At 33.9% G+C, this 72,089-nt stretch overlaps 4 protein-coding genes, 2 non-coding genes and 1 pseudogene across 8 annotated transcripts; 5 read left to right on the top strand and 2 right to left on the bottom strand.

The window, feature by feature from the left end:
* The first annotated feature begins 11,877 nt into the window (after positions 1–11,877).
* On the top strand, positions 11,878–11,984 carry LOC149497702 (small nucleolar RNA R71). The gene has a single exon (XR_016320309.1). It is a non-coding gene; the product is annotated as a small nucleolar RNA R71 (small nucleolar RNA).
* A 3,102-nt stretch (positions 11,985–15,086) lies between these two features.
* On the top strand, positions 15,087–19,103 carry FSD3 (Fe superoxide dismutase 3). The gene is made up of 8 exons (XM_012211174.4): positions 15,087–15,275; positions 15,370–15,459; positions 15,732–15,923; positions 17,028–17,199; positions 18,148–18,221; positions 18,339–18,365; positions 18,482–18,505; positions 18,614–19,103. The coding sequence occupies exons 1-8, from the start codon at positions 15,168–15,170 to the stop codon at positions 18,737–18,739; spliced, it is 813 nt and encodes a 270-aa protein (XP_012066564.1). The 5' UTR covers positions 15,087–15,167; the 3' UTR covers positions 18,740–19,103.
* A 13,315-nt stretch (positions 19,104–32,418) lies between these two features.
* On the top strand, positions 32,419–32,739 carry LOC105629594 (uncharacterized). The gene has a single exon (XM_012211208.1). The coding sequence runs from the start codon at positions 32,419–32,421 to the stop codon at positions 32,737–32,739; it is 321 nt and encodes a 106-aa protein (XP_012066598.1).
* Positions 32,740–32,786: 47 nt separating this feature from the next.
* On the bottom strand, positions 32,787–32,900 carry LOC119370043 (small nucleolar RNA R71; annotated as a pseudogene).
* A 10,360-nt stretch (positions 32,901–43,260) lies between these two features.
* Positions 43,261–43,366, top strand: LOC119370041 (small nucleolar RNA R71). The gene has a single exon (XR_005177620.1). It is a non-coding gene; the product is annotated as a small nucleolar RNA R71 (small nucleolar RNA).
* Positions 43,367–50,749: 7,383 nt separating this feature from the next.
* Positions 50,750–56,068, top strand: LOC105629561 (putative protein S-acyltransferase 14). The gene is made up of 7 exons (XM_012211172.4): positions 50,750–51,159; positions 52,452–52,689; positions 52,780–52,871; positions 53,921–54,044; positions 54,129–54,214; positions 54,314–54,379; positions 55,599–56,068. The coding sequence occupies exons 1-7, from the start codon at positions 50,944–50,946 to the stop codon at positions 55,725–55,727; spliced, it is 951 nt and encodes a 316-aa protein (XP_012066562.1). The 5' UTR covers positions 50,750–50,943; the 3' UTR covers positions 55,728–56,068.
* Positions 56,069–58,575: 2,507 nt separating this feature from the next.
* LOC105629560 (cullin-1) lies at positions 58,576–65,878 on the bottom strand. 3 transcript variants are annotated; one of them, XM_012211171.4, is made up of 20 exons: positions 65,718–65,878; positions 64,812–64,965; positions 64,613–64,712; positions 63,832–64,017; positions 63,622–63,669; positions 63,333–63,536; positions 63,167–63,244; positions 62,169–62,258; positions 61,991–62,071; positions 61,845–61,904; positions 61,210–61,236; positions 61,039–61,125; positions 60,782–60,931; positions 60,595–60,650; positions 60,388–60,508; positions 60,138–60,299; positions 59,906–60,049; positions 59,574–59,792; positions 59,269–59,436; positions 58,576–58,945 (listed from the first exon to the last, which is right to left on the bottom strand). In XM_012211171.4, the coding sequence occupies exons 2-20, from the start codon at positions 64,937–64,939 to the stop codon at positions 58,844–58,846; spliced, it is 2,211 nt and encodes a 736-aa protein (XP_012066561.1). In that variant the 5' UTR covers positions 64,940–64,965; positions 65,718–65,878; the 3' UTR covers positions 58,576–58,843. The 3 variants fall into 3 exon arrangements, with proteins under 3 accessions (XP_012066561.1, XP_020533210.1, XP_020533211.1); XM_020677551.3 differs by having other exon boundaries at positions 64,812–64,961; positions 65,718–65,877; XM_020677552.3 differs by having other exon boundaries at positions 64,812–64,957; positions 65,718–65,875.
* Positions 65,879–72,089: the final 6,211 nt, after the last annotated feature.

Here is a 72,089-nt window from a genome sequence, read left to right as displayed (position 1 = left end):
GACGGCTCACAATTCTTTAATGATTATTGATCCATTTATTTTTTTCTAAATATCTTGTATTATTATTTTAAATGACTATATTTGAACTTAGATAATTATTCAATATCATATCTAGTGATAATAATGTTTTTAACTCTAAAATCTATATTGTATAAAGATGGAGAAAATCTTTAATTTTATAAAGCTTGAAATTGAATTTCAGTTCAGTATAAAGCTTATAAAAATTTTTTTTATCTCATAATAAAATAAAATTTTTGATTTTGCATTATTGAGAAAATGATGGAATTTGATCCTAGTTGGAGAATTTAAAAGATTATTCTCAAATTCTTATTTATTTTTAATTTTAAAGATTTTTTCTTTATTCTTTAACTTGATGAAAAAAAATATAAATTTCAGAGTTGAATATTACTAGATGAAATTTTTTTTTTTTTTGAAAGTTCAAATATTGCATTGATCATATTTGCTTATGATGCCAATAAGATTTACACTTCATATGAGATGAAGTAAATAGTATGTTTATAATATCCTATTAGGAAGTTATACTTGCAATGAATTTTTCAACCATATTAGAAAATATAGATATCACACACCTTTAAAAAGTCACAGGTGCATTGCATAACCCGAAAGCCATTCTCTTATAAGCAAAAGTGTCATATGGGCAAGTGAAAATAATCTTCTCTTAATCCTCGGGAGCTATGCGTATTTGGAAATATCCTGAATAACCATCTAGAAAATAGTAATAAGGATAATCTGCAAGTCTTTCAAACATTTGGTCGAAGGCAAAGGGAAGTGATCTTTGCATGTTGCTTTGTTCAACTTTCGATAATCAATACATGCACACCATCCTGTGGTAGTTCTAGTAGGAATCAACTCATTATTCTTATTAGCAATGACTGTCATACTTACCTTCTTTAGAACAACCTGAACAGCGCTTACCCAATTTGTAACACCCCTTCCCGGTCCACCCGAAAACCCGAATGAACCGAGTCGAGACGCTACAATTGGATGACTGTATGATCTATTATGCTGACTTTATACTGTATATAGAAAATACTTGATGCTGATAAAATTAATAATGTATATAAAATTTACAATACATGATACTGTTTACAAAGTGATTTGGGCCCAACTGTGTGCCCTGTACATGCCATGAAAGGAATATAAAAAGATATACAGCAAAATGACTAGCTACCCTGAAGACTGAGTCTTCTGTAGATGAACTTCAACAGTTGTAATCCGACCCTCTATGAACCAGTCTCAAAACCTGCGAGTTAAACAGGTAACTCGCTGAGCTAATAAAGCTCAGTGGATATCTCAATATAAAATAAACAAATAAACACATACATATGTCAAAGAACCATGTAAACACATATAGCACACAATTCATGTCATGTTCAATTTACTTTGATGGTCTTTCTTTCTCTTTATTGTACTGTATGATTAAGTCAAAATATCTGTATGGCTCCATAAGGTTATAGCGAAACCGAGGTGATAAGATAAACTGTATGAAAACTGTATGAAAACTGTATGCTTGGCTGCTATGGCCTGTATAATCATATCCACTCAACGGCCTGTAGCCGGAGTTCCAAACTGTATGGGGCGCAGATCTGCTATTCTATGTCGCGACATAGCCTTATCTACATGGTTTCTACCTAACCTCAATGGAGCTTATTATGTACATGTCAATAATATAACACCACAATACATAAATGGTTGCATAACTTCATAGTTCATCATATTGATTTGAGTTCACATCATATAAATACTTACATGTTGTTTTAATCCATGTTCTTATGTTGTATTTTTGTTTTGAAATGATTGGATGCATACAAGTTGAGCAAAGAACCCAATTACATAGAAAAAGAAAGTCCAAAAATGCAGGAAAAACCAAGTCGCGAGCGCGCCTGTGGAAGTCGCGAGCGCGAGATGCAGAAAATAAGAGACAGTGTGTTATCAGGCACAAGTCGCGATCGCGTACTTGAAAGTCGCGAGCGCGTAGTGTGCCAAATGAGAGACAGTGAGTTTTCATGCCAACTACGCGAGCGCGCACTTGAGAGTCGCGATCGCGTAATATGCCAATTGAGAGTCAGAGAGTTTTCATGCCAACTACGCGAGCGCGCAGTGCAAGTCGCGAGCGCTTCCAGGCCAAGGGCCAACTTCGCGATCGCGTCTTGCAAGGTCGCGAGCGCGAGAAGAGCAAAATGAAAGTCAGTGAGTTTGAAGTGGAAGTCGCGCGCGCGCAGTGCAAAGTCGCGAGCGCGCGACGTGCTTCCAGCCTACACAGTGCCAGGTCGCGACGCGTTTCCAGCCTGCGCAGTCTGCACTCTTTTGGTCATATCTCTCAATATACAAATCCAATTTGGGTGATTCAAAAACCCATGCAAAGCTAACACATAGAGGAACGAATAACTCTTCTATAACACTTCCTAATTCCCTCATTAAATGGGGTCAAAATCAAGATGAAGTCCTCCCCTGTTTTCAACATAATCTCAATACCTCCCCTGTTTTCACATCATGTCCAATCTTCTCACTCAACAACAAGCAACATATCATCTCACTAGCAACACACCACACAATTTACATGCAAAGAAACTAGTAAACAACATGAGATATCAAACCTTGACTTCAAAAGCTTGAACTCTGTTTCAGCTTCTCTTTTCTGCAGCTTTTGAACTTTCTTCTCCTATACACAAGAATTCTCATAACTCATCTCCAATATAACTCAATTAAAGAGTGAATAACATATAACTTCAAGGAATTCTACTTACTTGGAGTGGACTTAATGCTTAACTATGTGACAATGGAAAGAAAATGGGCGGGACAAGTAAGAAGAGAAGGAGAAACGGGAAAATGGGAAAATGTGTTGATAAGAACGGGTAGTCTCTAGAAGAAATGATTTGGCTGTGTAAACTTTCTCATTGGTACCTCAAGTGTACAAGGGCTACAACTGAATACCCAAGCTATATGTTTTGATGCAAACAAGTCCTAAACTTTCCATGCAAATAAGTCCACTTATCATCCATTCTACCCCAACCAGGTTTGGTTCAACCCGACCCAACTCAAGAGGATGTTACAGTTCTCCCCTTCTAAATAAAAACTTCGTCCCGAAGTTTACCTGTTGTAAACAAATGCGGATACTGTTGTCGCATGGTTTCTTCTGATTCCCAAGTTGCTTCTTCTGTCTTATGATTCCTCCAAAGAACTTTCACCAATGCGATTTTCTTGTTCCGCAATTCTTTAGTTTCTTTGGCTAGGATCTGAACTGGTTCTTCTTCATAAGTAAGATCCGGCTGAATATCAATCGATTCCGCTGATAACACATGTGAGGGATCTGATCTATATCTTCTCAACATGGATACATGAAATACATTATGGATTCGATCTAAGGTTGGAGGTAATGCTAGGCGATAGGCTAATGGTCCTACGCGTTCAACAATCTCGTATGGACCAATGAACCTAGGACTTAGCTTACCCTTTTGTCCAAACCTTAAGATCTTCTTCCATGGTGAGACCTTCAAAAATACTTTATCCCCAACTGAATACTCAATCTCCTTTCTCTTTAAATCAGCATAGGACTTTTGTCGATCACTTGCTTCTTTCAGCCGTTTTCTTATGATGTCCACTTTCTCTTCTGTGTCTCTAACCAAATCTGGACCCAAAATCTTCTTCTCACTAAGTTCTGTCCAACATACAGGTGTTCTGCATCTTCTACCATACAATGCTTCATATGGTGCCATCTTGATGCTCGCTTGATAGCTGTTGTTGTAGGCAAACTCCATGAGAGATACATACCTGTCCCAACTGCCTTCAAATTCAATAACACATGATCTCAACATGTCTTCCAGGATTTGAATCACTCTTTCTGACTGGCCATCTGTCTGCGGATGAAATGCAGTGCTGAAATGCAGTTTCGTTCCTAATGCTTCTTGAAGTTTACCCCAGAACTTCGATGTAAACCTTGGATCACGATCAGAAATAATGGATGATGGAACTCCATGTAGTCGAACTATCTCACTAACATAAATTTCTGCTAATTTGTCCAGAGAATAGTCCGTCTTAACTGGTAGGAAATGAGCAGACTTGGTTAATCTGTCCACAATTACCCATACTGCATCATGCTTCCGCTGCGTTTGAGGTAAGCCAGTAACAAAATCCATCGTGATCTGATCCCATTTCCATGTTGGCACTGTTATGGGATGAAGTAACCCGGATGGCAGTTGATGTTCTGCTTTTACTTGTTGACATGTTAAACATCTTGCTACAACATCTCCGATGTCTCTCTTCATGCCTGGCCACCAGTAGCCTTTCTTCAAATCTTGATACATCTTGGTGCTACCTGGATGCATTGTATATGGACTGTTATGAGCTTCATGCAGAATCTTTTGTCTGATCTCCCCTGTCTGTGGGACAACAACTCTATCTTCATAGAACAATACTCCATTGGTATCCAATCTAAATTTCCCACCATGGTCTTCCTGTACTTGTTTAACCCATAGTGCTATTTGTGCATCTTTCTTCTGTGCTTCTGCAACTTCCTGAATCCAAGATGGCTGGACTTGCATCTGTGCTAAAATAGCTCCTTGCCGTTGTAACTCCATGCTAATTCTCATTAAGCTCAAAGCATACAAGGATTTCCGGCTAAGGGCATCCGCTACCACATTAGCTTTGCCCGGATGATAATTAATGACATAATCATAATTAGCCAAAATCTGCATCCACTTCCGTTGTCTTGAATTCAAGTCCTTCTGTGTTGGTAAGTACTTTAAACTCTGATGATCCGTGTAAATGTAACACTTTTCCCCATACAGATAATGCCGCCATACTTTGAATGCTAGAACAATGGCTGCTAGTTCTAAATCATGGGTTGGATAATTCAACTCATGTGGTTTCAATTGTCTGGAGACATAAGCTACCACTTTCTTATCTTGCATGAGTACACATCCCAACCCAGTATGAGAGGCATCACTGTAAATCTCAAAGTCTTTACCTGACACTGGCTGCGTTAACACTGGTGCTTCAGTCAACGTTCTCTTCAAAGTGTCAAAACTCTGCTGACATCTAGTATCCCAGTGGAATACAACCTCTTTCTTCAACAGTCTGGTTAAAGGTGATGCAATGATGGAGAATCCCTTTACAAATCTTCTGTAATAACCGGCTAAACCCAGAAAACTTCGAACTTCTGTGACATTTCTGGGTGGTCTCCAATCAACAATAGCTTCAATCTTCTTAGGATCCACTCTGATACCCTCCGATGACACCACATGTCCTAAGAAAGAGACTTCTTCTAGCCAAAACTCACACTTACTGAGCTTAGCATACAATTGTTTATCTCTCAATGTCTGAAGGACAATGCGCAAATGCTTATCATGTTCTGCCCTGTCTCTGGAGTAGACCAAAATGTCATCTATAAACACCACCACAAACTGGTCCAGGTATGAATGAAATACGCGGTTCATGAGATCCATGAAAACCGCCGGTGCATTTGTAAGACCGAATGGCATTACTAAAAATTCAAAGTGACCATATCGGGTCCTGAATGCAGTCTTAGCGATATCTTCTTCCTTTATACGCAACTGATGATATCCCAACCTGAGGTCGATCTTCGAAAACATACCTGCACCTTTTAACTGATCAAACAAATCATCGATGCGAGGCAATGGATACTTATTCTTAATTGTCAGTTTATTCAGCTGTCTGAAATCAATGAACAATCTGAATGATCCATCTTTCTTCTTTACAAATAAAACCGGTGCTCCCCAAGGTGATACACTGGGTCTGATAAAGCCTTTATCCAATAACTCCTGTAGCTGAATCTTTAACTCTTTTAACTCTGCTGGTGCCATTCTATAAGGTGCAATAGATACTGGTGCTGCTCCAGGAAAGACATCTATGGTAAACTCCACTTCCCTCCTTGGTGGTAACCCTGGTAACTCATCTGGAAATACATCTGGATAATCACATACTGTTGGTATATCTTGCACTTTTGGCTTTTCTTTTTCTGCGTGTAATGCACATACCAAGTATGCTTCACAACCCTTCTGAATTAATCTCTTTGCTGCTATGGCTGATATCACATTACCCAGAAAATCTCGCCGCTTCCCGACTACTATAATCTCTTCCCCTGCTGGTGTAGATAATGTCACCCTTTTCTTTGCACAATCAACTAAAGCATTGTGTCTAGATAACCAATCCATACCCAAAATAACATCAAAGTCTCTAAATGGCAACTCCATAAGATCTCCTGGAAATTCCTTTCCATGAATAACAATTGGACAGTCTTTGATCACTGTATGAGTTGTTACTACATCTCCTAATGGATTGGTAACCAACATACCCTGACCCACATGTGCAACCGCTAACCCTTTAACCCAGGGTGTAGGCACACTAATGTATGAATGAGATGAGCCAGGATCAATTAAAGCATAAACTCCATGATCACATAAAGAAAACTCACCAACTATGACATCTGGAGCTTCCTCCTCTTCTCTGGCTCGCATGGCATAAACCCTAGCTGGACCCCTGGTATCAGGCCTGTCCACTGTCTCTGATTGTTGTCTCTGCACTCCGGAGGTCTCGCCTCTACCTCTGCCTGTTATGAACGGTGTAGGAACTCTTGCCCTTTTAGGACAATCCTTCTTCTGATGGTCTGAGGCTCCGCATGTCAAACATTTACCGGTCACTAACCAACAATCTCCACCATGTCGCCTGCCACAATGCTCACAAGGCGAATTAGTATAACCGGCTGACTCTGCACCTCTACCAGTGCCTCTACCAGAACCTCTGCCTGAACCTCGACTCCCACCGGTCGAACTAGCCACCACCGATGCTGCCGGCATATTAGTGCCCCTGACTAAGCCTTGACTAAAAGGAGGCCTAGAACCAGATGAACTACTTGCACCTCTGAATTTCTTGCTCTCCGGCTGATGTGTACTAGTTGCACTCTGAGTCTGATCTCTTCTTTGCTGAGACCGCTGGCGTCTAGAACGCTGATTGGCCTGTATTCGCTCTATCTCTTGAGCTGCCTCTACCAAGGCTGAGAATTCTCTGAATCTGGAAGCTACCACTCCCATCTGAATCTCATCATTTAGACCTTCTTGAAACTTCTTACACCTTTCGGCTTCTGTAGCCACTATCTGCTTACCATACCTGCTGAGTCTCGTAAATTCTCTTTCATATTCAGCTACAGACATTCTGTTCTGTCGCAGGTATAAGAACTCTTTCCTTCTCGCATCTAGGTAAGCCTCGGTAATGAACTTCTTCTTGAATTCATCCAAGAAGAATTGCCAAGTACGCTGATCTGCTGTTACTCTCTGTTGCACAGTGGTCCACCATGTATATGCCTCCTCTATCAGCAATGAAGTGGCACAAATCAACTTGTCTTCGACTGTACACTGCAATTGTTCTAGGATTCTCGATGTCCCATCCAGCCAATACTCAGCTACTTCGGGACTATCATCTTTGCTCGCTCTGAATTCCTTTGCACCATATTTTCTAAGCTTCTCCAATGGGGGTTTTCTCTCTCTCTCCACCACCACTGGTGCGTGAGGCATCACCCCTGCAATCTGTCGAAAAGTATCTGCCAGTTGCTTTAACAACGCTTCTTGACCTGGTGCTGCTGGAGCCTCACCCTCCCCTGCTCTGGAGGCGTGTGACTCACTCGTACCTTCCTGAGACATCCTCCTAAAAGAACAACAACTGCTTAGTTCATCAGGGTAGTCATGGCATGTACAGATACTGGCTTATGCATGCAAGCCCGAGGAAATTAAACTGGGCTCTGATACCAAAATTTGTAACACCCCTTCCCGGTCCACCCGAAAACCTGAATGAACCGAGTCGAGACGCTACAACTGGATGACTGTATGATCTATTATGCTGACTTTATACTGTATATAGAAAATACTTGATGCTGATAAAATTAATAATGTATATAAAATTTACAATACATGATACTGTTTACAAAGTGATTTGGGCCCAACTGTGTGCCCTGTACATGCCATGAAAGGAATATAAAAAGATATACAGCAAAATGACTAGCTACCCTGAAGACTGAGTCTTCTGTAGATGAACTTCAACAGTTGTAATCCGACCCTCTATGAACCAGTCTCAAAACCTGCGAGTTAAACAGGTAACTCGCTGAGCTAATAAAGCTCAGTGGATATCTCAATATAAAATAAACAAATAAACACATACATATGTCAAAGAACCATGTAAACACATATAGCACACAATTCATGTCATGTTCAATTTACTTTGATGGTCTTTCTTTCTCTTTATTGTACTGTATGATTAAGTCAAAATATCTGTATGGCTCCATAAGGTTATAGCGAAACCGAGGTGATAAGATAAACTGTATGAAAACTGTATGAAAACTGTATGCTTGGCTGCTATGGCCTGTATAATCATATCCACTCAACGGCCTGTAGCCGGAGTTCCAAACTGTATGGGGCGCAGATCTGCTATTCTATGTCGCGACATAGCCTTATCTACATGGTTTCTACCTAACCTCAATGGAGCTTATTATGTACATGTCAATAATATAACACCACAATACATAAATGGTTGCATAACTTCATAGTTCATCATATTGATTTGAGTTCACATCATATAAATACTTACATGTTGTTTTAATCCATGTTCTTATGTTGTATTTTTGTTTTGAAATGATTGGATGCATACAAGTTGAGCAAAGAACCCAATTACATAGAAAAAGAAAGTCCAAAAATGCAGGAAAAACCAAGTCGCGAGCGCGCCTGTGGAAGTCGCGAGCGCGAGATGCAGAAAATAAGAGACAGTGTGTTATCAGGCACAAGTCGCGATCGCGTACTTGAAAGTCGCGAGCGCGTAGTGTGCCAAATGAGAGACAGTGAGTTTTCATGCCAACTACGCGAGCGCGCACTTGAGAGTCGCGATCGCGTAATATGCCAATTGAGAGTCAGAGAGTTTTCATGCCAACTACGCGAGCGCGCAGTGCAAGTCGCGAGCGCTTCCAGGCCAAGGGCCAACTTCGCGATCGCGTCTTGCAAGGTCGCGAGCGCGAGAAGAGCAAAATGAAAGTCAGTGAGTTTGAAGTGGAAGTCGCGCGCGCGCAGTGCAAAGTCGCGAGCGCGCGACGTGCTTCCAGCCTACACAGTGCCAGGTCGCGACGCGTTTCCAGCCTGCGCAGTCTGCACTCTTTTGGTCATATCTCTCAATATACAAATCCAATTTGGGTGATTCAAAAACCCATGCAAAGCTAACACATAGAGGAACGAATAACTCTTCTATAACACTTCCTAATTCCCTCATTAAATGGGGTCAAAATCAAGATGAAGTCCTCCCCTGTTTTCAACATAATCTCAATACCTCCCCTGTTTTCACATCATGTCCAATCTTCTCACTCAACAACAAGCAACATATCATCTCACTAGCAACACACCACACAATTTACATGCAAAGAAACTAGTAAACAACATGAGATATCAAACCTTGACTTCAAAAGCTTGAACTCTGTTTCAGCTTCTCTTTTCTGCAGCTTTTGAACTTTCTTCTCCTATACACAAGAATTCTCATAACTCATCTCCAATATAACTCAATTAAAGAGTGAATAACATATAACTTCAAGGAATTCTACTTACTTGGAGTGGACTTAATGCTTAACTATGTGACAATGGAAAGAAAATGGGCGGGACAAGTAAGAAGAGAAGGAGAAACGGGAAAATGGGAAAATGTGTTGATAAGAACGGGTAGTCTCTAGAAGAAATGATTTGGCTGTGTAAACTTTCTCATTGGTACCTCAAGTGTACAAGGGCTACAACTGAATACCCAAGCTATATGTTTTGATGCAAACAAGTCCTAAACTTTCCATGCAAATAAGTCCACTTATCATCCATTCTACCCCAACCAGGTTTGGTTCAACCCGACCCAACTCAAGAGGATGTTACACAATTACTATCCGAGATTGGATAGATAATGCCAACATCCAGGAGCTTAATGATTTCAACTTTGACTATTTCCTTCATGTTTGGATTTAATCTCCTTTGGTGCTCAATTGTATGCTTGTAGTCTTCTTCCATCAAAATTTTGTGCAAGCACACACTTGAATTGATCCCCTTTAAATCTGAAATTGACCACCCTTAAGCTTCTTATGCTTTCCTAGAACCAGCAATAACCTTTTCTCTTGATCAAGTGATAAGTTAGAAGAAATAATAATAGGAAAAAAGTTGTTCTTACCTAAGAATGCATACTTTAAATGGCAGGAAAGTTATTTCAATTATTGCTTGGGCAATTCACTTTCTTTCTCACTTTTGATGCTTTGGATATTAATGTTTATGTCACCTTTATTAATGGTCAATTTGTCTTTAACATGCAAGGTGTCTTTTATATAATCATCAATAACATCAATTCTAAAGCAATCACTAGAATCCATAGGAAGCTTACAAGATTTAAGAACATCATAAACAACTTCCTCTTGACCTACCCTTAAGGTTAGCTTACTTTCATACACATCAATCAAAGCCCTCACGGTTGCAAGAAAAGGTCTACCAAGGATAAGTGATCCTTTTCTATCTTCATCTATGTCAAGGATAACAAAATCAACAGGAAAAAATAAACTTACCTACCTTGACGAGCACATCTTCTACAATACCCCTTAGATATTTGATTATCGATCCGCTAATTGTAGAGGCATCCTTGTTGGTTTTAGTTCATCCATCCTTAGCATCATGAAAACTTCATAAGACATAAGATTAATGCTTGCACCTAAATCAGCTAAAGCTTTTTCAAAATCAAGATTTCTAATATTATAAGGGATAGAAAAACTTCCTGGATCTTTTAATTTGGAGGCAATTTGTTTTAAATGATTGCACTACACTCCTCCATTCACATTACCGTTCCTTGATCATCAATCTTCCTTTTTTTGCTTAAGATCTACTTCAAGAATTTTGCATAACTGGGCATTTGAGCAAGAGCTTCAGCAAAGGGATGTTTATTTGAAGCTTTTTGAAAAAGTAAAGAAATTTGAGGAAGCTTTTATCATCTTTTGATTGCTTGAGCCTTTGTGAAAAAGGAATAGGTAGAACATAAGGCTTGACTTCTTCTTCAAGATCAATGATGGGGATCTTCTTCTTTCCCTATTCTTGCTTTTCTTCATCCTTCCTAGGTGGATCCTCCAATTGCTTTCCATTCCTCAAAGTGATAGCCTGTACCTATTCTTTGGGATTTTTCTCAGTGTTACTAGGTAACGTACCATGAGGTCTAGAAGACATCATGTTAGCAAACTGTCCTATTTGAATCTCCAAATTCCTTATCGCATCTTGTTGGACTTTATGATTTTCCTAAGCTTCATTCATGAAATCCATATGCGATTTAGAGAGAGCAATGAGGAGATCACCATGAGGCTTTTTCTCTCGAGGAGGAAAACCTCGTGGTGCATTCAAGGCCTTTTTTTGGATTCCCATAAGAAAGATTAAGATGATTCCTCAACCTATCATCATAAGAGTTGGAATATGGGTAATTCTTCCTTCCTTGATTCATCACATAGGTGACTTGCTCCAAAGTTTGAGGATTGAGATTATCCAACATGCATTCCCCAATTCCATGTAGCCCATTATACTTATCACATGCTTGCACAATAGAATTAACAGAGTTAGTGGTTAATAAATTCAATTTTCTTACCGTATTATCCACTTTGACATTGAGTGTGGTGATGTCATCAATCTTATAAACTCCTATTGGCTTCTTCCTTTCAGAGGTATTTTGGTAATGGCTATTGCTTGCCATCTCATCTATTAAATCATATGCCTAATCTTTTCAAAAGATCCACCAGCAGCTACATCTAAAGTAATTTTTATATTAGGAGACAATGCATTATAGAAAGTTTATACCTGTAACCATTTGGGTAAGCTATAATGTGGGCACTTCCTCAATAGGTCTTTAAATCTCTCCCAAACTTCATACAAACTCTCTTGATCAAGGTGAGCAAAATTCGTTATCTCTTTGCGAAGCTTTGTGGTCTTTAAAGATGGAAAGAATTTCGCCAAAAACTTTCAGTTCTTCCCATGTGGTGAAACTTCCAGCAGGGCATGATTGCAACTAAGAATGTGCTTTATCCTTTATAGTGAAAGGAAACAGTTTTAATCTGATGGCATCTTCAGAAATTCTATTTTGCTTGAATGTATCACAAATCTCTAGGAAATTTGTGATGTGGGCATTAAGATTTTCACTAGGCAAACCCCCGTACTGAATGAGGTTGATAGCATTTGAATAATAGCAGGCTTGATCTCAAAATTGTTAGATTCCACCCTAGGTTTAGTGATACTTTAAGCTGCTCCATTAAGAGAAGGAGTGGTGTAATCTCGCAAAGTGCAAATAGGAGGTCGAGGTCTTTGATTTTGATTGTGTTGGTGGAGCTAACATTGCAAAATCTGCTGCTCTTTGTGATGAAGTAGATCCTCTATATCATCAGTCATGTCTACTTGTTGCCCTTATTCACGCTCTCGCTCTCTTCTTGCAGCGTTGTTCCTTCTGCAAGTCTTTTCGATTTCTGGATCAAAGACTAAAGGTTCAACTCTACAAGATCTTCTTTGCATAAAACACCTGAAATTCTTATAAAAGAAAATTAAAGAAATAAAAAAATAAATGTCTAAATTAATAATAGGATAATTAATATTGATATTGGTAATGCCAATCCTCGATAACGGTGCCAAAAACTTGATAGGTTTTTCGTAAGTGTACGAAATTGAAAACAAATAATAAATAGTGAGTAGAGTATCGCCCCACAAATATTATATACCAAGTACCAAAATTGTGTTAACCTACTATTATTTAAATGATAATAAGAAGAATATAATGTAAGAATTTAAATTAAAGAAAATAAAAGAGAGTAAAAAGAAATCAAGGAAGAATATTTCATGAAAAGAAATCAAGGATTAAAAGTTACTAGGAATTTTGACTTCACTTAATTTTATCCAATTTATTTTATTAGTTGGATACTTAATTTTAATTATTTAAGCAGGGGAAACAACTCTAAAATCACTAACAAGCTCTCCCGATGTATTGTTAGCTATTTTAATCTGGTTTAATTACCTATCTTTTAATAGCAGAATCAAATATGAATTAAATCATTAAGTTTTATGATTTATTTATGAATTCATAACCTAAGGTCGTTAACTTATGAAAAATCCTCATGAGTCAAACCATATAGCTTTCACATCAAGTTATTATTCCCATATAATTTGTTACCTTTTTCATATAAAAAATCCTTCTTCCAATAGTGATTAATGAAATAAATCAATCAAGGGGAGAAACTCTATCTGAAAGCATTAAGTTCAATAATATACTATACGTTGAATAAGGAAAAGCAAATCTCATATTATAAATTAGAATAGAGATCAAGCTACATTAAATCTCTAGTATGAGAGTTTAGTTCGATATAGTAATTAAATAAAACTCAATTAAACTTGAAAATAATTTCATAATCAATATGAAAAATGAAAAATAGAAATAAGATTAAGAGTTTAGAGATAAAAACTAGTCAACGAATAGCATAGACGGCTGCCTTGATTCTTTACACAACTTGAATGCTCAAAGTTGTAGAAGAAAGAAAACTAAGAAAAAAAATTGAACAAAGATCTAAGATGTAAGATCTAAGATTCGATGATCCCTAATTGTTGCAGTAATCTCTCTTTATATAGAGTTCATAGGGCGTCTTTGAATCCGAGTAGGAAACTAACTAGCCCAATTAGGAAAAAATATTATTTGAGTAAAAAACTGATTTTGTATTGTATTTATTCCCAATTAGGAGTCTTTTTTTACCAAATAAACTGGAACTCAAACAAGTTAGATCTTCTATTATTTCCATGCAGCTCCATGCATAAGACATGCTTAGGCTTTAATTCTACACGCGCTAGATAATTAAATTCGGCCTACTTTGAATTTTCAGCTTTCTTGAAAACACGGTTGTAGCGTATGACACAGCCAAATCGTGTACTTTACTGACTTAACCATGTTGAGCTTTTATTTCCATTTTTCAGCTCCAACTTTTTTTATGCAAATTTTGGCTATTTTCGTGTTAAAAACGCTTCAAATCAAGCTTATCAAGAATCAAGAAAACTTAACGAAAAATATAAATAAATATAAATAAAATTAATCAAAGTAATTAAAAAACATAAAAATCCTAATAAAAATTAAACTAAAAATACTATAAAAATAAGACTTCTCAACATCCAAGGGTAAACTTGTAAAAATGAAATCTAGTTAGTCAATGGTAAATTTGTCAACTTAAAAGTCAAGGTGAAAAATCATCCAAATGGAAGCCAAAAAATAAAGAGTAAACTTGACAAAACACTATTCACAAAACCAAGGGTAAATTTGTCAAGATGAAAACTCCTAAAAATGGAAGCCAAAAAGTTAAGGGTAAATTTGTCAACATACTATTCTGTGAACAATGTTTTTTGGTTGCGTTGCCATATGACAAAAGGCAAAACAGAGAAAGCACTAAAATAGGGTGTTTTTGAATGGAGTAGCAATTTATCTGGCCTGATTAAGAATAAATATTATTTGAATAAGGTATTGATTTTATGTTGTATTTCTTTTCAATTAAGAGTTTTTTTTGACCAAATAGGAATAAAACTCAAACAAGATAGGTCTTCTATTATTTCCATGCAACTCCATGAACAAGATATGCTCAGACTTTAAATCTATAAGGGCTAAATAATTAAATTCGGCTCACTTTGAATTTTCAACTTTCTTGAATAATATTATATGTTTAATAAATTAGTAGATAGATTCTAAATTAATATATTAGGAGAATATATCATTTTTAAAATGAAATATTTTATATTTAGCACCACATTATTTTTTTTGATGACTGAATTTTAGTGAGTGGCTTCTTGTAGAAATAAAAATAAAAATTAAATGACTTAAAAGTAATAAATTAAAGTTACGTGATCTTATGCCATTAAAATTAAAGTTATATCAGTATTGGTAACCAAAAGAAAAGTAATTGTACGAAAATAACATTTAGGGATAAACAAATTTATTTTGGAAAATACAAGGATGATGTAGTTAATGTTGCCATTGTAGTGTAACAAAATGACGGCTACAACATTAAACTAACAATTTTACCAAACAGCTCCTAAGTCCTAACAAGATAAAGGGACGCGCTCTATACTGAGTAGAGAAACAGAGAGATGATGGGGTTGTGTTACAATCCTTTCCCTCCAAGTTGCCGGCTTCAAGTGGTAGACTCCTCTCGGCAGTTGAAGAATGCTGACAATAAGCTTAAGCTTACTTCTCTGGTTTTTTCCTGAATTGCATTTTCCCTTCAGCTTTTCAATTGTCTTAGATTTTCAGCAATAAATTGCATTAATCTTGGTTCTGATATTTAATTAGAAGAAGAAGACGAGGCCATTCAATGGATTTCGAAGGGCTTCTCCAAAACTTTTCGCTTACTATGGATTGAAGACACCTCCTTACGAACTCGTAAGTCACAGCTTTCTTTTCTTTCTTTCTTTGAATGGGTTTAACCTATCAATACTGTAATCCATTCCTTAAAAATGTATTTTTTAAAATTAATTTTTATTTTTCAAAGACTTTTGAAATAAGTCCACATGAAACCCTGTATGATTCTATTTGACTACAGCTTTAAGGTAATTCTTTTGCCTCGTTGTTTAACGAAGTGGAATTTGAATATTTGTTATGTTGCCATTTTCAGCAGAGAAAAACTTAATCTGCTATTCTTTTGTGCTTATTAGGATGCTTTAGAACCGTATATGAGTAAAAAGACATTAGAGATGCATTGGGGTGAATATCATCGAGGTTATGTGGAAGAATTGAATAAAGAACTAGCAAAGGATGATGTACTATATGGCTATACCATGGAAGAACTTATCAAAGTAACATATAACAATGGGAACCCCCTTCCTCAATTCAACAATGCTGCCCAGGTTTGTCTGTGTTTACTATTTTCTAGCTTCTTGTTATAAATTCTTTGGCAGGCGAAGTGGGTGCCTTTGGTGTGGGATTGTTCAATTTATCAAATTTGTTTTAGTCAAAGCAGTTTCTTGATCAAGATCATCACTGGATGTAAATAATTGTGTTGCTTAGACCTGGAGTTCAAATTGTTGGCTGAAAGTGGGTGCTGGTGTAGCTTATCTTGGAGTTTCAATTCGATGTTTATGGTTGATACTCGATACCACTTTCATGGATTCATATTTATATTCATGTAGTTGTGTTGATTTATCTACATTCGTGGTTATTTTAGAATTGCATTATACAGGTCAAGAGCAAAAGCATGCTAAGCTGGAATTGTACTGATTGATCTCTTGTGTTGACTTGAAATATAGCATTAGGATGCATAGACTAGCAACCCTTGCTGAATCCTCCAACACATAGTTAATCCAACTCCAATATGGAATTTTCTTTTTTCTGCGTCATTCACTTCTAGTTGCTGAAAGCTTCTACTTATCCTAAATATGAACACGGTTCCTACTTTCCCCCTTAAATACCTTTTAAGTAATTGGAAGGAAGATAAAAGTTAATGCAAGTTTGTTGAAGTTATGCGGAATTTATCAAAATTATCTTGGAAGTTTTAGCTTGGTTGGGCAAATTGTTGCCTTTGATCTCGATGCATGCCTATCAGTAAACCAGAAGACTGAATGAGCGCTTACATTGTCCTCGACTCATTTAAAGACTACAGCATGGTTGGCTGATACACAAGTTTGAATATGAAAAATTGAGAAGAAAGCATAGCTCGTAGCAAAAGAGTAAAATGTGATATGATGAAAATCCAGTAAAGTATTACAATTGAAATTGTCCTTCCACTAATCAGACATGTTATTTGTTTCGGAGTATGGTTGATCCTGTAGTTGAGATGAGACTTTAAGTCTCTTTTCGTTGTCTGCCATCTTACCGGTTCTTGCAGCCTTCTGAGGCAGACTTGAATTTGTTGGGCTACTTATCTCTTTGACATATAATTCCATTTTTAGGAACAGATTTCTCTTCATTTCAAGACTCTAACTATAAGAAATTACTTGAATTAACAATTGCAGGTCTGGAATCATGACTTCTTTTGGGAATCCATGCAACCAGGAGGAGGGGAGATGCCTGAACTTGGGGTACTTCAGCAAATTGAAAAAGACTTCGGTTCCTTCACAAATTTCAAGGAGAAGTTTGTGGAAGCCGCTCTTACACTATTTGGATCCGGTTGGATTTGGCTTGTTCGTAAGTTTTCCCTCAGTTGATCATGCTTTTTAAACTTTGAGTAGAATGGCATTGCTGATTCATAAGTAATTTCATTTTGGGTTTCGTCTTAAAGGTTCCTTCTTCATCTTCTTTGTCTAATTTTCTATTCTGTTGGAGGCCCATTTACCATGGGCTATGCAATTATAGTTAGCCTTCCATCTTGGGAACCTCCCACCTTATAGTAGAGATTTAGATGATGACGCCTCCGATTTGGCTTTCTGAGCACCAACTATTGGTTGCCTTGAAAGAAAAAAAAATGAAAAACTTCATAATGATTATGGAAAGCAATTTTATCCTCATCTGCCTTTCAATTCATTATGACTTGTGGGCAATATCTATGGTATATACTTAAGGGAGTAATGCTTATAATCGAAAATTTGCAGCTGCATTTTATACATATTCAAGATATTATGTTCTATTTTATGGTAAAATCATGGAGAAAAATATTGGATGAACCAAATATTCTTATTTAATGAGTTGAGAATAACTGTATGGTAGAAACGTAACTTCTTATGATTAACAGATTCAGTATATCAAGCTAGAACAAAAACACAAGAACAATGGTTCATTGTAACTTAGAAGGAAATGAGCATTGCATATTTCTCTAATCTACTATGGACTAGAACAATCATCAGTAGGACTAGTTAGAGTTGGGATGGAGGGGGGGTTCTAACTTGTTTATAGAGAATTGACAGGATCCTTGAATAATGAATGTGAAATTTGGTTAAGCTTACAGTACTGTTGCTAATGCTAACCATACTGGTCTACTATGGGTTTTCGCAAGTGCATCACATATATGACCATCGGAACACATTGGATTTTACTTGCATCTCCTTAATTTGAGCAAGGACAAATCTTTTTCCTTTTTGCCAGCTGTTTTTCCCTGGAATTATTTTCTTATTAATTAGTAATGTATTTTGTTGGTAGTGAAAAGAGAAGAAAGACAACTTGCTATTACGAAAACATCAAATGCCATCACTCCGCTTGTATGGGACAATATTGTATGTCTATTCTATACCTATATACTTGAATTTCATCTTAACAATTAATTGATCAGCTTTTTTTTTTTCTTCTTAAACAATCTCATTGATCATAGTTTTTTTTTCTCCCTCTTGCAGCCCATCATCTGTTTAGATATGTGGGAGGTAAATTCTTATAGTCTTTCTATCTCACACGCACCCACAAAAAATGAAAAAACAAAAAGAGGCTTGTGTTCACAAACATTGTTTTTTTTTTTTTCTTTTCCTTCCATGTGTTGCAGCATGCTTATTATCTGGATTACAAGGTATGCAAACAAAATGACAAATCTCTCTACCTATTACTTTTGATTTAGCCTCATCTAGTTTTACCCATCATTTATTATCTTGACAATAATGCGGCTTCTTGTAAACAGAATGACAAAGGAAGCTATGTGAATGCTTTTATGAATCACCTTTTATCTTGGAATGTGGCAATGGCACGCATGGCACGTGCAGAGGCCTTTGTTAACTTGGGAGATCCAAAAATTCCTGTTGCTTAATATTTTTGGCTTCAAAAAGATCATTGATTAAATGGTTACAGAGGCTTCTGAGTTACTGCAGTCAGACATCAAGTGTTGAAGATGAATAAGTTTAGAAATGGTGCACTAATGTAACATGTGAAAAGAAAGATGCTTAATGTTGCCTCTAGTTTAGTTCATATGTTGTTGTATGGTTCATGTAGATGCCCTAATGTTATTGGGGCTATCCGGAATGCTAGTAGTAGGGGAGATGAGGGATTATAATTGATATGTAATTCATTTGGGAAGAGTAATAGGTAGTTTAGGAGAATCTTAATGTATTGGTAGTTTGCCAGAACCATACTTGTCAAATTGAGAATCAAAATCTTTATTTTAGAATCGAGAATCGAATTGTAAGATTCAGTATAACTTTTCAATGTTAATATATATATATATATATATATATATATATATATATATTAATTTTGTCAAAGATATTAAAATTAATTGCAAATAATGTATTTATATAAATTTCAATTCTAAATCATATATTAAACACAAAATGAAATAGAACTTAATGACTTGTGTAGTTGTCAAGTTTAAAATATCATGAAGTTAATATTTTAATCTAAAACAAAGTAAAACTATCAAGTTATTAGAATTTCTTATTCAAATCCATATTCATTACTATTTCCAAGTTTAAGCCCTTCATTATCTTGTCTTCTAATATAATTATATTTTCATGCTCTTTTTTCTCTATTGATTTTTCCATTGATTTTGTTGGGTAAGGGAATTGTTGGACATGAGAATCGACTCGAATCTTACAAATTCATGAATCATAAGATTCAAGATCAATACCGATTTACCCGTAAGATTCGAATCGTTTAACATGAAAATTAAATTGAATCGTAAGATTCGTATCATGAATTATAAGATTCTGATAACATTGGTTAGAACCGTAAGGAAAGAAAAAAAGAAGCAACAAATATTGTTTTATCAGCCAACTTTGAACCTAGTTGTTATATTATTGGATAAAACCATAAAACACATAGGCATGGCCGGTTCAATGAACCGCCGGTTCCGGTTCATTGAACCGCCACTTCGAGATGTTTAAAATTTTAAACCGGAACCGACTCTTGAACCTCCGGTTCTGGTTCTGGTTCCGGCACGGTTCCGATGAACCGACGGTTAGAATTACGGTTCCGATTCAGTTCCGGTATTACACAAACTTTTAAAAAAAAATAATAAAATTTTGATTCCAAATTCATAAATAAATAATAATTTTAAAATGTTTAGATTTTATTAACTAAATAAATTATTATAAAATTTTAAAAGAAAAACTTCTATTAACTTAGAACCATTATTACATTAAATTTACAAAATTTGCTAACTCATTAATATAGAAAATTATAATTTTTTTTTATTTTGGGCTTGAATTAAATTAAAATTGAAAAATTTTAATTTAATTGCCTACGAATCCTCTTGGAAATTAAAGGAAATCAAAGCCCAAGTAGTTATTTTTTTTATTAATACAATGGAAAATAACCTCCCAATTATTATAATTAATTTTAGTCATCGGTGCCACTAGTCCCCGTTAATGAGCCAGAATCATTGTCATCGCTTGAATTTTGTTGGTCTTGAGTTCTCAATGCCGCTCTAGTCCAATTGTCACACATTCTTGCATTTCCATATTATTTGGCGATAATCTTGACCGTGTTCGCTCTAAAATTTGTCCATTCGCACTAAAAGTTTGTTCCACTGCAACAGTAGAAATTGGACAAGTAAGAATATCTTTTGGAATTGAAGATAAGACTGAAAAGCGATTTGCATGCTTTTTCCACCAATCCAAAATGTCAAATTTTGTTCGGTATTCATCCACATCATCACCTAAAAACTCAAAATCTATGCTAATATATGTCTCAATTTCTTTGTATGAATGTGGACCTTCCCTTAGTTTTTTTGAAACATTTTGCATGAAAGTAAATTGTGTAGAATGAAATTTAGTGGATTGTGTAGTTTGTGGATGTGATACCTGAGGAAGGGGAGATACTAATTTAGAATACTCATCATACAATTGACGGACATACCTTAAAACATTATTAGTAAGAGAAAAATAATCTACTTCAATATTAAAAGATCCATAATAAAGACGAAAAAATTCTTATAATGCAACTGACTTAAATCTAGGACAAAGAAAAAATGCAACTAAATTTAAATCCGAAATTTCAGTATAATATTTTAACCATTTAGTTTTCATCAAGAATATACATTCTTGTAAATCATCATCATTTTCATTTTCAATTATGGCACTACTTATGGCCAAACAATGAAATGGAAATAAATGAGAAGTAGGATAATAAACACCACTAAAAATTCTTGTACAATTTTTAAAAACTTGCAAACTATCTAATATTTTTTTACAAATAGTCCAATTGGTTGGATAAAGTTGAAAATGTGATGCATGCAATTGCATAAATGAAGAAAGAATATTTTTATATTCATAAGACTCATTTAACATTTTATAAGTTGAAATTCCACCTTATAGGAATATCTCTTGAAAATTTTTTATATTTTTTTTCCCATAGAGTGATAGAAATTTTTAAATTCTTTTCTAACATATCCGTGTGTCCATAAATGATTTAAAGCATTTTTTTATTGGACATAAAAATACATTTAATGTTGTTAATGCATCTTGAACACATAAATTTAAAATATGACATACACATCTAGTGTGAAAAAATTGTCCATCAAATTTAGGTTGATAAAGAGTTTTTAATTTATTTATTGATGCCGTATTTGCACAAGCATTATCAAAACCAATTGTAAAAAATTTTTTTAGTCAAACCATATTCTTTTAAAATAATATTTAGCATGGTAAAAATATTATGAGCGATGTGAGAGTTATCAAAAACTCTATGTGCAATAATTCTTTTTTGAATTTTTCATTCATTATCAATCCAAAGGGAAGTAACACCCATATAAGAATGAGTTTGCTAAGCATCACATCAAATATCACAACAAATAGCAATTTTACCATTAAAATTTGCAAATAAATTTTTTAAAATTTCTTTTCTTTCAAATAAATAGATAAGATAGTCCTTTTAAGTGTATTCTTAGGTATCTTTTTTGCTAAAGGATTTAATGCTTTTTTACAATAATTACTGAATCCAATTTTTTCATCAAATAAAAAAGATAATTGTTCCATACAAACCATTTTAGCCATTTCAATTTTATTAGTTTCATCACTATATTTAAATAGAGGAGTATTAGGATTACAATATCTTGATGACGATAATTGAGTTTGAGTTACATCCATTCCTACCTCAATTGGATGATGTGATTTTAAATGCCTATTGAGAGTGTCATAGCCTCCTCTAAACTTGAATGCATATTATTTTTTGCAATAATTACATCGAACCGCATTGATTTCTCCGTTACTTGAACAGTTTTTGCAAAGTGTTTCTTGAAATATCTGATTTTGGTGGTTTACCTATTGAAATATTAGGAGATGTTATTTCTTCTTGTGGTGGATGACGACGAATATAACGTTTTTCAACTAGAGTTTGATATTGAATTTCATCATTAAATTGTGGTGAAAAATCAATCAATAGATCTTTTGAATCAATTTCTTCCACGCTTTGAGTAACTCGCTTTTTCTTGAAGCTTTGTGAATTGTGTGCCATGTTTTTAAATGGAATTATGGAAAAAAAAATGAATAAATGGAATATAAAATTACTGGAATGAGTTGGAAATTATTATTTTCAAATACTAAGAAAATTATTAAAAAAATCAAATGAAGTAAATTTATGAATGAAAAAATTGAGATTAGAAGGAATTTAGAATTGGATGTATGAAAATAAAAAATAAACAAAAGATAATTCCAATATTAAGAAAAATAAAGCAATAGAAAAAATGATGAACTATGTAAATTTGAGAGAATTTTGATTGAGAATAAAAGGAGAGTTAGGATATAATTGGTTGTGAAAAAAAAATCATCAACTCATCATCTTTATACATATTTTTCACTTTTTAGTTTCCCAAATTGTCCCTTATAATAGAAAAATAACAATTATATTTTTGGATAATTTAGTAAATTATAATAAATAAATAAATAATTGTTAAAAATAATAAAATTTATTTACCAAAAATAAAAAAATTAAAAGTCATCTCAAGTTCTCAACTAGTCGTTTGTACTTTTTTTTTGTACACATACTTTTTTTTTTTACAAATCAACTATTCATGTACTATTTTTTGTACAAATTAAATCAAATCATGTGTACTTTTTTCACCAATTTTTATAAATTATGTACTATTGTATATTTCTCTTCACCATAAATCAATTCAACTATAATCAAATCAAGTGATATAAATTTTTTTATAAAAAATTTTAAGCTACAAATAATTTTGTTTGTGCATCCAGTTCGAGTCAGACTGGAACCGCCGGTTCTAGGCTGGTTTAGGTTCATTTTTTAACATTCACATGAATCTTAATCGGCCCTTGAACCGCCGGTTTCGGTCCAATTCTGATTTATCTACAGTACGGTTCGATTCTGGTTAAAACTGAACTGTTGGCCATGCCTAAAAAACTCATTGGAGAAGAACAGCTAAATATTAAAATTCTTTTGTTAATTTATCGAAAAGCCTATAACTATAAAGTTCTTTATTAAGAAGAGATTAACACAAAGTTATGTGAGAGATGGAAGATCTAGAGAATGGTATTGAAAGAGGAAAATAAAAATTCTAATCAAAGCAGTTGGAGTTTAATTTTTTTTTTTTTTTTTTTTTGAAGATGCATTATGAATTATAGAAATGTAACAAGCATCAACGGATAGTCTCTTCCGATTAGAAACGAGCATATGAATATGAAGCTGTAGTCTCCTACAATTGAAAACGAGCATAGCTAGGATATGAGTTTCTCTATTAGTTTATTTCCTAATTCATCTAAAAGCAACTATAGAGCTTATGTGGCACAATAATAAAAATTATTTTTACTAAGTTGAGATTGATTTTTTTTTTTTTTTTAAGATAATTATTTTTTAACATAATTTGTAGAGAACTTGAATTAATATCCTTAATGGTACTTTTAATTTTTTTTAATCATTAATAAAAATTAATATATATTATTAGTATTTTTGAAAATCTTTTACTTTCTTTTTTTTTAAATAATTTACCCTTTTGATTAATATGAATGTCCATATAAATATATCATTAATATTTCTCCATTTTTTCACTGTTATGGAATTTATGTGATTGATGTTTTTTATTTTTTAATTAAAAAAATGGAGAAATATTATTGACAAAAAATTAACAATATAATTCAAAAAAATAAAATTAATAATATTATTAACATTTTGAAAACCTTTCACTTTCTTTTTTTTTAATAATTAACAATATAATTAATATCTATAAATATAAATAAATATTCATTCTCTTCATTTTTTTTTACGCTTATGAAATATGTATATGATTTTCTTTCAATATAAATATATAGTTTCTAAAGTATAGAAGCTAATTTTGCATAATACTAGAACATCATTATGTTGAATCAGAACCATTTCTATTTTTGCATTTTAATTGATTATTTTTACATTTAAAATTTTGCCACAAATCATTTGCCTTCTACTGCATATTAAAAGCTATTTGAGTTGAAAAATTCAAATGCTATTTGCTTTTTGCATTAGTAAATGTATATGAGTATTAGGTTCTTTCATTTTAATTTTTTTTTTTTTTGGCTACAGGTTATTAAATTTCTGTTACATATTAAATGCAGTTTGAGTAAAGAAATTTCTAAAGTTTATTTGCCTTTTGCATTATTAAATGCATATTAGATAACTTTATGCATTTATTTTTTTTTTTTTTCATTTAAGATTTTACCACTAGTTATGTCCTTTTTCCGATACTTTCAATGCAATTTGAGTTGAGAAATTTCTTAAATTATTTATCTTTTATATTATTAAATAAATGCATATTATACCAATTGATACATTTCTATAGTTTTTACCTTTCAGTGTTAAATAATTATTATGGATTATTTGTCTTAAGGGTAGAGACAAAGAGGTTTTTAGATAACACAGGTCCATAAGAGTTTCTTTTTTTAATTGTATTAAGTTTGCAAGAAGCATTTTGGGTAGAAAAATATATTTACATTTACAACTTAATTCAAGTTTCAATTTTCATATATTTTCAATTATTTAATGTTTATAAATTATCTAAAATTCTACGGGTTTATTTAATTTCACATCATAAATAGAAATTTTAACAGCAACAATAACAAAACATTTTTCACAAAATATATTTTATTGATCCAAAATAAAAAATATTATCCATACTTTAAATTTCAATTATTAAATTATTTCATTTTAGTAGCATAATTTATTATAAGTGATTAATAACAAAATATTTATTAATTTCAATGAAATCTTATATTATTATCCGCGCAATGCACCAGTGGACAACTAATTTAAAATAATACCAAAATCCAGAAAAATTTATGCTTTACCAAGCAAGTGAAAAGAAGGAATAGATTGACAATCAATATAAATGCATTTTGGTAAAGCAAGTTGTCCTAAAGCCAAATTCGCACTTAATTGCACCAATGGTCACCTCAGTTCGCACTTAATTTTACAAGGTCACATAACTTTAATTTGTCAATTTTTTGTAACTGAACTGTTATGTTCATTTCAAAGAGAGGCTACTCATTGGAATACTGTCATCGAAAATATTAACACAGTAATAAAAATAAAATATTTTATTTCAAAGTTGGTAGTTTCACCTAATAGATTAATTTTGAATCACTCTATTATTTATATTGTTTAGCATTTTTCCTTTTTATATTCCTTTGTAAACCATGACTTTTTTTTTGATATATGTAATTTTCAGTTTCACATTAATGTTTCAATTGGCAATTTCGATAAAAGACCTCCCATTAAAATATGAAAACTAATATGAAACTTGTTGCCCTAAAAATTAATATATGTAATCATGACTTTTTTACCATTTTTTTGGATACATTGGAAGGGATGAAGACAGGGAAAAAAAACCACAGCAGATGAAGTGGGCATTCGCCTAGGCCAAGAAATACTACAACAGTCCCATCTCAGAAAATCGAGCACTTGAACAGGAGGGGAAGTAAAAACAGTTCGCCCTGTGTTAGCCTAACACCCAGATTAGCGAGACAGTCAGCAACCTTAGTGCACTCCCTATAGCAATGCACAAACTCCACTTACCAAGACTTGACCAACAAATCACTAATAGTCATGAACAAATTAAGGAAACGTCTATTGAGACATTTATTGCTAGCCACTAACTTGATAGCTACTTGTGAGTCAAGCTCCACAATCAACCTTCTACAACCATGCAACCAAGCCAAAGAGAGACCATGCAGCAGACCTTGAAGTTCGGCAACTATAGAAGAGCAAACAATCAACCTCACCATGTACCCAACAACCCAAAGACCAGCAATATCCCGAATCACACCACCACAACCCCAGATCCAGGGTTACCCTTCGAAGCTCCATCAAAATTAAGCTTGAACCAACAAAGAGGAGGAGGTAACCAGGAAATATGGTGAATAGTTGAACCCCACGAACCAGAACCCACAAACAGGGAGTTCCAAGCAGAATGATTGACTCGCAACTGGCTTAAAAGACTTTGCTCCTTTGCAACAATATCATACCAAACATCTTGGAAGACCACTAGGTTCACCGCTCCTAATTCATCATCAACTGCTGGTGTTAAAATAACCATAAAAACATGCGAATCTGTTGCGATACCTTCATAGTACTAATACACTGCCAAATTGAGCTAGGAACCCCTGCCACTGATTGTTTCGCCATTATATAAGTTGACCCGAAAGAAAAGAAACCTGAAGAGGTGCCACACCACTCATACAAATCCATTGCCTCCATAGAATCCAACAAAGTAATAGCCCCCAAAAGAGCACAACAATTTGCAGGAAGAAAGGGTTTAATTATATCCCATCTCCTATTCCCATTTTGCTAGAAAAAAGAGACAGGCATATCCTGAAGATGAAAGGCGATGCTTATATGACAGTAATGAATAAGAGGACTATCCCCAATCCAAACATCGTTCCAGAAAGATGTAAGAACACCGTTACAAACAACTCTTCTTAACCTTTTTAACAAAAGCGGAGCACTGTGAACAATCCCTCGCCTAATTATAGAAACTGAAGGAAGACCCGTAAAAGCCGCCAATGCAAACCTACCAGACATGTACTTCCCTCTCAACATACCACAACAGAGACCGCCATCATCATTAGGAATTTGCCAACCTAGTTTAGCAAGAAAAGTTGCATTCATCTCCCTACAAGTATGCACACCTAAACCCCCTACGGCCTTCGGAGCAAAGACTTGATCCTAGTTAACCAGATGAACGTGTTTCCAGCCTTGGAAAGAACCCATATGACAAACTGCTTGCGGAAGGTACACAAATTGCATAACATGGTTTGGAAGAGCCATTAAAACAGACTTAGCAAGCGTCACACTGCCAACAAAAGAGAGCAATGAAGCCTTCCAACCCGCCAAGTGGCTATCAATTCGCGAGAGCAAGTTACTGAAATCATATTTGACAACTCTACCATGGAAAATTGGACCCCAAGATAAGTACCAATATTAGCAGTTCTATCCATCCCAGCTTTCAGAAAAATACAATTATGAGTCGCTTCATCAACATTAGCCAAAAAGAAGATTTTGGATTTGCCAAAATTCACTTTCTGACCAAACACAATCCCAAAACGTTGAAGACACCCCGTAATAAAAATTCACTTTCTGACCAAACACAATCCTAAAACGTTGAAGACACCCCGTAATAACATCAATCTGTTGCTCACTTGTCTCCATAAACAGGAGACAAAATCAAATAGGAATAGAAATAGGATGAGATAGAAATAGGATGCCAAGCTCCCTCCTACACCAACTACAAAATCAAATGCCCAAGCCGCTCCATAGCTAGAACAAAGAGGTAAGAGAAAATAGGATCCACCTGACGCAACCCCACAGGAAGGACAGAACTGATATGATAAAACACCATGCCAAAGGACCCTCATAGAGCAAGACTATAAACACCACATTATTACAGAACACCAACTCTCAGGAAAACCTGCAAACCGCATAGACTCGTGATAAAATCCTAAGAAAGTCGGTCATAGGCCTTCTCCAAATCAATTTTAAGCACCATCCAACCCCTCGTACCCTTTTTCATACATATCGAGTGGACAACCTCCTGGAGGACCATAATATTATCGTGAAGGAGGCGACCAGGAATAAAGCTGCATTGAGAAAGGGTACCAAGCTCTATAAAAGAGGCTTTATCCGATTAGCCAAGACTTCCGTTAGCAGCTTGAAATACACATTACACAAGCTAATCGGATGGAATTGAGTAATATACTCGGGGGACTCACTTTTGGCAGAAGTGTAACAATAATATCACAAAATCCATGAGGGATATCCACCCCACTAAGAATCTGCAAAATCGTGTGCGTAAGGGAGGACCAACAACATCCCAGGACTCCTGATAAAAAAGAGCCTAAAACTTGTCTGGACTCGGGCTTTATTAGGATCCATTCAAAATAACGCATCCCTTACTTCCTCTGAACAAAAAGGACGAACCAAAGATGCAACATCCGAATGAGAAAGGGTAGGAAAGCCATTAGGCCAATCTGAAACCGTCAGAGACCGAGAGTCTGCTGTAAACAACGAATGGTAATAGGACATTGCCCAGAGAAGCAATTGATCCTGATGATAACACCACACCCCATCCTCCTGATGTAACCCCAAAACAACTTTCTTACTACCTTTAATGACTGCAGTTGTATGATAATACCTGGTATTCCTGTCACCATCTAAAATCCAGTGCTCCCTTGATTTTTGGAACCACAAATGCTCTTCCTGATGAAGAATAGCAGCTAGCACCCTATGAATCATCCGTTCTAAACGAAACAGACCTGAATGAGGGTGTTGAGCCAACCGAATCTGGACCCTTCTCAGTCGATTAATCAACTTGCGTTTCCTTTTATGAATATCACCAAACAAATCCCTCTTCCGCGAACTAATGTCAGAAGCAAGGGAACTCGAAGCCGCATTAAACTCCAATCCAGCTTTCCAATTAGCACGCACAAAATCACGGTAGGAAGGGTGTTGCAACCATACTGACTGAAACCGAAACTTGAAGGGGAAGAGTGGCTAACAACACCACCAAATCGAAAAAGTAAAGGACAGTGGTCAGAAAGAACCCTTTCCAGATGAAGAACCGTAGTATGCAGAAAAAGATGACACCACTGGTAATTAGCCAAAAAGCGATCCAATCTGGCAGCTTGAAACCCCTCCCTAGTGTCTCCCCTCCACCATGTAAAATGTGCTCTAGAGTAACCCAAGTCCAGAAGAGCCAAATGGTTAATCCATTCATGGAATTGATGAAATCTTGTAGCAACATGAGTCCCCAAATTAGTCGTCTCGCGTTCATCCTTAACAGAATTGAAATCCCCTCCGAGAACCCTTGGACATTGAATCGAACCCCCCAACTGAGCAAGCTTATCAAATAACAGGCGACGATATCGCTCATTTGGGCTACCATAGAGAGTAGTAAAGAACCAAGAAGTACCTTGCCTTTGACAATGCAAAAACTGTGAATGGGACCTAATAATCAAAATAGAACCAACAAAAGAATGCCACAAGATCCAAATGCCCCCACTTTGACCCCATTGCTTCTACACGAAACTGTTTCTCAAACCCCAACGACAATGAAACCTTATCTGCCTTAGAACCAGTAATTTTAGGCTCCACGAGCACCGATAAATTAGGCTTATGCTTTTAGCCAAAGGACTTTAGGGCGCGAACTAACCTATGAGACGCAACCCCTTGAATATTCCATACTAAAAAGACATAAATACAAACACAGAGGAAGGAAAGGGTAGACCCTGCATCAAGTAGCAATGACAACAACTCTGTCTTCATCCAAGTCAAAACCCGACTGGATACCCATATTCTCAGGTGGAACCATATACTTATCAGGAGCCACCTATCGCTGACCCATCTCCCTATCTTTAGGATTGAAGGGCGAAGCATCGTCGGACACCTCTTCACGGAACATAGTGCCAACTCTAGCCTGGCCTATGACTAAATATGGTCCCATTTGGCTGCTACCACATTATAGGTCAGAGCTGGCAGCTGGGAAGGAGAAGAAGGGGCGAAAGACTGATGGAATGAGAATTAGGCGATTTATCCCTCCTCGCCACAACCGAAGCAAAGGATAACACATTGGATGGATCAGACAAGGATTGAATGGAGCTCATTATAACGGGCTTGGGCCGAGAAGTAGAAACTGGTGGCCTGTTATCTTCAAGATGAGATATAGCTTTCCCCAAGAAAGAAGAGGCCTTAGTGTGATTCACAGGCCCAGCAGAGGGCCCAACCTTCTTAGCCGCCAAGGAATTATTCTGAGATCCAGTCTTGTCCCCCAATAGGACCTCATCATTAATAATTTCTTCAACGATACTATCATACAACGCGGCAAAATGATTCCCATCCTTATTTCTTATTGCATGATTCTTGCTCCTAGTAGTCACTTGATTATATGCAAAAATACTTATATATTTTTACACCAAATCCCCCTAAATTAACTAATAAAATGGCTATATTTTTGCACTTACCTTAGGAAATTTGTAGAATTATACTTTTATGCAGGAAGGAATCTCAGAAATTAAAAAAGATTCTTCATAAAATCTGCGAAAATATTGACAAATGGACCTGAAAAAATCCAATTTGAGAGCTAATATTACAAGCCCATTTCACAAGCCCGAATTGAGGATAATCTACGGAGAAAAGAAGCCTATAAACTGAGCCAAGAAGGAGAAAACCCCTAGTCCAACAAGATGTAAATGTAGGCTATCACCTAAGACATGGAAAAGAGACAAAAAGGACTTAGGCTATCACCTAAAGCTAAGGAAGAGAGGCTAGGAGACCACCTAAGTGCACTAGGCGATCCGAAGGCCAAATCTACCATCCAGGCGATCTCCAACAAGCATCAGGTGACCTCCTGTGGATGAAATTCTACTACAAACAGTCTCTTATAGGTGTTAGGCGATCTCATATGTACCAAAGGCAAATCAAGCGAGCGCTACAGTAGTTCCAAGGCTAAAAGTCCCCATTCATTGAATGACAGCTCATGCTTAGCTGTTATCTGATTGGACGTAGCCCACTTGTCCCACTTGCCAAATTGCTCAGAGAAGAGTACCCTCCAAGCATCTGAGTTTTATAAGTAATAGCATACATCAACAGAGAAAAGGGCTGGTTAGCTAAGAAAAAAAATAGAATATAGTTTATCACTCTGTAAATTTTTAGCATAGTTTCGTGTTCATAATCTCAGAGGTCAGGAGAGGAAGGTTGTGCGATAGAGTCTCAAACACAAAAGCCATACCTGATCCATCATTCTCCTCTGATATTATCTGTTATCTTTATGTCCTTTGTTTTGTTTTAGAAAAAAAACAATCTTCCTGTAATTCCGTTCTTTTTCTCTCAATAAAGATATAGATTACTATTTGGTTGCTTACATTGTTTTATCTAAAATGAGTGAGTAAACCAGCCATTATGGGAATGGATTAATATCTATTACCTCCGGAATGCTGGGGGGCTTTATTAAAAATTGAATCATCTATAATGTGATATAGATTTCTAGTTCAATTTATGCAAGACAAACGATTGTAAAATAAAGCCGGATCCCTTTGTTTACTTAATATTAGGTAGGTAAGCGAAAGATCAAAAGATGGAGTTCAAGCACCTGAACCACATAAATTATGCATTGGTTTTATACCTATAAATAGGATAATGCTAGTTTTAAAGGGGGAAGCTAATTATGTTTGCAATGCACGAAAGGCGTCATACGATTTTTATAGTTGACTACCTCGAAAGAGGAGGTAACTAACTAGAACAGTCCGCCCTTCAGAAAATATATCACCTCTGCTTACTATACTGCCGCCCACTTTTGGATGGTAATTGATCAATCCATCACCAGAATACTTTCTCATTTATAAATTCGAAGAGAAAAAATATATCTCTAACTTCTAACTTCTAACTGCTAACTGCTGACTTTTATTTTGTGTTATTTTATTTTTTTTAATTTCTGCTCTTTTATTTTACTGCTATTTAATTTTCTGCAATTTACTTTATCGCACTTTACTTTTGCGCACTTTTATTTTATTTAAATTCCAATCATTTATTTTTTTGCTATTTATTATTTTTAATTTACGTATAACTCACCCCTTTTATTGATTTCGCCTAATAATTAAATATTCAAAAGATTCTAGTACTCAATCCTTTCAATCCCTATGGATACAATATTTTATATACTATTTACTTGACCCATTAATACTTGTGGTATAGTCGCACCGCCTATTATTAGCCCTTTACAGGCACATGCCAAGTTTTTGGAGCCATTGCCGAGGATTGACGACGTGATTGGTATTAGAAAATTTTGAAAAGAGGATATATATATATATATATATATATATATATATATATATTTCTGTGGACTAACCTTTTATGGTCAGATCGAGAAACGTACTTTATAGAGAATCAACAAAAGGCGCCAGAGAGAGATCGAAGTCGCATCTAGACTAGATACGAAGTGCTGAAACGCCGCGATCCGAGCCAGAAGAGGTAGAGAAAACAAAATCTGAATATGAAGAGTTAGATAATACTAAACAAATCATGGCCGAAGAAAGAACTTTATGGGATTTGAATGTTCTGAATCCCAGAGATATCCAAACTGCTGTAGTCAAACCACCTATCACTGTAAACAACTTTGAGCTCAAACTAGTACTAATCTCAATGGTGCAACAATCTCAATTTGCTGGTTTGCCGAGCGAAGACCCGAATGTTCATCTAGCAACATTCATTGAGATCAGCGACACTTTGAAGATAAATGGAGCAGTTGATGATGCCATTCAAATGAGATTATTTCCTTTCTCTTCGAGGGACAGAGCTAAGCTTTGGTTACACTTTATGCCCCCTGGTTCATTCACCACTTAGGAGGAGTTAAGCCAAGCTTTCTTACAAAAATATTTCCCATCAAGCAAGACCTCAAAGATGAGAAGTGAAATAGTCACATTTCGAATGAAAGAAGACGAGACTCATTATGAAGCTTGGGAAAGATTTAAAGATCTTCAGCGACAATGCCCGCACCATGGGTATGACATACCATTCCTAATTCAACTATTCTTCGATGGTGCGACGCCCTCAATGAGAAACACTCTAGATGCAGCTGCCGGAGGATGCTTCCTAAAGAAAAGAGTCAATGAAGCTTACAGCCTGTTGGAGGAAATGGTAGCAAGCAGTTACAGATGGAATGAAGAATGAGGAACAACAAAGAAGGTAGCCCGAATACTTGATGTTGACGGACTCACATTTCTATTCGCAAAATTTGATGCCTTGTCTAGGAAACTAGATAAGCTAAATGTGAGTGCTATCGGAACAATACAACCAGAACTTGAAGTCTGTGCTAAGGCAGGGAACGTATTTGTAGAAAATGATTACAAAAATCTCATGGTTCCCGAACCAGTCTTGGAGCAAGCCACACTATGTCCAAAACAACTACCCCCAAGATCCATGATGGAACAATTCCCTAACTCCTATAAACCAGATTTCAAAAATCGCCCCTATCCTGCTACTGACCAAAACTTCAAACCACCACCACCTGGATACCCTCCGAGACAAAGCCAAAATTCATTCCCACAACAGTTTACTTCGGCCGGTCAAAACTAAAATCAATAATCTAGCTCTATCTCAACCCTAGAAGTCACTCTACAAAACTTTATCCAAGAGCAAAAACAAGCTAATGATGGTTTCAGGGACATGTTCAGAAAAATGAATGTGAGAATTGATCAACTTTCCACTCATATGAAATTCATGAAAAATCAAATAGCATAGCAGGCAAGCTCCCTAGGAAGCAAAGCCTATGGTAAGCTTACAAGCTAACTAGAACCAAATCCAAAGGAGCAATGCAATGATGTCACCTTAGAAGTGGAAAGACCCTAGAAGAGCCGAAGAGACAATGCAGCGAGAGGAGAAATCAAAAGAAGAAAAACCAAAAAATAAAAAGCATGAAGAAGTATCAAAAGAAGACGAGGAGACAAGAAAGAAGACATCCAAAGGAGAATAAAAGCCTTTAAGAGGAAAGCCATTCCATTTCCCCAAAGACTCCGGCAGACAAATCTAGACAAACAGTTTGTGAAATTCTTGGAAATCCTAAAACAACTGTACATCAACATTCCATTCTCTGATATCATGACTCAGATGCCCACTTATGCCAAATTTTTTGAAAGAATTCTGATGAAGAAACAGAAGATGGAACGGTAGCACTTATGGAGGATTACAATGCAATGATCCAAAATAAGTTGTCACCACAAATGAAAGATTTTGGAAGTTTCTCTATTCTATGTGAAGTTGGAGCAGTAAAGATCGATAAAGCCTTATATGATCTAGGAGCCGGTGTTAGCCTGATGCCGCTATCTATCTTCAACAGGCTCAACATTAGAGAACTCAGACCAACCAGTGTTGTCCTATAACTAGCCGATTGACCTGTTAAGTATCCAAGCGGAATTATAGAAGACGTCCCAGTCAAAATTGGCAAATTCTATATTCTAGTGGATTTCATAGTACTGGAGATGGAAGAGGATGCATAAACACCCATCCTTTTATGCCGACCTTTCCTAGCAACTATTGGAGCCTCTTATAGATGTTAAAGAAGGCAGACTCAACTTGAAAGTAGGAGAAGATGAAATAGTGTTCAACCTACTTGATATGATGAAGCAGCCAGGGCAAAATGCAGAATGTATCAGAGTTGACGTCTTGGATGAAATTTCAAAGGAGATAATTAGCAAGGAAATCTGTAAGGATCCCCTCGATAAGTTCATTCCAACTGTTTACAATGATGATGAGGGTGATCCTAAACAGATAGAAATAGACCCTCCACCCAATGATTTATCAATAGGAGATCCAATCACGTCACCGACAATACTTACCCTGTGATAATCAATTCTTCTTTAAATGTTGATCAAGTAGAAAAATTGTTGCATTTGCTTAAACAACATAGGATATCCTAGGTTATAACATTAAAGATATAAAAGGTATAAGTTCATCAATTTGCATGCATAGAATTTTATTTCAAGATGGATTTAAACCTTCAATTGAGACACAAAGAAAACTGAACCCAAATCTTAAATAAGTAGTTAAAAAGGAAATAATTAAGTTGTTAGACGCAAGTACCATTTATCTTATTTTCGACTGTAAATGAGTCAGTCCAATTCATGTAGTGGCTAAAAAGGAAGGAATCACTGTAGTGAAAAAAGAAGATGACAAGATCTTTGCCACTAGAGTTGTGACGGGATGGTGAATGTGCATTGATTATAGAAAATTAAATAAAGCCACCCGGAAGGATCATTTTCCCTTACCTTTTATTGATCAAATTCTAGAAAGACTAGCTAGTAAATCTTATTTCTATTTTCTTGATGGATTTTGTAGATTTTATCAAATTTATATTCACCCTCAAGATAAAAAAAAAGACCACATTTACTTCTACCTATGGTACCTATGCATTTAGACGTATGCCATTTAGATTATATAATGCACCTGCTATCTTTCAAAGATGTATGATGGCTATTTTTTCAGATTTTCTTGAAGAATGTATGGAAGTTTATATAGATGATTTTTATTTTTATGGCTTAACATTTGAAGCTTGTTTAGAAAATCTAGCTAAAGTCTTGAAACGGTGTGAAGAGACCAACCTCATGCTAAATTGGGAAAAGTTCCATTTTATGGTATAAAAAAGAATTGTCCTCGGACACATCATTCCAGAAGAAGGCGTAAAAGTTGACCGAGCCAAAGTGGAGGTGATAAAAAATCTACCACCATTGTCATCTGTAAAAGAAATCAGAAGCTTTTTAAGACACACTAGATTTTATTGAAGATTCATCAAGGACTTCCAAAAAACATCAAAGCCATTGTGCCACCTGTTAGGTAAAGATGTTCCTTTTCTTTTTGATAATAATTGTATGAACTCCTTTTGCAAGTTAAAGAAGGCACTAATATCTACAACAGTGATCTCGCCATCGGATTGGTCACTTCCCTATGAATTGATGTGCGGTGCAAGTGATGTAGCTATTGAAGCTATGCTTGGGAAAAGGAAAGATAAGAAAGCATACGCCATCTACTACGCAAGCCGGACGCTGGACGAGACACATGCCAATTATACCATAATAGAGAAAGAATTTCTCGCTATAGTATGGGATTTGGATAAATTCAAAGACTATCTAGTTAGATCAGAGTTATCATATATACAGACCATGCGACGATCAAGTACTTAATTAAGAAAAAAGATACAAAGTCGAGATTAATTAGATGGGTCCTGCTGCTATAGCAAATCGATTATGAAATTAAAGATGAGAAAGGATCAAAAAACATTGTAGCGGACCATCTATCCAGAATCAAAAGAGAGAGATATAGGAGACGACTCCTTGGTGCCCATTGATGATTCATTTCCAGGAGAGCAATTCTTCGCTATCCATCAAACAAGAGCACCATGGTTTGCAGACTATGCCAACGATTTAGCAAGCAAAATAATTCCTCATCACCTTACTTTCGACCAAAAAAGACGCTTTCTCAAAGAGGTGAGGAATTATTACTGGTATGAACCACTCATTTACAAAAGATGCACAAACGAAATTGTCCATAGATGTCTACCAGAAGACGAAGTGCTACACACTGTCTTTCAGTGCCATTCTTTTCCATACGGAGGACACTTCAGCACTGCAAAAACAATTGCAAAGATTCTATAGTTTGGATTCTTCTGGCCTAATCTCTTTAAAGATAAGAAGCAATTCATCAGCACCTACTATAGATGCCAAAGAACAGGAATGTATCCAGAAGAAATGAGATGCCACAAAAAAGCATTCAAGAAGTAGAATTATTTGACGTTTGGGGCATTGACTTCATGGGATCTTTCCTACCATCATTCAATAATAGGTACATTATAGTCGCAGTGGACTATGTATCTAAATGGGTCGAAGCAATAATAGCACCAACAAATGACTCAAAGGTGGTTGTAAAATTTCTGAAAAAGCACATTCTCAACAGATTCAGTACACCTAGAGCTCTCATCAGTCATGGAGGATCACACTTTTACAACATACCTTTAGAGATTTTGTTGGAATGATATGGAATCACTCACCGTATTGCTACTCGCTATCATTATCAGACAAACGGACAAGACGAAATCTCTAATCTTGAATTAAAGGCTGCCTTGGAAAAAACAGTAAATAACTCTAGAAGAGATTGGTCTTTAAGATTAGATGATACTTTATGGGCTTACCGAATAGCTTTCAAAACATTGATCAGAATGACTCTGTTAAGACTTTTGTTTGAAAAATCATGTCATTTACCAGTAGAATTAGAACAAAAGGCATTTTGGGCTATTAGAACTCTTAATTTCGACTTAATGAAGACCTCAAAACGAAGATTACTGCAAATAGAAGAAGTGGAGGAAATAGAACTTGACGCCTATGAAAATGCAAAAATTTATAAAGAACGGACCAGATAATGGCACGACAAGCATATTTTGAAAATGGAAATTAAAGAAGGAGACCAAGTACTATTATTCAATTCCCGACTCAAACTATTTCCAGGGAAATTGAAATCTCGCTGGATCGGACCTATAAGGTGATCAAGGTGCATCCGCATGGCGCAATGGAAATTTGGAACGAGAAATCCAGAACATTCAAGGTGAACGGCTAAAGGCTCCAACTCTATCTAACTAGAGAGAACCTACTTGATGTAAGAAGGTGGTACCTCATCAATTCAGGTTAGTACCCTATCCTTAGCTATTATATATGTAGTAGTATGTAAATAATTTTTAAAAATAAAAAAAACACAAAAAAATCATTAATGAAAAGGTAATTAGAAAGTATATATAATTAGGATTTTTTTTATTTTTGTCTTTCTTATATTATCAATTACTAAGAAAATAGATATATTTATATACCTATGCATATTAAATATACCATTTATTATAAAATACAAAAAAACTAAGGCACTCTCATGAGATCACTTGGACTAAGGAAAGAGCTGGCCCAAGCGACCACCTGAGCAAGGACAAGAGATTGCCTACCTCAGCCAAGAAGCTAAGGCAAGAGATCGCCTACCAAGAAGCAGGAGATCACCTACCTCAACCAGACGGTCAAGGCAAGAGATCGCCTAAGAGGAAGCAAGCATAAGCTAGGCGCACACCTACTGTCCGAGGTATGCAACTTTAAGCACTCGCTTACTCAGCACACACTTATTACTTAAGAAATCGCTTAGACTACTAGACTGGCCAAATCACTCGTTTAGGAAGATGAGTCATTGACATGCAAAGAAATGAAAATAACACGCGCCACACAACCATCACACAACATGCAACAATTATCACATAAGCCATGCAAAGTCTCTTTTTGCATGGTTCATAAGCAAAATTGAGCAACTATTCTTACTCCTCTCTCGCCAACTTTGCTAAAAGACTCAGAACCTTACTAAAGCTAAAACCTTTAGACATAGAGCTTACCCCCCATTAATGGCACCTAGAAGATGAATTACAACCAAACCAGTGATATACAAATGCAAAAACGACCTAATATCATCTAGTATACCCATCATTCCTATGCCAAATCCTCAAAAAACATTCGACAGACTAGAGAGAGCAGGGATTATGCTTCCAGCAAGAAAAATCAATGAAGAACTCCTTGATTTAATAAAAAATCCAAGAGAATTTTTGCATGTTGATGGAAGAAATGGGGTGGGATAGCTTAGCAAGTTTGAAGTCAGGGTGGGGCTAGAGGTTATCATCATATGATTTGGGATGAATTTTTGAAAGACCTCCACCTAACCCCCTGTGAGAATTGCCCATTCCTGTCTATAGTTAGTAATTTTTTGGTGAGGGCGGGAAGATTTTTTTTTTTATATAAGAGAAAAAGAAGAAAAAAATCTTATAAAATAAATAAAACTTTTTTCTTCAGCCCTATTATATTTTCTATCAATTATAATTGCATATTTACTTATTTACTTGTTGTTTACTTGCATAAAATACAGAAAACCAAAAAATATATACACTTTTAGATAGTAATACTTCAAATTAATACTAATAAAGAGAAAAGAAAAGAAAAAGAAAAAAAATTAAAATATAAAAATTATGAGCCGAGGAAGCTAGGCGAGCACATGAGGTCCATGTGCGCCCAAGCGCTCGCCTCGCCTTCATTTTCCCTTTATACAGGCGCTTGCCTGTTCCTTTTATTCTCCATACCTAGGCCATCGCCTAGCCCCTCACCCAACCCTAACATAGGCGCTCGCCTATGTTCCACTTTTTCCTTTAAATTGCATGCATTTCCTTTTTCTTTTTTTCTCTCTCGTGCGACTTCCCCTCTCCCAACCCCTCGCGATAGCGCCGCTTACTCCATCTCACTTTCGACCGACACCACAGCATCGCCACCTTCTCTAAATAGCTCAACGTCGTTTCTCCCTCTCTTCGCCAAGCAACGACATTGCCTCCCTCCTCTCAAGAACTAAGTTTTTTTTTTTACTCTCTATCTCTCTAACTCTATAGGTTCCCTTCTCCACCGCCATCGACAGGTAACACAATTTCCCCTTCTTATTTTTATTTTTAATTTTCTTTCCCTTTTAGTTTATTTGCAATTTCCTTTAAATGAATTGTCAATCTCCATTCCTTTCTTTCTGTCAATTGTTTGCGCACAAATAGAAATATAACTATCAAATATTTTTCATGCAAAAATGGTGTGAACCAAAAATATTATTCCCTCCAAAGAGTTTAATGATTTCAGATTTGACTACCTCCTTCATGTTTGGATTTAATCTCCTTTGATGCTCGATTGAAGGTTTGTAGTCTTCTTCCATCAAAATTTTGTGCATGTACACACTTGGATTGATCCCCTTCAAATTTGAAATCATCCACCCTAAGCTTTCTTGTGCTTTCCTAAAACCTGCAATAACATTTTCTCTTGATCTAGTGATAAGTTAGAAGAAATAGTAACCAGAAAAGAGTTGTACTCACCTAAGAATGCATACTTTAAATAAGAGGGAAGTTGTTTTAGTTCATGCTTAAGTGGTTCACTTTCTTTCTCGCTTTTGATGCTTTGGATTTTAATGTTTATGTCACATTTGTTAATGGTCAATTTTTCTTTAACATGCAAGGTGTCTTTTACACAATCATCAACTCTAAAGCAATCACTAGAATCCATAGGAAGCTTTCAAGATTTAAGAACATAAAAAACAACTTCCTCTTGACCTACCCTTAAGGTTAGCTACCTTCATACACATCAATCAAAGCTCTTGCAGTTGCAAGAAAAGGTCGTCCAAGGATAAGTGATCCTTCTTTATCTTCATCTATATCAAGGATAACAAAATCAACAGGAACAATAAACTTACCTACCTTGACGAGCACGTCTTCTACAATACCCCTTGGATATTTGATTGATCGATCTGCTAATTTTAGAGACATCTTTATAGGTTTCAGCTCACCCATCCTTAGCAACTTGAAAGCTTCATAAGACAAAAGATTAATACTTACACCCCAATCAGTCAAAGCTTTTTCAAAATCAAGATTTCCAATATTACAAGGGATAGAAAAACTTCCTAGATCTTTTAACTTTGGAGGTAATTTATTTTGAATGATTGCACTACACTCATTCGTTAACATTATCGTTCCTTGATCATCGATCTTCCTCCTTTTGGACAGGATATTGTGAATACCCAAATTTTGAGGCTCAAAAAGCCTATTTTCCCGAACTGCAAACAGTCCGACCGGACCGGAGGCCATTCGGAAAGTTCACCGAAAGTATGCCAATATGGTACTTGAAACGTCCGGAAAATTACGAGGATCACAGAACTGGTCCCGAAATATTTTTTGGAGGTCCGAAACTCTCGAAAAAGCCTCCGGAATGAAAGACTAGCGCGCCCGCCGGCCACGGCGGCGGCGCCTGCCTGCCACGACGGCGACGGCTGCCGTCGGACACGGCGGCAGCTGCCGCCGTCCACGGCGGCGCCGGTGGCTCTGGCCGCCAGCCTCGGCGGCAGCGGCCGCCCTCCAGCCCAGATTTGCCCTATAAATACAGCCCCGGTTCATTAGTTTTACTCACTCAGTCTATGTTAACGGACGCTCCTTCTCCCCTACGCTCCTTGCGATTCTTTTACTGCTTTTTCTGCATTTATTGTAGGCTGTTATTATTCTGTTGTTGTGATACTTGGTCACTTAATTTGAATTAAATTCTAAATTAATATTCCCCAAACGAGAAGCTTAATTTGGAGTTTTCAAGCTAAAGCTAAGAAGCGACCGTCGATTAAATCAGGTAATAACGAAACTCTGCCTATTTAATTTCAGCATTTCATGCATATTCTTCTTCTACTCCAATTCTGAATTAAACTGCTGCATAAATGCATTCACGTCACAATTTGGCAAATAAACTGCCTCAATTAAACATGATTAAGCTTAAATGCTCGGTTAATTAATAATCGTGGTATTAAAGCTTAGATCCGACAATATTGGCTAAAAGCCTAGTTAATTAATAACTATGGCGTAATTGCCTTTATTTCGAACAGTCCGGCTTAAGTCCAATTAATCAATAATTGTGGCTAAACAGCCTTAATTAAACACGTTTTTCTTGGCAATAAATTGCCTATATTGCAATTCAGTTGATCACTTTCGACAAACAAATTGCCTATAAGTAAGATTGACCACTTTTAGCGACAAATCACTTAAATCGACACTTTTGGCAAACAAATTGTCTAAATGAACTCATTTTGGCTAAAAGCCTTCAAATAATCACTTTTGGCAAACAAATTGCCTAAATCACATCAATTTTTGGCAACAAATTGCCTAAATCAATCTTTTTGGCTAAAAGCCTTAAATCAATAATTTTGGCGACAATCGCCCAATCATCAACTTTTGGCAACAAATTGCCTAAATCAATCCTTTTGGCTAAAAGCCTTAAAATCAACATTTTTTGGCAGCAAACGCCTAATCAACTCAATCAATTCTTTGGCAAAATGCCTAAACAAAATGCACGAAGCATACACACACTCATGCATTAAGCATACCCATTCAAAGCCCTTTAAAAAAGGTCTATCGAACTACGTCGACTTTGATCTTCCATTCAAACAGAAGTACGTAGGCACGTTTGGGATTTAACCCCGAGCGGCAAGTCAAAATCACTTAAACACTTCAATTGGTCCAATTACATCATTCACCTTGCAAAGCATGCATTCTTTGGTTAATTTATCAACATGACATGGTCTCGGGATCCACCTCGGGTTCGTAGATTATGCCTTAAACATTGGGATAATTAATCTAGTAATTAGGTTAATTAAAATCGGAGTCAACTGAGGGTTTTTTCCTAGTTTACCCTAAAATAATTAAACAAGGTGACGACTCACACTTTCACGTGCATTTTTGCCCTTAGTCATATGCATCATATGCTAATCTTTGGGGGTAGGGGTTCACAGATATCTTTCAAGAATTTTGCATAGCTAGGCATTTGAGCAAGAACTTCAGTAAAAGGAATGTTGATTTAGAGCTTTTTAAAGACATCAAGAAATTTGAGGCAGCTTTTATCATCTTTTGATTGTTTAAGCCTTTGTGGAAAAGGGATAAGTGGAACATAGGGCTTGACTTCCTCTTTCTCTTCAAGATCAATGATCCGGATCTCCTTGTTTCCCTCTTCTTGCTTATCTACTTCCTTCCTGGGTGGATCCTCTAGTTGCTTTTCATTCCTCAAAATAATTGCTTGTACCTGTTCTTTAGGATTTTTCTCAGTATTGCTAAGTAACTTACTTTAAGGTCTATAAGCCATCATGTTTGCAAATTGGCCTATTTAATTCTCCAAGTACCTTATTCCAGCTTGTTGAATCTTATGATTTTCTTTATTGATCCTATGATACTCCCAGGTTTCATTCATGAACTCCATATGAGATTTAGAAAGAGCAGCGAGAAGATCATCATGAGGCTTTTTCTCTTGAGGAGGAAAACTTGGTGGTGGATTCAAGGCATTGTTCATATTCCCATAAGAAAGATTAGGATGGTTTCACGACCTATTATGATAATAAGAGTTAGAATATGGATAATTCTTCCTTCCTTGATTCATCACAAAGTTGACTTGCTCCAGAGTTTGAGCATTAATATTGTCCATCATGCATTCTCCAACTCCATATTGTTCATTACACCTGTCACATGCTTAGACAATAGAATTAACAGAATTAGTGGTCAATATATCTAATTTCTTTACCATGTTGTCTACTTTGGCATTCAATGCGGTGATGACATCAATCTTATAGATTCCTGCTGGCTTCTTCCTTTCAAAGGTATTTTGGTAATGGCTATTGCTTGTCATCTCTTCAATTCAATCATATGCCTCATCAATCCCCTTTCTTTCAAAGAACCACCAGCAGCTGCATCTAAAGTGATCTTGGTGTTACGAGATAATGCATTATAAAAAGTGCACCTGTAACCACTTGGGTAAGCTATAATGTGGACACTTTCTCAACGGTCTTTGAATCTCTCCCAAGCTTCATAGTAACTCTCTTGATCATGGCCGGCAAAAGTCATTATCTCATTACGAAGCTTTGTAGCCTTTGAAGATGGAAGGAATTTTGCCAAAAATTTTCAGGCTAGTTCCTCCCAAGTAGTGAAACTTTCAATAGGGCATGATTGCAACCAAGAACGTTTATCCCTTAGAGTGAAAGAAAATAGTCTCAAACTTATTGCATCTTCAGAAAATCCATTTTGCTCAAAAGTATCACAAATTTCCAAAAAATTTGTGATGTGGGCATTATGATCTTCACTAGGCAATCTTCTATACTGAAATGAGGTGGAAAACATTAGGATAATCGCAGGTTTGATCTCAAAATTATTAGCATCCACCCTAGGCCTAGTGATACTTAAAGTGGTCCCAGTAAGAGAAGGAGTGGTGTAATCTCATAAGGTGCGAATAGAAGGTCGAAGCCTTTGATTTTGATTGTTTTGGTTGAGCTGATGTTGTAAAATTTGTTGCTCTTCTTGCTGAAGTAACTCCTCTAATTCTATTTCTTCAGCCATGTCTACTTGTCGCCTTTGTTCATGTTCTTGCTCTCTTCTTGTAGCATTGTTCCTTCGGCAATTCTTTTCGATTTCTGGATCAAAGACTAAAGGTTCAACTCTACAAGATCTTTGCATAAAACACCTGAAATTCTTGTAAAATAAAATTAAAGAAATAGAAAAATAAATGTTTAAATTAATAATAGGGTAATTAGTATTGGTATCGGTAATGCCAATCCCCGGTAACGGCGGCTAAAAACTTGACAGGCTTTTTCGTAAATGTATGAAATCGTAAATAAGTAATAAATAGTGAATAAAGTATCGTCTCACGGAGATTGTATACCAAGTACCAAAATTATGTTGACCTATTATTATTTAAACGACAATAAAGAGAATGTATTTGGAAATAAAAGAATTAAAGTAAAACAATGAGAATGAGATCAAGTAAGAAATCGCTGAAAAGAAATAAAGGTTTAAAAGATACAAGGGATTTTGACTTCACTTAATTCTATCCAATTCATCCTATTAGTTTGATAATTAATTTTAATTATTCAAGAAGGAGAAATAACCCCAAAATTGCCAATAAGCTCTCTCAATGTTTTATTAGCTATTTTAACTCAATTCAATTACCCATCTCTCAATGGTGCAACCAAATAAATTAAAACATTAAGTTCTATGATTATTTAGGAATTCACAAATTAAGGCCTTTAATTTTATGAAATCTCCCACGAGGCAAACCATCTAGCACTCGTATCAAGTTGTTATTCCATGAAATTTATTAAACTATTCATATCAAAAATCCTTCGCTCAATAATGATTAATGAAATAAATCAATCTAGGGGAGAGCACTACCTGGAAGCATTAAGATCAATAATAAATTTTATTTGAATAAAGAAAATCAAATCTAATAGTATACATTAGAGTTTAAGTTAAGCTACATCTTATTCCTAATAAAAAGATATAGTTCGACATAGTAATTAAATAAAACTCAATTACTTATAAACAATCCCATAAAGAATAATAAACAAGAAGAGAGTTTAGAAGTAAAACTAGTCAATGATTGGTTTGAGCAGCTTCCTTTAATCTTGATACCAACTTAAATACTTGAAGTCTTAAAGAGAGATGAACTAAATAGACTAGAGAACAATAGAACAAAAGATAAATATAACCTAGCTAGTCTCTGTCTTCATATAGACTCATTGGAATATCTTTGAATTCGTTTAGGAAAGTGAATCTTTATTAAGGAAGAAATCTTTTGGAGATAGGAAACTGTTTAGGTTTGTACTTCTTCCCAGTTAGGACTTTCCCAGCATTTAAATAGGATTTAAGCTTGGTTAGGCACGTCCTATAAGCTCCTCATGCAAGTCCATGCAAGCGGCACGAGCTAGAGCTGACTTTTCGGCCTAAGTTGAATTCTGCAGATTAGCATGGGGTGATAATTAGCACGCCCTGGCGTGCCAGACTCTGACCTTCACTAAAGACTCATTGTGGAAACAACATGAGGGTGTTGAATAGCATGCCCTGGGCATGCTAGCCTCTAGAAATCCTGCTTATTTTCTTGCTTAAAATCCACTTTTTATATTTTTGGCTAGCTTCCTATAAAAATCCTATAAAATTCCTTAAGATCAAGTGAAATACGATTCAAGGAAGCCTTATTGAAAAACATAAGTAAAATTAAGTACATCACAACAAATTAAATAAAATTTAAAAGAAATCCAGACTAAAATCTACCAAAAATAACTATAAAAATAAAACTTATCATGCACCATATAGAAGTCGTTCACAAGATCAATGATATCTACTGGAGACTACATATTCCATATGGTTTTAAGCTTCTTCTGCAAGAAAGCAAAACCAAATGAGCGACCCAAGACTTTGATAATCAATGTGGATTTCCACTTTGACTGAAGCACTTTCTTCTTCATCTGTGGAACTCGAATCATAGGACACTCGGGGTCGTCATCGTCACTATCACCTTCATCAGACTCATCATCTGAGATTTCATATGAGTCAACGTTCCAATCCAAAGCCTCCTCAACCTCCTTATTCTCCCTCATAACCACGTCCCTCAATGAGGTCTTTCTTTTTTGCTCAGCCCTATGAGACCCGACCACAGTTAGGTGAGTCTCCGTACCTTGTCCACCACCATTAGCATCAATGACCTTGACTTTCTTATTACTCAGAGAAAGCTAGTCTGCCTCCTCAGATGAGATCGGAGGAGCTGCAGAGTTATCTTCACAGTCCATCACACTTTATTACACAAGTATTTAATTAATTAGGTGACCATTGTTATACTTTACTTTTGTTCTTATATTTATTGGTATGGCTTCAGAACAAGTTTACAAGCAATATTTAACTTTTCTTGTCTGGAAAATCATATAGTGGTTTAAATCCTTGTTTATTCAATAGACCCCACAATTAAGGGGCTCAGATTTAACTTAAAAACATTCTTTTTTTAATTAATATATTTAGCTTCCACACGAGTAATTATTGTTATATATTAATCCCTCTGTTCCATTTTAGTAGCAACATTTGCTTTTTTCACAAGGATTAAAAAAATGATTAGAATTCATTGATTTTCTAAAAATAGATGGTATAATGTCTAAATTGCTCTTCTTAAATGTAAATATAAAAATAAATCACACCTAATAAATATGGATAAAAATTGAAAAAAAATAATTAATTTATTCTCAAAATCCTAAATGAGCACTTAAAGTAGGAGGTAAAATGTCTATTTGTTGCTATTAAAGTGGAACTGATGGAGTAAATTTTTCACTTTTTATACTAATTGTGAATTTTGGCAGATATAGTTCAAAAGGAAAATTGAAATAGAAGAGTGTTGATGCCGGTCTAAAACATCAGGCCTAAACTAGAATCCATAAATTAAATAAATAAATTAGTTTATAATTAATTAAATAAATTGCATGATCAAATAGAATTAATTAATCAGTTAGCATATACTTCATTAACTAAATGTATGATTACTTAGACTCAATTAAATGTTTAATTAGTTTAGAATTAGTTAGGAAGGATGATTAGAATTAAATTAAAGCATAATTAGTGTAGGAATTAAATAATTGCATGATTAACTTAGATTTAATTAAGTTGCATGTTCAATCAGTTTAGTATTAATTAAATGTCTATTTAACTTAGGAAATAAATAATGGCATGATTAATTAAGCTTCATTGAATTAATTAAATTGGATTATATGCTTGTCTAACTTAGTTCTAAATAAATGTTTAAATACCTAGAGTGCACGTTTAGTCTTTCAATTACCCACTTTAAGTTAGAAGCTTCAAATTAAATTCTTACATATCTCTCCTACGCTTTTGTCTTAACATTTTTTAGCACGATATTATAACTTCATGATTATTGCATCTTTGCTATAAGTGTCTTCAATGTGAGACTCTAAATTTCTGAATGGCATTGTACATGACTAGCATGTTTGAAATAAATGAATATTGAGGATTGCTTGTTGCCTTGTGTTGTGCGCAGATATTGCATGTTTCTTTGTTATTTGCACACCGCTTCATCCTTCTTCTTCTTCGTTTCTTTTCTTCCAAAACTTTTGGCAATTAAAGTCAAATGAACCATTTTCACACAAAATAGGCGACTAAATGCTTTTTCAAAACATTTTGGCGATTAAAGCCAAATTAACCATTTTTACACAAAATAGGCGACCAAAGTCTCTTTTCTCAAACCTTTAGCAACTAAAGCCAAATGATCTTTTTTCACACAAAATAAGCGACTAAAGTCTCTTTTTTTCAAAACCTTTAGCAAATAAAGCCAAATGAATAATTTTCAATCTAATGGCGATTAAAGCCATATTTTCGCAAATCGAAGACTAAAGCTGAATTTTCACAAACATTGCGACTAAAGCCACTTTTGCATAAATATGGCGACTAAAGCCAAAACGCTTTCTTTTTCTTAAACTTGGTGACTAAAGTCACTTTTTCACAGGCATGGCGACTTAAGTCAAAAAAAACTTTACTTTTTCAATCAATTGGCAACTAAAGACACTTTTCAATCAAATTGGTGAATAAATCCATTGTTTCCAAATCAAATGACATTGTTTCACTCAAAATGGCAACTAAAACAAACTTTTATTAATACACACACCACATACACACACCTTTCATAATTAAAGTTCCCATTTCATAATGGAAAAAATTGCTTAGTTCTATTCCTATTGCATAGGATAAGTAGATAGACTTGATTACTAAACTTGTGTTACGGACCAAAAATCCACATAATTCTTTTTTCCTCTTTCTCTTTTTCTCTTGCTTTATTCGGATTTTCTTATTTTATGCGCTTGATTGGGAGACATGTGATTGTCCTAGAATCCCTATAAGAAGTTAGAGGCAATACTCTCTTTTTTTATCTCTTTGTACTTTTCCTTGTGTTATATTCATCTCTGCCTTTATTGCTTTCTCTGAATGTTTCTTTTACTTTCAGTTGAGGGAAACATGTGGTCATCCTAGAATCCTCTTAAGGGGCTCGAGATGACATTCCCTTTTAATTGGTCCCATGTTTAAATGCTTTCTTTAATACTTAATTGCTTAAATTGGAGATGTGTGGCCTTTCTAGAATCCTCAAAACGAGGCTAGAAATAATACTCCTTATTCCTTATAGCTTTATTTGCCACTTTCTTTAAATTGTTTTCTTTATTGCTTGTCTATAATTGTCGTGCATTTATTCATCTTAAAATTATTACCATTCGATAAAGAATTAAAACTGAGGCCAATTAATCGATTGTTTAAAATAAAAAATTAGTCCCCGAATCCTCCTCGGTTTTGATGATTAGTGCATTTTATCTATTTGGACCAATGTCCGGAGTTAAAATTAGGATTTTTCTTAGTTTTTTCCCTCAAAATAAAAAATATAAGTGGCGACTCATTTTCAAATAAAAACAATCAAATTAAATATGTTTTCAAATCATGAAACCAACTCAAAATAAGCATTCCAATTTCACATTTAGCATATTGGAAAAGGCACTTGGGTCGGGGCCTTATCAAAGGCAATTAGCCTATCATTTTGCATCAAAACTGCAGCTAAGCCATATTGACTAGCATTAGTCTCCAATACAAATGGAATGTGAAATTAGGAAGTGCCAAAATAGGTATTGAGGTTATGACTTTTTTAAGAAGGTTAAAAGCTTAAGTGGCTTGATGACTCCATATGAATACGTCCTTCCTAAGTAGGTCTGTAAGGGGCTTACTTATCACTTCATGACTCCTTTCTGTAATACCAGTCAGACCCCAAAAAACCTCTTACAGACCTAAGTGACTTAGGTGTAGGCTAATTAACCATAGCCTCAATCTTTTCAAGCTTAGACGCCACTCTATTGGCACTAATAATATGACCTAAAAACTCTATGGTTGAGTTATGGTACAAAAGACACATTTGGATTGTTTAGCATAAAGTTTGCGGTGTTTCAAAATAATGAAAATACTGCATAAATGTCCTAAACAAGACACAAGGTTAGGGCTGTAAATGAGAATATCATTAAAGAATACTAAAGAAAATTGCCTAAGATGTGGTTCAAAGATAATGTTCGTTGGCGATTGGAAAGTGGCAAGAGCATTGGTAAGCCCAAAAGGCATTACCCTAAACTCAAAATGGCTAAAATGAGTTTTAAAAGCAATTTGTGAATATTTGCCTTATGCATTCTGATCTAATGATAACTAGCTCTCAAGTCAATCTTAAAGAAATAATAGGCAAAATGTAACTCATCTAAGAGGTCATCTATTACAAGGATTGGGTATTTATCCTTAATGGTCAAGGAGTTGAGTTGTTTATAGTCAATGTAAAGTCTCTAAAAGTTATATTTTTCTTTGATTAAAAGGACATGGGAGGCAAAAGGATAGTGGCTAGGTTGTATTAATTGTGAGATAACCATGTCATGGACCTATTTTTCTATTTCAATTTTTTGGATATTATTATTTTTATAGGGTCTTATGTTAGCAAGGTGGCATGTGGAAGAAGATGAATATAGTGATCACATGTTCTGGGGGGAGGGAGAGATGTAGGTTCTTGAAAATGTCCTTAAAGGAATCTAAGAGTTTTTAAATTGCTAATGGAGGTGAATAGTTAAGGATAGAGGTATTTATAGAAAAAGGGACAGTAAAAATGGAAAACAAGTATGATCATACCACAACCTTTCCTAACTAGCTTCTTAAGAGACTTAAAGGAAATGAGGTTTAAAGAGCTAGACTCAGTGATTCCTTTTAACTCTAACTAAGCCTTATTCTTTTGTATGGCAAGGGATAGGGTAGGAAAGTCAAATAAAATAGGATTGTACTATTTTAACTAATTCACCCCTAATATCATATGATATTGGGCTAGTTCCAATATCTTAGGACTATATGTGAAAGTATGCCCTTGCAGTTTTCATTCTAATTCAGGGCATTGAAGTTTGTTAACTAACACTTGACCATTAGCTAACTTACCAGAAAGGGGAAAAGTCTTATTAACCAACATAATTCCTACTGGCTCTATGGAAACGCCCCTCCACATGGATCGAACAAATCTCTAATACACATAAGGTTTATAATCCATGAACATTAGCGAATTTAAGCCCAAACAGGGGTTACTTAATTGGTTGGATTTGTCTAGCATAGTTTCCATTAGACTAACTACTTGAGGATAAAAAATACAAAAAAAAAAAAAAAAAAAAAAAAAAAAGGAATAAGGAAATTGAAATACAACTTATGCCATTAAAACCACTTCCCATAGTATTTATTACAATTCAATCCTTCAATTCCTAACACGAAATTAGCAAAGTTAAGTCTTTATTGAAATGGGTGTTTTGCTGAATAGGCTACGGCGAACATCCTGAAGTATAAAAGCCCAGAGAATAGCCTTATACTATATTTTGGGCCTAAAACAACGACCTCAACTCTTCTCTTACATTTTCTCTTTTTCGATGGTTTTCCTTTTAACTATTATAAAAATGGAACAGAACCAGGAAATAAAATTCCGGTCTTTTTCTTCACCTGGAATTTCAAAGTCTTCAAACCAAAAATTCAATTCTAACCCTTTCCTTCGCTTTTATTTTGATTGTAACCCAATTCTTTGTTCCACAGTTTGATTTTAAAGCACAAATTTGGGGTTTAATTTGGAGAAAATGTTGCAGAAATCAGGAGGACGAGTAATGGCATTGAATGTTTTCAGGTTCTGCACGGCCTTGCGTGCTCTTGGCTCTATAATGATGGTATTGGTCATTGGCATTATTGGGCTTACGTATTATGTCGTTGTGATAACCGATTACGGTCCAGCTCTCTTTCATGGAGGCCTGGAGACGCTTGCTTCTTTTGCTGTCTTGCTTTTGTTCCATTTTTTGGTAAGTTGGATTAGCTATTTTTTCTTTTTCCCCTTTAAGAAATGATATTATGGTTTTGCTTTAGCTAGTGTTAAAAAAAAAAGAAGGATCAGCTCTTGTTTCAGGACCTTGTTTAGTTGGTTTTGCTAATGAATGCTGTTTCCTGTGTTTGAATTGGGTTTTATAGCTTTTTCATGAACAAATTTTAGCTGAATTCTATTACAATGGGTATCCAAGTGGCATTTCTTATTCAGAATCGTCAATGAGTGTTTCTATTTTTGTTTCAATTACATTTTTGTAATGTTGCAAGGATATTGTTATGGAGTGCTCAATTACAATTGGATATCTGCCCAACTGAATTGGTAGACTTCTACCTTTCACACTGCATTTTTTAAATAAGGAATTTGATGGAGGCATCTTATTTATTAAATGATTTTGTCATGGTAAGAGGAATGATGCTTGAAGTAGAAATGGCACATGTTAATTAATTTCATATATTTGGAATTATAATAAATTTTTGAGTTCTGATGCAAAAGTTTATCCTTTTCCTCACCATGTTCTACACTTTCTGATGACTATGTATCAGTCTATATTCGTTCTGGCTTTGGGTGGTAACTTGTATTCAATTGCAGTTCGCTGGCTATCTAGGAAGCAATTTCAAACTAAAAAATTGTAACTTTATAGATTACGATGTTTTGTGTAGTGCAAAGAAGTTTTTTTTGGCTCAGACTGCATTAGCTCCTGTCATAACAATAATTTATGCTGACTTGATTTTGTCGAGGCACCAATGGGATTGACTTGGTAACTCAACGTATTTCAATTTGCAAGAAAGTTGTAAATCAACTTATTTGAAAGATTTGATGATATTTTGTTTGGGATATTTTATGTGGACAGGACTTAACTTTTGATTTTCTCTTATGTTTAACAATATAAATAAAAAGGATGATATAGCACATGAGGCGTCTTGCATTGCGAGTATCATCTCTCACACGTATCCTTTCCCTTACCATTTTCTCCAGGAGGTGGTTTCTTCTAATTGAATCAGCAACTTTCCATTCAGAGAAAAGTGAATTTATCACTGCATATGCTTTGCCCTTATACCTAAATTACCTGTTAATTGATGTGCTAAATCTAGCAAATATATGTTGTATTCCATCTGTGCACAATACATAGATGGCATGTCATCCAACAAAGTTCTAAGATATGATAGGTAAAGGTGTCTGGATAACATGTAACACACTAGACAAAAATGATGATGCGTGATGGTAAAAAAATGAATCTGTCATGCTAACTTCTGTTAGTCTATTATGTAGCTGGTGATGCTATTATGGAGTTACTTTACTACTGTTCTAACGGATCCGGGTGGTGTGCCACCAAATTGGAGGCCGTCAATAGATGAGGAGAGAGGTGAGACAGATGCATTGATGGAACATGGTGCAAATTTAGGTTCAGACCGTTCATCTGTGCTTGGTGAGCCAGCTAACCAAAGAACACGATTCTGTCGGAAGTGCAACCAGTTTAAACCACCTCGATGCCATCACTGTTCTGTTTGTAAGTTCTTTACATAGAGTTCGTTTGAAGAAGATTATTCCTTTATGTGCTTTCTAACTAAATGCTGCTTAATTTGTTAATTGGTTCTAGGTGGAAGATGTATATTGAAAATGGACCATCATTGTGTTTGGGTTGTCAATTGTGTTGGGGCATTGAACTACAAGTATTTCTTTCTTTTCTTGGTATGTTAATTATCATCTAAAACTTGACAACCTTAATCCATATGCTAGAATGGCATGGAGATTTATGGTTTTGAACTAGATTTCCTCTTTATAGCTTTTGCTTATTTAAGGTTTTTAGCAATGTTCAAAATAAACTTTCTACAGGTCTTGATCTCGAACTAGTTGGAGTGAGGTCTACCACATGGATTATTTTCTCCAGTTAGCTGACAATAAACTCTCCATGTGCATGTAAAATAAATAAACATGATTTACATCTCTGTAATGAGATTTGGGCTGAAAAGCCTCGTACTCATTCACTAATCATTTTTATTTTATTAGCTTATGTTTTCTGAAACTTAAGTATTTTGTAGAAGAAAGATTACAGGAATTATTTTCCTTTTAATGATCTGTGCAGAGTGGGTGGCCTTGCATTAATATCGTTAAGAGTTGACTGGCTTTCTATCTGTGTCTCTCTCAATATATAGAATTTACTTTAAGGCTTATTAGTCTAAATTCGTCCTTCAAGAGACATGAAACCAAGGGAAGTCACCATTGGGATGAGTGGTCAAAATTCAGAAAAGGGGAATAAATAGCAAACGATCGCATTGCATACTAGAGAACTTCCCTACCTACAACCTTTTTCGGCCACATGGACAAACCTGCTACTATTGGACCAAACATTTGGTCTATATAGACAAAATGCTCTATCCACATGCCATATTATGATTAGGAAGTTAGTGAATTTATATGTATGGAAGAATTTGTTATTGGCCAGTTTTCTGAACCCCAGACCGACCCCCTCCACCCACTGCCCCCAACCCCCTGCGCAGCACGGGCGGCAAAAGGCTCCCCAAGAGCGAAAAATATAAAATAAAAAACTCTCTTCCATTTTCTCTTGTTCATTAAAACAAAATCAATTTGGCTTGGTGCTGTAGCATGTATATTAAGTCAGTTGTATCAATTCTTCTCCTACAAGCATAATTTTGTATTGAAAACTAACTGCTAATTCAATATCTACTAAAAAGAAAAAAGAGAAAACTGAGACAACTTTTGTCTATTTTCTTATTCAGGTTTACACATTTCTTGAGACAACTCTCGTTACTTTATCATTATTGCGACTGTTTATAGCATTTTTTGCTGATGGTGAAATATCTGGAACACCAGGATCCCTTGTAGCAACTTTTATTACATTCGGTGAGTTGCCTGGAAGTTCATACATCATATATATTTTTTAATTTATTTTTTTAATACTTAATTGTTGCTGTCCAACTATTTCAGTATTGAACTTATCATTTGCGTTGAGTGTTATGGGTTTCCTAATTATGCACATATCGTTGATACTAGCCAATACCACCACAATTGAGGTGATGCTTTTTCCTATGCTTGCTTACCTTTCTTTCCCATATATTAACAGTCTTTGAGCTAGTTTCTCTTATATTGCTTTCTTAATTTTCTGATTTCAGGCATATGAGAAGAAAACTAATCCTAAATGGCAATATGATCTTGGAAGAAAGAAGAACTTTGAACAGGTTACTTTTGCTCTTTTGTTTGATGGTTAAAAACTAAGCCTTACTCCTAAACTAGTTAGGCTAGGCTGTATGAATCTTTTGTTTCCAATATCCGCTCTGATCAAATCAATAGCAAGACAAAGCAAAGTAGATGTTTACTGATTATTCTCCTTCTTCTTCTTCTTCTTCTTCTTCTTTTATCCATGTTCTTGTTTTTGGAAACTACATATACGTTTCAAACTTTAACAACTTTTATAAGATAATGATTTTCGTGTTATTGCTAATAACACGAAAATCATTTTTAGTTGCTCACTTAATGTTAACTTACAGTTAAGTAATTTCTTATGTCCAAAGACCCTAATGTTATTTAGGTTGAGGTTTAGAACCTAACATGTGTTAGACTAACCATTTTCAGTGGAAATTTCATCAATTCACTTGTGTTTTCCAGCACAACTGAGCTTACTCAAATTATAAATTGAGTTTTGCAAGTTCAAATGTTTGCTCATTCAAGGCTCCATACCTGCAGTTGACTTTCATCTTAACTCAGAATCTGATAAGTATTTAATCAAATGATTAAATTTTTATGCTTATATGACAAAGAACTTGGGATAGTACTGTGTTGTGACTTCACTGGCCATATACTGTTGATAACACTGTAATATTTGAAAAGGCTTCGCTGGTAGTGAGTTCCTAAAATTATCATCACTAATTTTTCTTGCTTTGTGGATCCGTGCAAGAATTCAAGATGTTTTCATACAACAGTGCTAATTCAGTCATCTTCGCTTCCCAATTCTGTGTTTCTATGAAAGGATCCTATAGTTTGTACTGTTTCTATTTGCAGCTCTTTATCTTCTATCTAATTTTGCAGAAATCAAACAATTGACAGCTGTTGTATGCGTAAAATTTACTTTGATATTGATACATATTCAATTATTCTTATCATTGACAATCATTATCAGAACATAGAAATCCATAGAGCACACTTGTAGATTGTTTCTATGAATGATTTTCTACACACGTAAAAATGTTAAGTTAATTGTTTCGTTATAATAAAATATTATTTGGAAGAGAACTATTGTTATGATAGATCATAGAATAACTGCATGAGAATTATTTTATCTTTACTTATCTTTTCTTCCATCACCAGAAAACTGTCTTCTTTCCTACTAATGTTTCAAAACTAATGTATCCCTTAACAATGTTGTCATTATCATTTTAGATTCTCCTTTTTGCTATTCAGGTGTTTGGGACGGACAAGAGGTACTGGTTGATTCCTGCTTATTCAGAAGATGATTTGAAGCGCATGCCAGTGCTTCGGGGTTTTGAATATCCGATTAGACCGGATTTAGATGAGCTCCAACAGCTCTAAGCATTTGGCAATATAGACTATACTAAAATGTCATTCATTTTTCTCACTTTTCTTGCGGCTTAAGCATTCTGGAATAGGTTTTTCTCACCATGTGCACTTAGTGTTTGAACAAGCTTATGAAGCTTGGACAAGGAAACCCATCTGGTGCAAGGGTGTATATTAGCACGCCTTAGAATCTTAGGATTCTGTGACCTGATTATGCTGAAGGCCAAGCTATACATTTCTGTATATATGTAGAGTTTTGATTGATATGCCAAATATATGATATGCGTGTATTGCATTCACGTACTTGAATTCTGTGTAGTATGCTGCTGTCTATTTTTCGATTTTTTCGGATTGAAGCTTTCGTCGACATTGTTTCTTAATCAATTCATCTGTTCCTTTCTTGTGTATTCAAATGTCTGTATGTAAAAAATTTTTTCCACAACTGTGTGCTTTTCAGAGATCAAACTTGTGTTCTCGAGGGATTGAGGTTGCGTCCCACACCAACCGACAGTTTTTTGGTTTGAAATAAGTTATGATTTAGAAATAAGCTGAACCAAGGTAGTGAATTGGGTGAGATGCAATATAATTTAATAATTGCATTATTAGTTTCATGTTTATAAGAAAAATATACTTAATTATATTTTATTATAATCCGAAAAAACGTAAGCTTAATATTTGTTTATTTGCTTTCTCTTTAGAAGTATTATCCATTTTTGCTACTTTTATACCTTTATCATTTACCAGTTCTTTTTAGGACGTGCATCGCACGTTGACTATACTCGTTATTTTCTTATTTTTATACTCGTGCGATAAATGTAGTGGTTTATATATATATATATATATATATATATATATATATATATATATATAGTAAAATATTCTTTTTAATTATATATCTTAGACTGTAATATCTCGTTGAAAATGAATTAATATATTTGTTTCTCTTTTTAAAATAGTAATTCAAATATGAAATATGTCATTTATATTCTCTTTAATATATTGATTTATATAGTTCTCATTATATGCTAGTTGCTTTTATTTTTTGTTTAAGTACTTGATTAATAAAAATAATCATATAGCTATTATTTTACGTTTTATAATTAATTTACATATTTTGTTAATAAATTTCATTATAATCTCTTTTAGTAAATAAATATACTTAAAAATAGAATAAGAAATTAATCTAATAAATCAAATTAAATATTTATAAATAATAATAAATTTATTTTCATTGTTTTAGCCAATTAAGATAACGAAATTATTTAAAAATTTTATTGTTAAAATCATATTCCTTCATAGAAAGAATAGAATTTGAATTAAATAAGATATTAATATAATTAATCAAATTTGAGATATTTAAAAATAATAATTTTTTATCTTATTTTTTGGCCAACCAGAGTGCAATTTGTAATTAAAAGAAATTTAACCATACCGTTTTTAAATTAAAATCTTAATTATCTAGATATATTTATTTAAAATTCAAAAAAAAATTCAAATGTCTCGTATTTACACATATTCATTTACAATAATAATATCGAAGATAAATTACAATAATAGTAAATAATAATTAAATGATAAATAATAATAATAAATTATTAAAATTATTTAATTATTATTAATAATTTATATAATAATATAATAAAATATAATATAATTATACATAATAAGATAATAATATAAAATTTTCAAAAGCTTAGTTATCTATATGTATTTATCGATTAAAAAAATAAAAAAAACATCCACTCAAATTATAGAAATATTATATATATTTTTATGTTAATTTTTTAATTAGTTATGATTAAGATTATTTTAGAGTATTTTAAATTTTACAAGAACAACATAGAAAATCTTATTATTTCCCCATTCCCTCATTCTCACTTTTATATATAGTATAGATAGATATATTATAGATTATAAATTTATTTTATTATCTATTACGTTAAATAGAGCAAAATAATATATATAATAAATACTGAAAATATGTAATATATATTTAGCTCTAACATTTAATTTAAATCCTAAATTGAATAAATGAAAGACATATATAGTAAATAAAAGAGTATTTAATTTTCATGTATAACCTTATTATGTAATATTAAAATAATTACAATTTATTAATTTATAGTTAACGTTAATTATCTATTAAGTATAATATTTAAAATAAAATTTAATTGAGTATTAATAATGTTATTTTAGAACATTTTAAATTTCATTAAGGAGATTATCATAACGTATCAAACGTAACATATAAAATAAAATTCAATTGGTCATTAATAAGGTTATTTTAAAAAATTTAAAATTTCATTAAGGACATTATGGGTAATTCTATTATTCCCCTGTCATTTCTACTTTTATATATAATATAGAATAGATAGATAGAAGTTAAATTCATTACAATTTTTAATATTTCTATAATTAATTAATTAATTTTACAACTAAAAATTGATAGAAGGAAAGTAGATTTGTCATTTAGACAAAATATAACGACGGTAAACTGTGTTTCATTAAAAAATAGAAAAAATTATTTAATTACTTTTTTTTTGTTCTAACAAAATAAAATTATAAATTTTAATGTGAAATATCAAATAGTTAATGTTGTAGAATTATTAAGTTAATTATATATTGTTATTCATTCCAACCAATCATAAAATATAGAGCTCCTCCCTAGGATGGAATTGGGACAATTAAAAATGATATGATAAGATGAACATTAAAATAGATTTACAAATGAATTTCATTAACAAAATTAATTTTATTGTATATTTTAAATGCTATATTCTGCCTTTTATTATTATTATTATTATTATGCTGCGGGCAAAGGGAAGGAAGTGCACTGAACATTCACATCGATGAGTATATGACGTTAGAAAATAAATAAATCCTATTAATTAATATTTCCTCGTGAAATGTTAGGTGGATCACTATTGCCCAAAACTGCGTTTAAGGAGGGAGAGCAGTTTACAGAAATATACATCTTCAAAAATTCTTTGATACCCTTTTTCAACCCTAGTGTCACTAAACAAGGGGGGGCTGTCTGCCTGCTACAAATCATTTACAGCAATTCTCAAATTGGAAAGTCAACTGTATACTCTCTTTCTGATCCTAAGGCCAGAACTGTACTGCTACTTGAATTACGCCAAGTACCTAAATGTGTTTGGGTTGTCCTTGTCTCTCTCCAAATAGTCTCGGGTGATCAAATCTTCCATTCGCTTCTTGATTGCCTTAATGTCAGGCTGTAAATTCAAATTCAAACAAGAACAAAACATAAATGGAAGAAATCGCGCAAGTAAAAGTTGACGCATGTTCCCATGTTTCTTTTTCATGACATGACAGTTTCTGACGGCTATGCTACAAATTCCACTAATTCATGAAGGTTTTACTGAGGACTTTCAACACATGGTAGTCATGCAGGCATAAAAAGGAATATTAAAGACTATATGTAGTACTCCATGTTCCTAGTCCAAATCCTAAATTATCCCAGTAGTCAGCAGCTACAATTCCCCAACCTGTCTTCTTCACTAATATGTATGCATGATCAAGAGGGAAGTAGACATACCTTGAACATACGACTCAACTGCTCAACACACTCTGAGACTAACTGTTGATGGCCTAAAACTTTCCGGCTCTTCATTATGCGCACAATTGCAGCATCAATAGCATATCTCCTGTCCTTGTCAACGTCTTCAACAACCTTCTTTCTTTCATCTACTGGCGGGAGAGGAATCTACAATTGGGAAAATTTCAAATGATTACAGCTTTGACAAAAGGAGAGTAAGTAGCCAAACATTATAAAGACCAGACCTGATCTGATTCAAATGCAAGCCCAAGAGGGACAGTGAAAAATATCATGCTAGAAGTTACCTTGATTCTCCTCATTCTGTCTGTGAACTTATGGTTCACTTCAAAGTAATCTGTCTGTGAAATGGTCTTTGTGTTGGGTTCCTTAAGAAGTATCTTGTACTTGGCACAAGACAAGGAATGAAGCAATCTAACCAAGTCATCATGGGTCAAGTTTAATTGAGTCATAATCTCAGAATAACTAAGTCTATCTGATAAGTTAAAAAGCAGCAGGAGAGCAGCCTGTAGAATATATAGGCAGAGATATCATAGTCAGAATCATCCACCATAATCCAGTAGCAAATATGTCACTACCACAACTCACATCCCCAAATGCAGGTCTTATTATCATTTACCTGGTAGGTAGACACAATCAGCTCTATAGGTTTTTGCTCAAACTTGCCATTAAGATGGCAGGACCCCAACGAATAGATCCACGTAAGCTTTCGGTGCTTACTTTTTTGGTCATAGAATTCCTTGAAAATTTCTACACCCTTGACCTGAAACAAATATACTCAAAAGCATTACTTAAAAAGGAAAAGGGTAAGATAAAAGGCCTGTCTTTCCAACCATAAATAATATATTTACCATCTCTGCAGGAAGATTGAGATCAGACGATTTATAACTTGGCCAAAATCCAGTTGTAAGAACAGTGACAGATAAATCAATCCCTGGATGTGCATTCGGGTTATTGCCAAGATATTTCTCAAAGCTAGCCTGATTTTCCCTTGCAAGTGTTAAATCAGTGACCTAAGAAAAAAAAAGAAACACTTAAGAAATCACTGAAGTTGCGTAGATGTATTATAAGTATCAACTAATCAACCAAGGCCCAACTCACCATCCCCTCCATCTTAGAAGTGAACTGCCCACCACACTGCTGTTTCAGTTTTGTAAGAATACTCCTTTCATGATCATCATTTGCACTCCGGTCAAAAAGAAGACGACGAGCGAGCTTCTTCCTGCCAAAATCCAGGGAAACAAAATGAGAACAGAAAACAGATCAGGAAAATGAAACAAAATGATACCCACTAAATTTTTGATTTACCTGTAGAATTCACCAAAAAGGTCCTTATCACTGATATATGCCAGCAATTTTACCACCTGCAAAACTCAACCACAATGAAAAACAAGTTTCAGTGATTACTCTCAGTTGTTCAGAGAAAATAAACCTATCAACACTACACTGAAATAGAATTTCATAAAACTGGAAAAAAGAAACTTTAACAGCGCACCTTCTCCAGTGTTTCTTCAATGATTTCATCACTCAGTTTCTCACTTCCACCCTTCTTGAGGATATTATCGCAGAAAGTTGCCAGTAGTTCTGCACTTGAACTGCCGGCTACTGTTTTATTACAGAATATCTCAAAAGCCTCTTTCATGGCCTGTTGAACAAAAAAATAAAGTGTAAAGAAAAAAGACTTTTGAGACAAAATAGTGATTACAGAAATTATAGAAGCATAATGGAAGCAGTAGTACAAAAGTCACAAACCTTGTGAAAGAGCGTGTGATTTTGAAAACAATCATTCACATATGCCATATACTTGTCATGCAAATTAATTATACTTCTGATTAGGACCTGAACATCACATCAATAGATCGATTATTCAGCCTCCTCGTTATTCCCATACATATAAAACACTCAAGTCGTCAGAAGATTTACCTGTTCCTGTACACCACCATTTGCAGCCTGTAGAGCCACATACTTGTTAGCATTTAGTTCCCCATCAATCAAAAAAATTAAAAAGAGCACAAATAAAATATGTAGCTCACCTTTTAGCACCAACAAAGAATCACAATAAAATTCAGCTTGTAAATGCATAAGGCCCCAAACAATCCCCAAAACTTCATACTCAGGGAACGAGAAAAGATTCTACATTTCAATTTTTTTTTTTTTTTTTTTTTTTTTTTTTTTTTGGATAGAGGGAGCCAAAAAAAGGAAGATGGAAAGAGCCGGGCGGGAGGGGGGGAACAAAAATCTCTACTTAGACCAATTACATCTTCGACAAGAAAGCTGAGTGACAAGGGATTAAATTACACATTTGCCAATGAATTAATGTTGTACATAGGAATAATAGAACTATTATCGTAATTTCAATATTAATGACCAAAAAAAGTTGTAACTATCTCGTCCCTCAACCCAAATGAAAGGAGTGATAAATTTTAACTCCCCATCTTTTTCTTCTCATATGTGAAAATTACTAGTAGAGTGTAGACATACCAGAATGAAAGTATTAAACAGCCATGCCAAAATTCTATTTTAATGGAAACTATGAGAAAGTAATCATAATTACTGACCTGGTTACTTGCAGCATCTTCGGCCTGCTGGACCAAGACTGTCCCTTCAGCAGTAATGTGCTGTAGAAAGGAAATGTTAGTGACCAAGAAAATATGCAAAGAGGCCCTTGGCTGGTAAAATAGCATGAATATAGAAACCAGCTAACCTGCTTGAAAATAGCAGCAACAGGGTCCAAGCCTTTTGGTATTTTATGGTAAAGCCTATACATCCTTGAAAGATCGTCCACCTGCAAATTATAAACAAAACCGAATAATTGTTTTCCTATGCCGCTAGAGTAACCAGAGAAAGTTCAAAAGAGGGACCAATTCCAGATCACATTATACCTTATCATCTCTAAGCAACGAATGACATCCAGAATGCTCCTTTTCAAGCAGTTGGTTTGCATAGACCACCAATAATTCATGTTGCACTTTCTACAAATAGAAAGTGAAGTTAAATATATATATATATATATATATATATATATATGATAATCACATTTACAAGAACTTAAACCCTTATAGTTGTCGCATCTCTAAGAAGGATTTCTAATTGAATCTCCACCTGCTGCTGCATATCAGTTTCCAAATGTAGGCAAATTTGAATACAGAATGGGGAGTAAGGATTTACAGGATCATCCATTTCTTTTTACTTTCGTCAACTTACCATTTCTATGCTGTCATGAAACATAATTCATACTATAATTTGGAATTAGTTATGCAGCATGCAAATAAGATATATACACAACATTAATACTTGAAGGCAAATACTGTCATCTGTTACCATTATAGAGGTGCTTTTGGCAAAAAAATGCACAAGAACATTTATCTAAGGGTGTAAGCAGAGGAATCAGGTAGAGCAGTATATGGATTAAGAATATGGATAGTCTACTTCCACTCCAGACATTTTAATCTGCATTTGCACTAAGGTCTAAATATATAAGATCCTAGCCAAATTTTTCTACAAAAGCCCCCCACTTATATACTGTAAATTTCCTTAAAAACATCTACTGCCTCAATTTCAATATATTCATTACAAACTTATCCAATACGACTTTCATAAAATTAACAAAATATAAAATCACAAGAGTAATAAAGCCCCTAATAATGATTATTTCCTTTTACATCCAATTCATATTTTATCCTTCATAACTAATTGGAAAAATAGGCAATGCTTCAATTCAAAAAAACTCTATTCAGAATAATTTATTCAGATGCATATTGAACATAAATTAGTTAGTATAACCAATTAAAAAAAAAAAATTCCTACAATACATGGATGGAGAAAACACCAAATCCTCAAATTCATTCACAAAATATATGGAATATGAAACCAAACTAACCTCCACTAACTTTGGCTCACTGCTTGAATGCAAGTAATGAGAAACTCTATCCCTCTCCTTTTTCAAACATTCCTCAGCCTGCAATTTCATGGGGGGAGGGGGTGGTTCAGGATAATAAAGATTAGCTATAAAACAACTACACAAATTAGTACAGATAAGTACTTGCCTTCGACATGTAGTCTGGACAAGAATCCTCCAAAATCCAGTTAGATGCCTTACGAGAATAGTATGCACCAGTATCCTGAAGCATGTGTACTTCAAAATCTTCTTGGTAACAATCCATTACGCCCATCCCGATCTCAACAAATATATCTAAAACATTCTTCAACAAGGCCCTATCAATCTGCTCCCCTTCGCGTTCTTTATCAATCTGATCTCCAGAAAATGGACCCTCAGCATTTTATTTGAAAAAAAACAATAATTATTTAAATTACAAGGGTCTTAGAAGAACATACAAGAACAATCACAGCTTCTCTAGCTTTTTGATTTACTTCCTTATAAACCTGAAGAAAACAGATGAAAGAATCATTAAACTATCTTCAAAATAGAGAAGGAAACAATCATAGGAAAGATTACTAGAGATGGAGACTAAATGAGGAACTTTTGACATTCTCTTTGCCCAAAAGCTTAAGAAACATTGTGAGGTAAAGAGGGAATTAACGAACCAGGCTACGGAAGCAAGTCAGCCCAACTTCATTAAGTGCAGGAAGTGACCTCCGAGCAATAAAGTAGCGATCCAAATAATGAAAGAAGCGTGAAAGCCACCTAACCATAATTTTGTGGTTAGACCATCTTTTCACGAGTTCCCTCAGCATAAACTCATCATGCTTCTCCCTTATAGATGGCAGCACCTGATTCAGAAAACAAGATGAGGAGAATATGAAATCAAGTCATTTATTAATCATAAAGAACAAATCAGTCCATAGTTTATACCAGTAAAATTAACCCAATAAAATAATGTAACATGAAGACAGCCCCATCGGCAATATAAATCACAGCCACACAGAATTTGTCTCACATCATGGAAACAATACTGAGCATATTTGTAGTCGAACACAAAATTATAATGCAATATATATGACAAGACATCCATGTCACCATCATGCTTTAGAACAACACTGCATTCACTAACTGTTCCTTCTCTATATGTTAACTCTGCCATACAAAACCATATGGAAACACAGTAACATATCAGTTGACAAATTCACTGTTGTTTTAAATTGTCATTCTCTTGGGCTACTTAAAAGATAGAAAGAGAATTAAGAAACAGAAAAATATTTAAAAAAAAAAAAAGACTAAGAAGAAGTAAATGGGTTACTCATCTAACCTTAACCTACAAAATTAAGAAAGTTAACAATAAGAAATAAACCAAACCTTCAACTTAGTTTAAACAATATATAACTGTCTACATATCAAGCAAAAAGATCATATCATCCATGTCCTCACCGTAGAGTGAATATATTCTTCAAAGGCCTCCCTGTACTTGTCATAAAGCTGCTGAGAATAATCATGAGGCGGCTTCTGGGTGCACATATTGTATATAGTTCTGTAGTGTTTAAACAAGCAAAATCAGAACATTGGGAAAATTATTTGATGTGTATCTAATGGCTTGACCTTGTATTGAATAAACAGATAGGAAAAGTACGTGTAAAGCATCATATATTCTTCAGAACTGAATTGCTCTAGTGATCCTTCCAGAATACTCTTCAGCTTTGTGATACCCTTCTGCATAAAATCCCATCCTTGGTCCAAGTCAATTGTCCTGCGCTCCATGATGCAAAGGAACCCCTTCTGTCTAACTAACAAGCAAAGTATTAAAACTTGGTCCATGATTAATCAGTTCCAGTAACGAATTCACAAATACGTAGGCAAAGAAAAACGCTTAAATTAAATTGTCAATAAGCAGCAATTCTAATCATCAATTCTAATCATGTACGATAAGCAACCCACAACACCAGGAAGCATCAATCTACGTTAGACCCTAATGCCATTAAAAAAAAAATAGTTTTTCCGAACAACCATGATTTGGATATGACATAGTATATTAATCTTAATCAACACAGTAAAACTTGGTAATTTTACCTTCATATACGAAATAAAAACATAATAACTCGATAAACCCATTGATTGACCAAATAAAAAGTATTTAACAGTACAAAGTGAATCTTCAATAGTATCAAACCCTAGATACCGGAGATAGACTATAAAAACACAATTGAGATATCAAAAATCGAGACTTATTAAAACCCTAACTGCCCGAGACAAGGGAATGATTCTATTGTATAGCCTAAAGCTGTTTGTGCATTATTCTTTCCTTTTCAGATAATACCAACGTATATATGTACACATATATGAGACGTTTTTCTGCTGTTACTGAGTTTGCAATCTAGAATGTAATGTAGGAGCTAATAAAGAAACAATGACAGATTGGTTAATTTTGTATCTAATTGTTAAATAACTATGGGATGTTCGATACCACAACAGATTGGAGAAAAACAATGAAGGGGGAAATCAATGAAAATTAAATTTGATTAAAATACACCAATATTACCTGGCGGCGATGGTGTGCTGGCGACGGCTACGGCAGTGACGGTGAATAAAAGAGAAGCGGAGGAGAGAAAGGCTTTCTCCCTCAAACGCGTTAAAGGGTGAGAATCACGGATATTAGAACCTCGTTGCAATCAAGCATTCTCCGGCTTCGCTATTTATAGAGATAGATTCAGCACAAGTAAAAAGAGCTGATCCAATTTTACTATTATAATAATAATTAATAATTGATAATTAAACTTTAATTAAGTTAGTAAAAACAAATTTTACGATCCAAAGTCCGAGTAGAATTATTATTATTAGTTTTTTTTTTTTTTTTTTTTTGAAAGGGCAAAAGTACTGCAACCAATAAGGTTATTAGTTAAACTAAAATTAATCCTAATTTCGCGCTTTGGCGCGCGTGCGCTGATACATTGTTGTTTGAATAATTATATAATTGAATTATATTGCTATTTTGAAATACTTTTGACTCGTGAATAAAAAAACTTTGATATATGTATATAAGTAAATGTGTAAAAAGTAGCAGCATTGAGCACAATTAACTTAGCTTACGTGGAAATGTCAAAAAAAAAAAAAGCTTAGCTTACGTGGAATTACATGGTGAACATTAGAAAATCAGAATTAATGGAAGTTAATTATATACATAATGTTTAAGACCAAATTTTTTTTTTTTTGAGTTTTAAATTACATTATAAAAAAATTAATTTTCAATGCTACCATTAATTTCAGAAACAAAATCACATCTCCTGCAACCAAAAGGAATTATATATGTGTTAAATAATTTATTTAGTGTATATCTACCGATTCTAGTTTAACTAAATAATTAAAATTAGAATTGCTTACTCTCAAAAAAAAAAATAAAATTGCTAAATATGATTGTTCTAATACTTAAATAATAAAGTTTAATTTTAAATAATAAATATTTGTAGAAAAATCTATTTACTTCCCAAAATACTTAAAAATCTAATTATCTTTATAATACTCGTCGTAAAATCTATATTTAAGTCTTTATTAGAGTGAGCATTACATATTCATTGGGCTAAAACGCCGTACAACAAAATTATGAAAATCTTAGTTGTTATATATATAAAAATTGTGAAAGAGAGATGGAAACTTACAATATTTTTGGTGATAGAGGCAGCAAGAAGAGTTGCAGGCTGCGCCAATATAAAATACAAAGACAAACTATAGCAATTTTCAGACATGAATCATTACCATGAGATTTGAAGTTGAAAAGTGGAGGAAGGACTCGTCCATTTGGTAACCGAATTGGGTCATGTAGCTCATTAAAGAGGGATGGATCAAAGCCTCCAATTGCATTAAAAACAAAGAAAATTGCAGAATATTACCAGAAAGATGAAAGCAAAATCACAATAGAATAAATACAAAATTTGATATTCAAGAGACAAGATAAGGAAAGTGAACGTACATAGATTTAGAGTAGAGATTACATATAATAATTAACGTGTTCAATTTAAATAAATATAGCTAGATTTTAGAGTTGATAATTGAAAAAATTCAAAATTTTAGAAGTTAAGTTTTAGGTTATATGACTAGATTAGATTTCAAAAATTTTAACTATCAATATTATATAGTAAATGTTAAATTGAAAAATTAAGTTGACCACTCAAAATACAGAAAAAAAAAAAAAGAAAAAGCATAAATTTTCTCTTAAAAAAAGAAAAATAGTATACTCAGCAAAGAGAATGCCTCGAGCTTTCTCTTTGTCTCGGTTTTAATATATGTAGATAGATAATCAAAATATAGAAAAAAAAAAGAAAAAAACATAAATTTTCTCTTCAAAAAAGAAAGATAGTATATTAAGTCAAAAGAGTGCCTTGAGCTTTCTCTTTGTCTCGGCTTTCATATATATGGATAGATGTTAGTGTCAATATTTGTGTGATTAACTTGTAAATTTAATAATGTGCCTGTGGTACTCCTTAAAGTTACTCATTTTTTGTTTTTTATTTTAAATATATGATTGATCGATTTTTTTAATATACTAAAAATTATATTAAATTATTGAGAAAAATGATAAATACATTAGGTGCTTTTATTTGATACTAGTGTTTTTTTATGACGTACATTGTACGTTATTAGTATTCGGTATTACTTGTTGTTTATACTCATTAATTTACTCTTATATAGTATTAAGTGTGATTATAATTTTTCTCTTATCTCCTCCGGATATTTATATAATGTTACGACATAATTAATGATATTCATATTATAAGTGAATAATATTTTTTTAAACTAAATTTAATATAATAGGACAACATTAAAAGTCAAGTATATTTAATAAAATAATTATAGATGATAAAATGAAAAATTATTATTAATTATAAGGTTAAACTTTAATTAGCATCGATTTCTTTTAAAAAAATTAGATAATATAATCCTATGTTATTGAATGTTGATTTAAGTTCATGAAAACCTTAGATATAAATAAATAGATATAAATAAGAAAAATTCAAAATTTTAAAAGTCATATATATATATATATATATATATATACACACACACACGTTTTATAGATTTTTTTTTTTTTTTTTTTTTTTGCATTTTGAAGTTTATGTTAAAATTAAAATAATATATATATTTTTTGAAACAATTAATATCGTAAATAGTTCAATTAGAACAATATATTAAAAGAATAATACTATCTTTCAAAATAATAATAATAATAAAATAATATAATAATATTCTTTCTTAATCAATTAATAAAAAAGTATAAAAATTTATAATTTATCAATTATAAAAACTCAAGCTATTTAATAAACTCAAACCATTATCAATTATCCAATGATAAGAATATTTTAGGATTTCTAAATTTTCACTAATATTATTACATGTAATCTCATTATTCTCTCCCTCTTTCCCACTTTTATATATAGTATAGAAAGATAGACTAGCTTTTAACAGCGTGAGTTGCACATTAATAGTAATACTTGTTATAGATACTCTTTTTTTTACTTTTAAATATGATTGATTAGTTTTTTTTTGTGGTATAATAAAAATGATAATAAGTTGTTGAAAAAAAATACATTAGGTGCTTTTTATTTAATATTTTACTATAAAAATTATAATATGAATGTAAACAAAATGAATGAATATTGTAAAAAATTAATGAAATGGAATGAAAAATAAAAATTTATAATTGAAATAAGTTGGAAAGATAAAATTAATGTAACTTAAGTAAAAAAATACCTCAAAGATCAAGAAGTAAAATGATAGGAGAAATGTCTTTGGTGTAAAATAATAGTAAACCTTATAGTCAAAGAAAAATAAAAATATTTATGATGATTTTTTTATAAGAATTAAACATATGTATTGGCAATCTATAATAAAGTGATAATTTAATAAGATTTCTAATTGAATTATAATTATGATTCCTAAATAATTTATAATTAAGTTATTTCTCATAAATTTTATGTTTTAATATTGAAAGTACAACAATAAATTTTAATAATAAGTATAAATTTTTATTTTTTTAATTGAATTGTATTTCTTATTTCTTAGAATTATTTGCTATAAAAGTTAGTTAATATAGGTGAATTATTAGTAATTTCTTATTTTAGTATATAATTTCTTATTTGCTATAAAAGTTAGTTAATATAGGTTAGTATATAATATAATTTCTTATTTTATCGAATAGAATTTAAATTTAAATGGAAAATTAATATGACCAATCAAACTGCATTTCTGTACAGTTTTTCATCCTTAGATAGATGGTCAATGCATGGAAGAAGGTTTTGAGGTTTGATAAAATGAGTAAGGTTAGTCCTAGCTTCGTCAGTCCATATGCGATCACAGAGCGTGACTGTCCATTAGTCTGTAAACTAGCTTTACCATCGGATTTAGACAGAATCCATAATGTCTTCCATGTGTCTATGTTAAGGAAGTATTGATATAACCTATCACTTGTGATAGCAGCAGAGGGTATTAGTATTGAGCCTGATTTGACCTATGAAGAGGAACCAATGAGGATATTGGCACGATAAATTAAGGATTTAAGGAATCAGAGAATTCCTCCAGTGAGAGCCCTATGGAGAAATCATAAGACGGAGGAAGCTATTTGGAAAAGTTATGAGACAATAGCATTCTCAATTATTTGCTTCAGGTAAATTTCGATGAAATTTCATAAGGGACGAGAGCTGTAACGCCTTGAAATTTCTAAATTATGAATAATGACTCACCGAGCCACGAATAGTGCCATCGGAGAGGGAATCGGTATTTTTTTGATCCATAAATATTATTTTTCATAATTAATATTTTAATAATTTATTCTAGACTTTGTATGTGTGGTTTTAATTAGTAAAATCTAAGTTCTTTATGGTAGAAATTAATTTATAGGTAATAGTGTTTTAGGGTTTATTTAGAAATAGGAAGTATGAATATTATACTTTTATTGGGTTTATTAATTTTTTGGAGTTAAACATAATTTATGGAAGTTTTTAGTAGATTGAATTATAGCCCTTGGATCTTGGAAATGTGGTTTAATCATAGCCATTCAACAATAACTTAGCGAGGAAGTTGTTATTTACAAAAATGCCACTTGAAATTTTTATATAGCTTTTTTCTCTCTTCCATTATTTCTTTGCTCATTCTTATTCTTATCCCCCTCTCTTCTCTCCTTGTCTTAGCAGAACCACTTCTCTCTGCTCCCTCTCTCATTTTTCTTTCATTTCTTCCTAAGAAAACACACTAAATTGATCAAATCATATGAAATTAATTATCCACACATGAAGATTTAAGTATGTTCTTGAAGTTTTGGGCTAGAATTTCCTAGAAATTCAAGGAAAAGCTATAGTTCAAGTAAGTGATTCTTTGAGATTTTGAGGTAGGATTTTATTTTTGATTCGGGGCTTTGATTTTCTCATCACCATGGATGTATTCTATGCTTCTTTGTTTGGTTTTGGAGCTTAGTTTTATACTTTGACTAGAAATTTGCGAGCCTTCAAAGGTTGACAAAGGAAAGTCCAAAGCTTGAATTAGGAGCATTTCTAGCTTGCTAGAAGTTACGATTAGAGGTTTGTGCTCTCATTTCTCATCCTTCTCTTTCAATTTCTTATTTTTGAATTTCTAGGGTTCTTAGCTAGAATTAGGGATCTTGGTGCAATTGGATGTGTTAATTGAATGTTTAAATATGTTGTCAGAAGCTTGAATGATGTGGTACATGGTTGATTGATGGAGAATTTCTCTCCTTATGTGGCCGAACCATGTAGGAGATTGGGCCATGTGTTTTTGTTGCTTTTAATTGATAATTCATTTTTTAAAATGATGTTTGATATGTGCTTTAAGTTTGGTAATAATGCCTTTAATGATTTCTTAGAAATGAAAATTTTCCTATGACTTAAAATTGAGGATTTTGGAAATTTTCAAAATGATGTTGTATGAAATGAGTTTTGCTATGCTTCTAAGTGTTAAATTAAGGTTAATAATGATTCTAGTATAAAAAGTAAGAGTTATAATGTCAAATTCTTAGCTCGGCCGAATTTACCGTGTAATTTCCTCTATGAATTCATTTGTTTCACTTAAGCGGATTTCATCTTTGAAAAATTGTGATTTTTATTTAAAATATAAATCCTAAACTTATCATAAGTAAAAGATAGATTCTCCTGATAAGGTGTTTTATATGAAAATGAGATTTTTAGGAAATTTACCTTATAATGTGTTTTGGCTTATGAAAAGAAAATCATTTTTGAGAAAAATTGTTATAGAATGTGTAAGAAACTTAGACTTTGATATATGAGCATGAAGTATGCGAATTGAGAATTTATGGTGAAATGTGGCTATGTATGTTGATTTTGCCTTAAATGTACTAATAGGAAGCTTGTAGAGCTTTATGTGATTTACGACTCATTTAGGATTTGTGAGTTTCCAATTATTAAATATGAATCTTGCATGCTTTTTGTATTCTTAAGGTCTAATGACCATTTGTTAACTCTTAAGTACTTATGAGTTGTTTTATGTAATTTTTTAAGTATTAGGTATGTTGAAGATAAAATGCCTATGAGTGACTTTCATAGTACTTGTAATTTCTTCATGCTTTCTTGTAAATGTGTTTAAGGTATAAGAGTATATATGAATGGTTACTGATCATACGATTTGGCACTTGGTGCCCTCTAGTTGAGCCGACACGCTGTTTTAAGCCCCTCTGAACTCTGTTTTTGTTATTTCTTATCTAGTTCTAATTCTTCTAAGTATTTATAAGGCCATTATGCTAAAATAAGATAATTGATTAAGAAACAATAAACAAAGCATATGGAATTCTTGTAACTCATAAGTTATGCATTGAATGTTATAAGCATGCAAGTACCTTGTATGATAATGCTTGGTTGGATTTTAATGAATTGTACTTTGAATATGAAAATTG

The sequence above is a fragment of the Jatropha curcas genome, chromosome 3 (genome assembly GCF_041381405.1).
Source record: "Jatropha curcas cultivar XTBG-Jc1 chromosome 3, XTBG_Jcur_1.0, whole genome shotgun sequence".
Lineage (NCBI taxonomy): Eukaryota > Viridiplantae > Streptophyta > Magnoliopsida > Malpighiales > Euphorbiaceae > Jatropha > Jatropha curcas.
This window is presented reverse-complemented; position numbering and strand designations above follow the sequence as displayed.

What these genes read in the sequence shown, in the direction of transcription:
- LOC105629560 (XM_012211171.4), bottom strand. Translation starts at nt 64,939, where the DNA reads ATGGAGCGCAGGACAATTGACTTGGACCAAGGATGGGATTTTATGCAG. An exon ending in GTCCAGACTACATGTCGAAG is followed by an intron (nt 63,245 to 63,332) that starts GCAAGTACTTAT and finishes ATGAAATTGCAG; the next exon opens with GCTGAGGAATGTTTGAAAAA. An exon ending in CTTTTTGGTGAATTCTACAG is followed by an intron (nt 60,509 to 60,594) that starts GTAAATCAAAAA and finishes GGATTTTGGCAG; the next exon opens with GAAGAAGCTCGCTCGTCGTC.
- LOC105629561 (XM_012211172.4), top strand. Translation starts at nt 50,944, where the DNA reads ATGTTGCAGAAATCAGGAGGACGAGTAATGGCATTGAATGTTTTCAGG. An exon ending in AGTATTTCTTTCTTTTCTTG is followed by an intron (nt 52,872 to 53,920) that starts GTATGTTAATTA and finishes TTTCTTATTCAG; the next exon opens with GTTTACACATTTCTTGAGAC. An exon ending in GAAAGAAGAACTTTGAACAG is followed by an intron (nt 54,380 to 55,598) that starts GTTACTTTTGCT and finishes TTTGCTATTCAG; the next exon opens with GTGTTTGGGACGGACAAGAG.
- FSD3 (XM_012211174.4), top strand. Translation starts at nt 15,168, where the DNA reads ATGATGGGGTTGTGTTACAATCCTTTCCCTCCAAGTTGCCGGCTTCAA. An exon ending in AATTCAACAATGCTGCCCAG is followed by an intron (nt 15,924 to 17,027) that starts GTTTGTCTGTGT and finishes TAACAATTGCAG; the next exon opens with GTCTGGAATCATGACTTCTT. An exon ending in CGCTTGTATGGGACAATATT is followed by an intron (nt 18,222 to 18,338) that starts GTATGTCTATTC and finishes TCCCTCTTGCAG; the next exon opens with CCCATCATCTGTTTAGATAT.
- LOC105629594 (XM_012211208.1), top strand. Translation starts at nt 32,419, where the DNA reads ATGGCCGAAGAAAGAACTTTATGGGATTTGAATGTTCTGAATCCCAGA.